This window comes from Cheilinus undulatus, linkage group 4 (genome assembly GCF_018320785.1).
Source record: "Cheilinus undulatus linkage group 4, ASM1832078v1, whole genome shotgun sequence".
Classification (NCBI taxonomy): domain Eukaryota; kingdom Metazoa; phylum Chordata; class Actinopteri; order Labriformes; family Labridae; genus Cheilinus; species Cheilinus undulatus.
Window position 1 is genome coordinate 515,731 of NC_054868.1, and position 72,089 is coordinate 587,819.

At 43.2% G+C, this 72,089-nt stretch overlaps 1 protein-coding gene across 1 annotated transcript; it reads left to right on the forward strand.

The window, feature by feature from the left end:
• Nucleotides 1-4,168: 4,168 nt before the first annotated feature.
• LOC121508975 (protein jagged-1a-like) lies at nucleotides 4,169-34,696 on the forward strand. The gene is made up of 26 exons (XM_041786121.1): nucleotides 4,169-4,559; nucleotides 8,762-9,064; nucleotides 11,923-11,980; nucleotides 15,240-15,485; nucleotides 15,616-15,676; nucleotides 15,831-15,961; nucleotides 16,437-16,556; nucleotides 17,462-17,575; nucleotides 17,660-17,773; nucleotides 19,944-20,057; nucleotides 20,322-20,368; nucleotides 21,716-21,889; nucleotides 22,163-22,313; nucleotides 22,401-22,565; nucleotides 22,750-22,863; nucleotides 26,673-26,786; nucleotides 26,884-26,997; nucleotides 27,086-27,202; nucleotides 27,789-27,816; nucleotides 28,244-28,329; nucleotides 28,698-28,811; nucleotides 30,309-30,418; nucleotides 30,512-30,742; nucleotides 30,857-30,988; nucleotides 31,371-31,521; nucleotides 33,416-34,696. The coding sequence occupies exons 1-26, from the start codon at nucleotides 4,500-4,502 to the stop codon at nucleotides 33,946-33,948; spliced, it is 3,702 nt and encodes a 1,233-aa protein (XP_041642055.1). The 5' UTR covers nucleotides 4,169-4,499; the 3' UTR covers nucleotides 33,949-34,696.
• The last annotated feature ends 37,393 nt before the right edge of the window (nucleotides 34,697-72,089 follow it).

A 72,089-nucleotide genomic window follows, 5' to 3' on the forward strand; every position in this document is an offset into this window, starting at 1 on the left:
ATAAACTCGTCTTTATGAACTGTGGCAAAAACTAAAATAAAGTGAAATTGTCCTTAATTTGAAAAACAGACAGCATCTTTAGAAGAAAGGAAGTGTTGACAGATCTGAGTGTGCAGGTGCTTCAGAGCCTCGGGTGTTTGTAGAGGACCTGCTAGAAAACTACACACTTACAGCCGGAGTCTATTACACTGTTTATGACGCGTGTGTTTATACTACATCTGCACTGGAGAAGGAGGATGTTTCTAGAAGGACACTGAGCTCTGGACCACCCTGACTGTGATATGTCAGCGTTACTCCTCTGGTTTAATATGCAAACAGAACCATTGCTCTGTCTCCTCTGGTTTAATATGCAAACAGAACCATTGCTCTGTCTCCTCTGGTTTAATATGCAAACAGAACCATTGCTCTGTCTCCTCTGGTTTGAATTCTACCCAGGGATGAAAATAGACATGCAAATGAGAGCTCCTGTAGGTTTTAAAGGGTTAAAGGTCTGATTCAACAGGATGATGCAGCGTTAAAACCCAAAACCCAAGAACATTATATATATGTATATATATATATATGTGCCCTAAAGACATTTTCCCCTCACAGTGCTGCAGAGCAAACAGCGTCTCTGTGAGTCATTCATGTCTAAAATCAGAACACAAAGAGGCGTCGGCCTCAAAAATGTCCCTTCAGGAAGTTTATTCAAGCCACAACGCACGCATTTTTGTCTTTTTGTCGTGCACCTTCAGGAGTTTATTGTCTGGAGGGTCTCTTTTTTCACTTTCTCTGTAAAATCAGAACGTCTCATTCATAAACAGCAACACAGGCCACATTTACTCAGAAACACTGAACGACTTTCATTTACAGTTTAACATTTGTCAGTGCTGAGATGGCAGCGCTTTATCATCACCATGCACAGAATAAATCTGCAAAACAGACAAAAAAGCTGAAAGCTCACTCCAGGAAATACAGACGACGTTTGATGGAATGCAAAAAAGTTTGAGTAAAAATGTAGAGACATTTCATGAAACACAAAAAAGTTTAAAAAACACAAAATCACAACATTACACATGGAAAATAACACGTTATAAAACCCCAAAATACTCTAATATCAGCATTTTTTATACTTGAAAACATTTGATAAAATTCAGACACATTTTTAAAATATTTAAATGTTTGTAAAAAATCCTACGAGTGAAATTCAAAGAGTTTTAGTTAGAAAAAAAAAGATTTTTAAAATTCAAACAGAAGAAAGCATCTGTTAGAGCAGGAACATGTAAACGGTTAAAGTCTGAGTTTTTCAGTGAATCTTTGTGGTTTCAGTAAAATGTTCTAACAGCTGATGGTCGATCTGTTCCACCGTGTTTATCGTCCTTCCTCTGCAGTAAAAGCTGTTAAGAAAGTTTAAAATTCAAACACCATGGATGCTGCTGAGGATGGATCCTGGAGATCTTTGCTGAGGATGGATCCTGGAGATCTTTGCTGAGGATGGATCCTGGAGATCTTTGCTGAAGATGGATCCTGGAGATCTTTGCTGAGGATGGATCCTGGAGATCTTTGCTGAGGATGGATCCTGGAGATCTTTGCTGAAGATGGATCCTGGAGATCTTTGCTGAGGATGGATCCTGGAGATCTTTGCTGAAGATGGATCCTGGAGATCTTTGCTGATGTTCAGAGATGAAATGAGGACTTCTCCTGGCTGAAATATAAAGATGTGCTTTTATTTTGAAGTTCTGCTTGGATGTCACATGACCAGCAGTGACCCTCCTGTTTGCTTCGTTTCACAAAGTAAAGAGCGTCTCCATCTAACGACGTTTCCTTCAAACAAACGGAGGAGCCGTCAGTAAACACAGAGAGCTTTGAACCAATCAGAGGGATCGTTGCTCAGATTATCAGAGAAGGAGGTTTTTAATCTGAACCTCCTGACAGGGTTCTTCAGCTCATTCATGCTTTTTAAATCACTTTACTTTGTCCTTTTAGGTGCACAGTGGTTTACATTAAGGCAGAGGTAGATCCTGTCATCGCTGCTCGATTAATAAAATTCAGTATGAATAAAGTTTTAAAGGAGGAACATAACGCTGCCAGATAGCGTCATAAATCAGGAGAGTCAGAGACACATGCTGAGGCCTTGTACCGCCGTTTTCTAACTATCAGTGCTCCAGCGGGTTTATCGGCCCCCTTGGCCCCCCTCTGAGTCCAGCAGTGACCCTCAGCTCCACCTGAAGGCCGAGCATCCCTCCTCTGATACTCTCCACAATCCAAAACCACCAAACGAACCATCCAGATATCTGTAGACCCAGAACCAGACCCCCTGGTTTTCCCTTCTATCCTATCAGAGTTTGAGACCCTGGTACAGTGGAGACCCCAGTCCAGGATCCTGTGAGTTCAGAGGGTCTGGGAGTGTGGGGGCGGGGCTGGTCGGGGGTGTGTGTTTCAGTAACAACAGTCCAATAATCTATTCATGGCCGTCCTCCAGGGAACAGAGCCCAGCTGCTCCAGTCTGAGAATAAAGAGGAGCCACCTTTGTTCTGTCGCTCTGTTTCATGATCCCCACGCCCCCCCCCCCCCCCATCAGACCCTCCCCTGACTCCTTCACTGCCTCCTTTCATTCCTCCACTCCCTCATTCAGCACACTCACGTGTTATCAGTAAATAAATCAATCATCTGCATAAATACTAGAACAGGTCTCTGAAATAAAAGAGGAATTTTAAATGAAAAGGATTTTTAGAATAAATCAGCTGAACATGCAGACTGTCAGCACGGCCAATCACAGACAGGAATGGACCTTTGTTTTAATTAGAAATGAGCCTTTAAATTTAGTGTCATCACTACAAATGAACACCTGTGGAGGTCTAATGATAACGAAGATTAGATTATTAAATGGAATTAAGGAAAAGCAAAATAAAACAAGGAGGTGGAGCTTTAGTCTATAAAGGAGGAGGCTGGGGTGGAGGAGGTGGAGCTTTAGTCTATAAAGGAGGAGGCTGGGGTGGAGGAGGTGGAGCTTTAGTCTATAAAGGAGGAGGCTGGGGTGGAGGAGGTGGAGCTTTAGTCTATAAAGGAGGAGGCTGGGGTGGAGGAGGTGAAGCTTTAGTCTATAAAGGAGGAGGCTGGGGTGGAGGAGGTGGAGCTTTAGTCTATAAAGGAGGAGGCTGGGGTGGAGGAGGTGAAGCTTTAGTCATATATAATAAAAAAAATGTACAAAAATTAAGCATTACATCTAATGCATAATATCTCTGCTACAAAAAGTTTTAAAGTGTTTTTTTGACGCAGATTTCAGGTTAAAATTTTTTGCAACTTCTGCGATTTGAAAACTGCAGCAGGCCATACTGGGATTTAATGTAATTTTCAATGAATTGTCCAGCCCTAGTTCAAATGTGTAAGAGGGAAAAATGGGCAAAAAGGGTCATAATTTGGTTGCAAATGACAAAAATATTTCAAAGAAGTGATGAAAATGGGTTAAAATAGGCAAAAATAGAAGAAAAATGGCAAAATGGATAAAAGAGTGGCTCAAAGAGGATAAAATGAGGGAAAAGTGTTTTAAAGGGGTGAAAGAATGGCAACAATTGGGTGAAAAAGGCAGAAAGCGGTTAAAATGAGTCCATACTGGTGTTAAATCTTAATTGTGGAGGACCCAGTCTCCAGGACTTTTAGGGTCCAGACAGTTCTGTTGTCAGACCTGCTGCAGTAAAGATAACAGGATTAGATCTCACTGCTGATGACTAAAAACCCAAATAACACTACAGTAATGTTAGCCAGGCCACAATATGATCTCTGTGGTTGGTGGTGCAGAGGTTCCTGATGAGCCCTGGTCTCCAGACTAAACCTGGTCCTGGTGCAGAGGTTCCTGATGAGCCCTGGTCTCCAGACTAAACCTGGTCCTGGTGCAGAGGTACCCTCCTCTATGTCCTTATTCATCTGAAATATCAAAAACACAGCTAACCTTCATAGTGGACCAGGGTTTTCCTGAGTCCCCTTATTCCCCCTTTAAAGACAAACGAACTTCTTTCAGTGACGTCTGGTCCTTTTTGACATTCAGGGCCACCGTAGTGGTGGCAGCTTTTGAAGGGAACGTGCTGAATGTTGGAATAGTGACAGATGAGGCTTTTCTGTCATTCCATCATTATCAGGAGGATGTTAGCTCTGCTTTTAGCTCCTCAGTGCCACATCACCTCAGCACCTCCATGAGAACTCTCTGCACACAAACAGCTGACATTAGCATGCATGAGTGGGCGTGGTCTGTGTGGAGGCCCGCCCCCTCACCGAGGCTATTACCCAGCCTGCTCGGTGTTGTCAGTAGTCCTCCAGCTGCAGGCAGAGACGGATCAGTGTGGTAGACCCAGAGGAACCAGACAAAGCCTGCTCTCTCTCCTCTCCGGACCTGCTCTGGATCTTTCTGGAAGCTTCTCTGCAGCTGTGCATGTCCCGCACAGAGGAGGGGGCCACGCACGGAGCCGGGGGTCCCACCGAGAGTCAGAGACCCTGAGAGCCACAGACAGCAGCTCCCCGCCGGGATGACCCTCTCACGGAGCTCCGCCCTTAGCCTGCTGCTGCTGCTCTGCGCCTGCGTACAGGTACGCCTCACTACACCTGATTTATGACTGAAAGATGTTTGAGGAGAGGAAGTGATGCTCAGACACCACAGATGTTCAGGATTATAACTCTTTAGGACACGTGCTCATGTTGACAGCTGGTCTCTGAGTCTAGGCTGTCTCTGTCTCTGACCCTGCCTTTATAGTTCACGTGAGGGTTTTCATCTCTGAAGTCTCTGTAGAATCACCTTTAACCCTGAGGACACAGGTTCACGTCCTGATGTCTGCAGGAGTCAAAGATAGTCTCTGATCGATGCTCTGACAGGGGGGTCAGACTCAGCCTCAGCAGGGGCCCAGTCCTGAATTTGGGTCTAGCCTGAGGGTCAAGACCTCATTTCACCAGTAATGAATAATAGTGAAAAACTTAACATTGATGATAAATGATTTTTGGACTAAAAAAAGTCAAAAATAAAAAAAAGTCATGACTTTTAACAGTAAAAATACTGGAGGAAATTGAAAGTCATGAGCTGTAAATGTCAAAACATGACAAAACTCAAAATCATGAGTTTAAAGGGTCAAAAGATATGATAAAAAAATATAAAATTTTGAATTTTAAAGGTCAATATTTGGGATTAAAGGTCAAAGTTAGGAGTTGAAAAAGGTCAAAAAATGAGAAATAACACAAAATAATGAGTTAAAAAAGTGAAAATATGAGATAAATTTGAAAATCAAGAGTTTTAAAGGTCAAAATTTAAGATGAAACTCTAAATCATTCATTTTAAATGTCAAATTATGAGATACAATTTAAAATTAGGAGTTTTAAAGGTCAAGAGATGACAAAAAAATTTAGACTTAAAATAAAAATGTTTATATTTGTGATTTAAAGTCAGAGTTAGAGTTGAAAATGTCAAAATATGTCTTAAAAATTAAAATGATGATTCTAAATGGTCAAAATATGAGATAATATTCAAAATCATGAATTTTAAATGTCAAACGATGAGATAAAATGTAGAATTTTTAATTTTAAATGTCAATATTTGGGATTAAAAGTTAAAATTAGAAGTTGAAAAGGTCAAAATATGAGAAAGGTCAAAATCAAGAATTTTAAAGTTCAGAATATAAGATAAAACTCTAAATCATGATTTTAAATGTAAAGTTATTTGAAAAAATAAATTATGAGTTTTAAAGTTCAAGATATGAGAAAAAAAATTAGATTTTAAATAAATAATGTCAATATTTGGGATTTAAGGTCAGATTTAGGAGTTGAAAATGTCAAAATATGTCTTAAAAATTAAAATTGTGAATCTAAATGGTCAAAATATGAGATAATAAGTCAAAGTTGTGGTTTGAAAAGGTCAAAACCAGAACTTTAAATCATTATTGTGAGATGCAAATTAGAAAATGTGATAGAGAATTTAAGATAAGTTCTAATGAAAATATGATTTGATCTGGTGGGCCGGTATAACTGGACCAGGGGCCGGATTTGGCCCCCGGGCCTTGAGTTTGACACCCCTGCTCTGACATGTGTGGCTTTATGCACATTTTCCTGGAATCCTAAATTTCAGAGCAGTGGCTCTCCACAGAGTTTGACAAATGAAAAGAGTTCAGTCTTTTTAAATGTTCAGACGTATTTTATAACTTTATGATAATTATTTAACCGTGCAGAGCCTCCAACAGCCAGAATTCTCCTCCATTTCTGCAGGAGCCTAAAAGATTTCTGAAGTCTGAGCGACTTAGGCATTTCTGCAGCACCAAGCATTCTTGACTGGTCAAACCTTTCTGGTGGGGATCGTCATGCATCGGTATCGGCAGATAGACGCCTGTGACGTCAGTCATCAGGGCGGCAGAGACGAGCTCTGCTGATATCTGGATATAATCCATAGACATTGTTGTGACTGAACAGGAGTCTGAACTCACCAGAGTTCAGGGATACCTGACCAGCGTTGTTTTTGATGAACTTCTGAAAATAAAGCGTGTTTTTTCACAACGTCCCAGTCACCCAAACCCTCCTTCTATGGATTAGATATCAAACAGCAGGAATGTAAGTCTGATTCCTGCAGGATAAAATGTTTATCACCACTAGAACCCCAGCAGGTCTCAGGTTTAGCAGGTTTGGGTATTTAGAATTAAAATCTGTGGTACCTTAGATAAAACTGGTTTATATAAACTTTTAATGTACTTTGTTGTTTCATAAAAAAGGTTAGTGTGGCAAGTGACAGTGAGTTTTGTATTGCATTATGGGAAATGTAGGATCCTCAGGACCCGGAGTCTTAAGTACGGCTTTAGGTGGACTCTGTCTGGTTTTAAAGCTTTCCCCAGTCTGCATTTTTAACAGTTTTTAATGATCTTTTATTATCTGCTGATTCTTCTCTGATCCTTTTAGCTCTACAGCTGCCTCTGACACAAGCCTCAGTCCTCAGCTGGTCTGGTTTAGGTCACAGTTTTACTCTGGTCCAGGTCCTAGATCAGCAGACTTGGTGATTCTACTTTCTCTTTTCAAGCTGAGTCCCTCAGGGTTTATTCTAGGACCGGATCTGTTCTCACGCTGGGCTTGATTTTTAAAAACCTGGTTTATGGCACTGCCTCTATGCAGATGATACTCGGATATTCCTGTCTGGGGCGCGCCGGTAGTCGAGTGGTTAAGGTGGCACCACGTACGCAGGCGACCATTTCCTGCATGTCTCTCCCCGCTCTCTTCCCTGTTTCCGACTCTATCCACTGTCCTCTCTCTCATAAAGGCACAGAAAAGCCCAAAAATAAATCTTAGAAAAAAAAGATATTCCTGTCTGAGGAGCAGTGAGTGGTCTGCTGGTTTGTCTAAGAACATTAATAATAAATACACCGCTTTCCACATTATTAAGCAAATGACATTTTTCTCTTATTTTCATAAATATTAATGCAAATGTCAGAGTATTTTTCTAGTCAACAGCTGTTAGAGCATAATTCAGATGTTTCTGAAAGAAACTTCATAATGATAACCATTATTTAAAAATAAAACCTCTAAAGTCACTGTTCCACATTATTAATCAGGACAGAGTTTTAAAAGATTTTATAGTTTGTAAAGAGGTGAAAATGGTCATGTGTTGAATCTGCAGCATTAGGAGGTCATATTTATTGAAATCAAAGCTATTTCAATCAAAAACATCTGAACAGGACAAGTTCCATGTTAACATAGGAGCCCTTCTCTGATATCACCTTCACTATTCTTGCATCCATTGAACTTGTGAGTTTTTGGAGAGTTTCTGCTTGAATTTCTTTGCAGGATGTCAGAATATCCTCCCAGAGCTGCTGTTCTGATGTGAACTGCCTCCCACACTCATAGATCTTTAGCTTGAGGATGCTCCAAAGGTTCTCAGTAGGGTTAAAGGTCAGGGGAGGATGGGGGCCACACCATGAGTTTCTCTCCTTTTATGCCCATAGCAGCCAATGACACAGAGGGATTCTCTGCAGCATGAGATGGTGCATTGTCATGCATGAAGATCATTTTGCTACAGCAGGCACGGTTCTTCTTTTTGTACCATGGACGAAAGTGGTCAGTCAGAAACTCTAGATACTTTGCCAAGGTCATTTTCACACCTTCAGGGACCCTAAAGGGGTCTACCAGCTCTCTCCTCATGATTCCAGCCCAAACATGACTGGTTAGGGGGGGCTGAATAGTAGGTTTATACACGACTGCAAGCCTCTGGAGGATCCTACACCTTGAGGTTGGTGGGACTCCAGAGGCACCAGCAGCTTCAAATACCTGTTTGCTGCTTTGTAGTGGCATTTTAGCATCTGCTCTCTGAATCTGATGAATCTCTGTCAGAAACCTTCCTCATTATGCCTTTGTCTGCAGGAACCCGTCTGTGCTCTGAATCAGACTCTAATGTCTTCACAGTACGATGATCACGATTAATTTTTGCTGAAATATCTCATGTTTTCATTCCTTGTCCAAGGCATTACACTATCTGAGGCTCTTCAGCAGCAGAGATCCTTTTTATTATTGAAACCTGTGGCCTGCTTAATGCTTAGAGGTTTTTATTTAAAAAAAAATATATATTTATCATTATGAAGTTTGTTCAAAAACATTTGAAATATACTCTAACAGCTGATGACTAGAAAAATACTCTGACTGTCATTTTCATTAATATTTATGAAAATAAGAGAAAAATGTCATTTGCTTAATAATGTGGAACGCGGTGTAACGTGTATGGATCTGTGATGTATGCTGTCTCTCTGAGCTCACCTGTGCGGTCTCTCTGCAGGTGTCGTCAGCTTCGGGACACTTCGAGCTCCAGGTTTTATCCGTGCACAACGTTAAGGGACGGCTGCAGAGTGGCGCCTGCTGTGACGGATCCCGGGACGTCCTGGATCAGCGGTGCACGGCGGATGAATGCGACACCTACTTCCGGGTTTGTCTGAAGGAGTACCAGCTGAAGGTGTCGTCGGCCGGGCCCTGCAGCTTCGGCACCGCCTCTACGCCCGTCCTCGGTGGGAATACTTTTACTGTAGGCGGCGGCGAGAGCGACAACGGCAGGATCGTTCTGCCTTTCAGCTTCGCATGGCCGGTGAGTTTGAAGATTTAGCCCTCAGGTTGGATGCCAGTCTTTTAGCCTGGGGAGGGCTGTTAGGAGGAGTGGGGGAAATCTCTCTGCTGGACAGTCAGCAGAGAAGATTCCCAGGAGACATGTTGGTGTGTCTTCAGGTGAACGCTGCTGACTGAATATGTGCAGAAAAGAGAGTGATATCCTCACATACACCCAGCTTTGCTGAATGTGTTGGCAGTAAAGAGCTGGCATTGATCAAACTTAAATTTGACCCCATTTCTACTAACCTTTGACCCCTCTGCTGCGTCTGTACTATAATCCTTACTGCAGTCATGATGTCAGGCTGAGCCAGGCTCTCTCAGACCAGGAACAAGCGCAGCAGCTTCAAACTCATGTTTGACCATGAAACCAGATCAGAGTCTACGTCAGTGACACTCAACCTGAGGCTACAGCAATTTTTGCCCCTTTTTTCTCCTTTTTTGCCACTTTTTGACCATTTAAGCTGCCTTTTGCAACTTAGAGCCATCTATTTCCAATTTTCCCAACTTTTTTGCTTTTTCAGACGTGAAATCTGGGCAGTCCATCGACTGTGTGAGCGTTCTTAGATCTGATGATCTCTAATCCAGCTGGAAATAATCTGAATGTCCGCTGGTCTGGTTCATGAATGTGGGAGCATCTGTCTCTCTTCTTCTTGGTGCCAATCACAAACATTTAAATGTTTTTTATGGAGCTATTATTGTTGCAGAACTCTCTGAAAATGCTTAAATAGAGCCACACGTCTTTACACAGATCCATAAATGTGTGCATGGATCTGTAAAACCATTTGCAGACGTTTGACAGATTTGCAGCCCCATGTAAGCGTTTGTGAGCTCAGCACGCATTAATAAAAATAGCTCTGCAACAATAATGGCTCCATAGTTTCTGTTACTTATAACAAAATGACAGATGCAGATGCATGCTCTCAGAGATGTTTGTTCAGGATCGTTTCAGTGTTCTAAACCTTTCAGCAGCGCCGCGCTCCACACGCTAACATCACAGGCTAGCACGCTAACCACACATCTGTAAACGCCGCGGCCTGGCGGCTGTTTCCCGCTCAGATCGTCAAAGTTTATCTGCTGAGAATCTTTCAGCAGCAGCGGCAGGGTCTGAGGAGTGTGAGGAAGAGGAGAGACCACCAGGGATGAAGTTCAGGGACATTAACAGCAGAGTCTACCATCGGGGAGTCAGAGACTGAGTAGGTTCTGTGGTTTTGTCTGAATGAGTCGGTGCACAGAGGGACCAACACTTCTAATAAAGCTGGTATCATCATGGCTATTTACAGCACTGGTTCTCAACGTTGGGGTCAGGACCCCATTGAAGGTCGTGAGACACTGAGAGCGGGTCTCCAGATGCCTTAAAAACTAGAATATTTTTTGATTTACACTGATGCCACATTAAAACAATTTTGCCAAATTTCAACCTGTTGTCATCACATTTTCCCACCAATTTTGCCAACTTTAACACATTTTTGCCACTTAAAACCATTTTTGGTCAGTTTTAAACCCTTTCCAGCACTTTTTTTCTGCCTGTTTTTGCCACTTCTAAACCAAATCTTACTGCTCTCTGCCTATTGTTGGCTCTGCTGACCCACTATTGCCACTATTAATCCCTCTTTACCACTTTATAAGTTACATTTCACCATTTAATATGCCCATTTCTGCCTATTTCTGCCTCAGTTAATCCTTTTGTGCCAATTTATATCAAGTTTGTGTCCCATTTCACCACATTTCCACCTATTTTTGCCACTTTAACACCATTTTTGGAAATTTTGGTTATTTTTTTTGCCTGTTTGATCCAATTTTTGTCATTTCTAACCCATTTCTACTAATTCTAACCTCAGTTTCACCACCTTTCCCAGCATTATTAACCCATTTTAGCTGTTTTTAAAGTATTTTATTTCTGTTTTAAACAAAAGGATTAACATGGGCGCCCTTGTCTCCACATGACTTTGTAGAATATTCATGATTCAACCACCTGCAGGTCCAGTGGGGGTCCCTGGTCTCTGACACCTTTATTTTGGGGGTCACGGGCTGAAAAGGTTGAGAACCCCTGATCTAGAGAATGTTCTGTGTGTAAACATGTAGAGAAGAGATGATGATTTTAGCAAAGACACCCAGAGGAAGAGGCCTTTATTGGCATCCACACCATTAAAATGAATTGGCACAGTGCCATTATTAGTCCTCCAACTTTGGCGCCTGATTGCAGCTCCGCCTTAAGATGAAAACTCACGTTTTGCTTAACTTTCGATCTCCCTCTTGTCTAGAATGAGGACCCAGATTTTGGAGTCACTCAGATTAAATCCCTCTGACCTTTAGCCTTCATTATCTCACTCCCCAAACATTTTTTAAAAAGGCAGTAAATTGTTTTTCTGTTAATCTTGACATGACACATGTATGTACCAACGCTCATGAATGTAGCTCAAACTATTTTGAGCTACATGAGCTACATTCATGAACTGCTCAAACCAGGCCGTCCATAAAGGAGGCACACGTGCACAGAACCCTTAAAGAGAGTAAATGTGTGTCCAAGACTGGTCTGTCTGCAGATGCTGGAGACTTTTAGGCAGCTGAAGGCTCCTGAATCAGCCGTTAAACTGAGAGGAGGATAATCCCCTCAGTTTCAGCAGAGTCCTGGTTCTGAGGTTGGTATTCAGGCTCTAATCATCGTGATTGTGATATTTACTGTAATCGAGCAGCCCTGGTAAAACTGGAACAGTTGCTGTGAGAGAGGGCTCTCTGATTGGTGGGTCAGTGGACCAATCAGAGAGCCAGAGTTAAGTTAAAGTGATGACTGAGATGAAAACTGGTGCTGATGAATGTTCTCTGTGTTTGTTTGTGCAGAGGTCGTACACGTTGATCCTAGAAGCTCTGGACTTCAACAATGACTCTTCATCTGGCAGTGAGTACCATCATCATCATCATCATCATTCTCCTTCAGCAGCTTCTCTGACCCCGTGGCGCCCCCTGCTGGTTGATTCTACACTGTTCCTCCTGTGTGTCGGAGCGTTTGTGCTCTGTTTGAGTCTCATTCAGAAAAGTAAAGAGAGAGCAAAGCTGCCCCCCCTCCAGTCTGGATTAGTCTTCCAGCGGTCAGTGGAGCGCTCAGAGCGAGCGTGTTGGTGGCGTGCTGTATTTGGCGTCCCTCAGGGAGCCATTATAGTCCCTGTGTGAAGTCTGCTGACCTCAGCGCAGGTGTACTGGGGGGGGTCAGTGTGCTGAACAAATATTGACTCACTTTAGCATCAACACGCTAAGAGCTCTGAACACGAGTAACCATCGCCTACATCCTTCTGCTACTGAGCAGCAGGACAGGTAGATGAACACCTGACTGCTTTTGGGATTGGGATTATCAAGAAGCAGACATAGAACAGGGACTCTCAGACTCAGACCTGACTCTGATCCCAGAAAAATGAATCTCAGACTTTAATCTCAGGATTCTGACTTTAATCTCTGACTTTAATCTCTGATTTTAATCTCAGAGTTCTGACTTTAATCTGTGACTTTAATCTCAGAGTTCTGACTTTAATCTGTGACTTTAATCTCTGACTTTAATCTCTGACTTTAATCTCTGACTTTAATCTCAGAGTTCTGACTTTAATCTGTGACTTTAATCTCAGAGTTCTGACTTTAATCTGTGACTTTAATCTGTGACTTTAATCCGTGAATTTAATCTGTAACTTTAATCTGTGACTTTAATCTGTAACTTTAATCTGTAACTTTAATCTGTGACTTTAATCTGTGACTTTAATCTGTAACTTTAATCTGTGACTTTAATCTGTGACTTTAATCTCAGGATTTTGACTTTAATCTGTGACTTTAATCTGTGATTTTAATCTGTGACTTTAATCTGTGACTTAAATCTGTGACTTTAATCTCAGAGTTCTGACTTTAATCTCTGACTTAAATCTCTGACTTTAATCTCAGGATTCTGACTTTAATCTCTGACTTTAATCTCAGGATTCTGACTTAATTCTGACTTTTAATCTCAGGATTCTGAATTTAATCTCTGACTTTAATCTCTGACTTTAATCTCAGGATTCTGACTTTAATCTCTGACTTTAATCTCAGGATTCTGACTTTAATCTCTGACTTTAATCTCTGACTTTAATCTCAGGATTCTGACTTTAATCTCTGACTTTAATCTCAGGATTCTGACTTTAATCTCTGACTTTAATCTCTGACTTTAATCTCAGGATTCTGACTTTAATCTCTGACTTTAATCTCAGGATTCTGACTTTAATCTCTGACTTTAATCTGTGATTTTAATCTGTAACTTTAATCTGTAACTTTAATCTGTGACTTTAATCTGTGACTTTAATCTGTAACTTTAATCTGTGACTTTAATCTGTGACTTTAATCTCAGGATTTTGACTTTAATCTGTGACTTTAATCTGTGATTTTAATCTGTGACTTTAATCTGTGACTTAAATCTGTGACTTTAATCTCAGAGTTCTGACTTTAATCTCTGACTTTAATCTCTGACTTTAATCTCAGGATTCTGACTTTAATCTCTGACTTTAATCTCAGGATTCTGACTTTAATCTCTGACTTTAATCTCAGGATTCTGACTTTAATCTCTGACTTTAATCTCTGACTTTAATCTCAGGATTCTGACTTTAATCTCTGACTTTAATCTCAGGATTCTGACTTTAATCTCTGACTTTAATCTCTGACTTTAATCTCAGGATTCTGACTTTAATCTCTGACTTTAATCTCAGGATTCTGACTTTAATCTCTGACTTTAATCTCAGACTTTAATCTCAGAGTTCTGACTTTAATCTGTGACTTTAATCTCAGGATTCTGACTTTAATCTCTGACTTTAATCTCAGGATTCTGACTTTAATCTCTGACTTTAATCTCAGGATTCTGACTTTAATCTCTGACTTTAATCTCAGGATTCTGACTTTAATCTCTGACTTTAATCTCAGGATTCTGACTTTAATCTCTGACTTTAATCTCTGACTTTAATCTCAGGATTCTGACTTTAATCTCTGACTTTAATCTCTGACTTTAATCTCAGGATTCTGACTTTAATCTCTGACTTTAATCTCAGGATTCTGACTTTAATCTCTGACTTTAATCTCAGGATTCTGACTTTAATCTCTGACTTTAATCTCTGACTTTAATCTCAGGATTCTGACTTTAATCTCTGACTTTAATCTCAGGATTCTGACTTTAATCTCTGACTTTAATCTGTGACTCTAATCTCAGAATGATTACAGAATGATCAGGGTGATTACATAAACCCCACTGTGGTTCATACTCTGGATTGTTCAGCTAATCTGAAGGGGACGGTTTCCATGATGAATATCTGAGGATGATGGATGAAGGCTGTCAGACATGGAGGTTCAGACGATGTGATCATGAGCTCCAGGAGAAAAACACTTTATTTCTTATTTTACTTTTCTGGGTTAGATTGAGATTTATAAAGGTTCAGAGGTTTCAGTTCTTCACAAACAAACATTAAAATAATAGATAAAAAAAGAAGAAGAAGCACTGAAGAACCGGTCTGCTCCAGTGAGACACAGAGACCGGACCAGGCCTCAGGATCCCCATGGTAGCGTGGAGGATTGTTCCTTCCCTCCAGGTGCCTGAGCTCCAGTGAGCTCCAGGTCTTGGCTCCCAGGCAGGTGTGGCCTCAGCAGGAAGGTGTGAGGTTTGAATATTTGCTGAAACGTCTTAGTCGGAGTCGATCCAGCCTTTTGTGAGCTTCACTATTCCTCCAATCTGCTGCCTGCCTGATATTTTCAGCACCTTTGCTTCTTCTCCACGCTGACGCCAGGACTCACAGTTTGCTCCCAGGACGGACGCCGCTACCTGCCGCCAGGTTTGAAGGTTTCAGCTCACGCAGCAGCCGGTTGAACAAACAGCCCTCGACCCGAGCACGCTTTCCACCCCACCGGTGAAATACCGCAGAGCTGCTCAGCACTCTCTGACTCTGTCACAGCCAGCAGACCTGCAGGGGGCCTTAGCAAGGACAGATATGAAACACAGCATCATCTGTCAAAGCAGGGAGCCTGTGATAGCTGCTCAGAGGAATAAAGGATGTACGCTTCACTTCCTGTATGAAAGAGACTAGAACCAGGAACCTTCATGGATCCAGAATATCACTAAAGCCCTTCTGATAATCTCACTGATGTCAACTTCCTGTTTCCAGGCGTGATTGATAAGGCCATCCAATCAGGGATGATCAACCCGAGTCCTCGGTGGCAGATTCTGAACCACGACGGCCGTGTGGCTCAGTTCAGCTTCCAGGTACGCCTCACCTGCGACGAGCACTACTACGGCTTCGGCTGCAACAAGTTCTGCCGACCCAGAGACGACTTCTTCGGACACTACGAGTGCGACCACAACGGAAACAAGACGTGCCAGGAGGGCTGGACCGGTCCGGACTGTAACACAGGTAAGACCTGTGAGCTGGATCAGATCAACAGATTCATCCCTCTCAGCTGTTCTCCTCAGAGAGTTCTAGATGAGAGAGGGCTGTTAGGATGATTGGATCCTTCACCTCCTCTGTCTCTGCTTCTCCTCAGCCGTCTGCAGGCAGGGCTGCAGCTCCCAGCACGGATCCTGTAAACTTCCTGGAGAGTGCAAGTGAGACAATGCTGATAGAACCATCAAACACACGTCTATCTTTAATGTTGGTGTGGTGTGGAACCTCAGCTCTCCTTGTGTATGTGTGTGTGGGTGTGTGTGTGTGTGTGTGGGTGGGTGGGGGTGTGTGTGTGTGTGTGTGTGTGTGTGTTAGGTGTCTGTACGGCTGGCAGGGAGATTACTGTGACCAGTGTATTCCTCACCCCGGCTGTGTCCATGGCAGCTGTGTGGAGCCCTGGCAGTGTCTGTGTGACACCAACTATGGAGGGCAGCTGTGTGACAAAGGTACACACACATTAAAGTCACGTACACACTCGTGACACACACAGCATGCATACTGCACACATAAACACACACACAGCATGCATACTGCACACATAAACACACATAAACACACACACAGCATGCATACTGCACACATAAACACACAGAAACACACACACACCATGCATACTGCACACATAAACACACACACACCATGCATACTGCACACATAAACACACATAAACACACACACAGCATGCATACTGCACACATAAACACACATAAACACACACACAGCATGCATACTGCACACATAAACACACATAAACACACACACAGCATGCATACTGCACACATAAACACACACACAGCATGCATACTGCACACATAAACACACATAAACACACACACACCATGCATATTGCACACACAACATTAAACATGTTCTGTAATTATCCTATTAACGCGTGCAGCTGATTCGTTTGTGTCTCTGCAGATCTGAACACGTGTGCGACGCTGCAGCCTTGTCTGAACGGAGGAACCTGCAGCAACACGGGGCCGGATAAATATCACTGCGCCTGTCCCGACGGATTCTCTGGGGTCAACTGTCAGAGAGGTGAGGGGTCAAAATGTAAAAGCTATCTGCATATCATAATCACTCTAAAATAACCATGTAAATACTGATTAACAACCATGTAATTACTGATTAATAACATGTAGTTACTGATTAATAATCATGTAATTACTGATGAATAACCATGTAATTACTGATTAATAACATGTAATTACTAATTAATAAACATGAAATTACTGATTAATAACCATGTAATTATTGATTAATAACTATTTTATTACTGATCAATAACCATGTAATTACTGATCAATAGCTATGTAATTACTAATTAATAATTATGAAATTACTGATAAATAAGCATGTAATTACTGATGAATAACCATGTAATTACTGATTAATAACTATGTTATAACTGATTAATAACCATGTAATTACTGATTAATAACCATGTAATTACTGATTAATAACGTGTAATTACTAATTAATAATCATCAAATTACTGATCAATAGCTATTTAATTACTGATTAATAACCATGTAATTACTGATCAATAACATGTAATTATTGATGAATAACCATGTAATTACTGATTAATAACCATGTAATTACTGATTAATAACGTGTAATTACTAATTAATAATCATCAAATTACTGATCAATAGCTATTTAATTACTGATTAATAACCATGTAATTACTGATTCATAATCATGTAATTACTGATGAATAACCATGTAATTACTGATCAATAACATGTAATTACTGATGAATAACCATGTAATTACTGATCAATAACATGTAATTACTGATTACTAACCATGTAATTACTGATTAATAATCATGTAATTACTGATGAATAACCATGTAATTACTGATTAATAACTATGTAATTAAAGGTTATTAGTGCCCCTGAAGTAAATTCTGACTGAACCATCTCTGTCCTTCTCAGCGGACCACGCCTGTCTGTCTGACCCCTGTGTGAACGGAGGCGTCTGTTCTGAAACCAGTCTGGGTTTCGAGTGCCGCTGCCCGCCGGGATGGAGCGGACCATCCTGCTCCATCAGTACGACCTGCTGATCATTTAACTCTTTACCCAGATCCTTTTAAGTCCTCCATGGGACAGTCATGATGCCGTTTTCCTCCTCAGACGTGGACGACTGTGAGTCGAACCCCTGCAGCCATGGCGGGACCTGTGAAGACCTGGTGAACGGTTTCCGGTGTTGGTGTCCTCCTCAGTGGAACGGGAAGACGTGTCTGATCGGTGAGAGATCCTCAGACTGTGTTCAGGGGCGGAGCAGAGAGAGTCCCGCCTCCATCATCAGTCAGACTAAATCCTGAATCTCCCCTCATGTCTGCAGGGCTGTTGGACTGTTTCTAACAGGCAGAGACCTCTAGAGCAGGGGTTCTAAACCTTTTCAGCCCACGACCCCCAAAATAAAGGTGCCAGGGAACAGGGACCCCCAAAATAAAGGTGCCAGAGACCAGGGACCCCCAAAATAAAGGTGCCAGAGACCAGGGACCCCCAAAAAAAGGTGCCAGAAACGAGGGACCCCCATTATAAAGGTGCCAGAGACCAGGGACCCCCAAAATAAAGGTGCCAGAGACCAAGGACCTCCCAAAAAAAAGGTACCAGAGACCGGGGACCCCTAAAAAAAAGGTGCCAGAGACCAGGGACCCCCAAATAAAGGTGCCAGAGACCAGGGACCCCCAAAATAAAGGTGCCAGAGATGAGGGGCCCCCATAATAAAGGTGCCAGAGACCGGGGACCCCCAAAATAAAGGTGCCAGGAACGAGGGACCCCCAAATTAAAGGTGCCAGAGACCAGGGACCCCAAAAATAAAGGTGCCAGAGACCAGGGACCCCCAAAATAAAGGTGCCAGAGACCGGGGACCCCCAAAATAAAGGTGACAGAGACCAGGGACCCCCAAAATAAAGGTGCCATAGACTGGGGACCCCCAAAATAAAGGTGCCAGAGACCAGGGACCCCCAAAATAAAGGTGACAGAGACCAGGGACCCCCCAAATAAAGGTGCCAGAGACTGGGGACCCCCAAAATAAAGGTGCCAGAGACTGGGGACCCCCAAAATAAAGGTGCCAGAGACTGGGGACCCCCAAAATAAAGGTGCCAGAGACCAGGGACCCCCAAAATAAAGGTGACAGAGACCAGGGACCCCCCAAATAAAGGTGCCAGAGACCGGGGACCCCCAAAATAAAGGTGCCAGAGGCCGGGGACCCCCAAATAAAGGTGCCAGAGACCAGGGACCCCCAAAATAAAGGTGCCAGAGACTGGGGACCCCCAAAATAAAGGTGACAGAGACCAGGGACCCCCCAAATAAAGGTGCCAGAGACCGGGGACCCCCAAATAAAGGTGCCAGAGACCGGGGACCCCCAAAATAAAGGTGCCAGAGACAGGGGACCCCCACTTTACCTGAAGGTGGTTGAACAGCTATGAACATTCATCTGCTGCAGACAAGGTCAACCATAAATGGGATTAATGGGAGAGTTTTCTGGGGCCCAGCCAAACTGGGGGCTCATGGAGGTCAGCAAAATCCTGATCCATCATAAAGTTAAGATGTGAAAACCATATTTTAAATATAACCTGGTAAAATAACCACTCTTATCAAGGAAACAAATATTTTCCAATCATTTGTATAGTATCTCACCTTCTTAAAAATGTAGATCCCTTTTTGTTAGAAAAAAAAAGAAAAAAATGGGTTAAAAATGGCAACACAGGTGGAAAAATGGTGAAATTGGATTTAGAAAGTAGCAGAAATTGGTTAGAAGTGGCAACAATTACATAAAAATGGCAACATTTGGTTAAAGTGGGGAAGGGTTTAAAACTGACAAAAATAGGTGTTAAATGGCAAAAATGTGTTAATTGATGGTGAAATTAATGAAAATGGGTTCATATTGATGTAAAGTGGCAACAGTGTAATCTAAAAAGTATTTTTAGTTTTTTTTAGGGAATCTGTGGACCCCCTCTCAGTGTAACCACTGCTCTAGAGCAGCGGTTCCCAAAGTGGGGTGAGGGCCCCCAGGGGGGTTGCGAAGCAGTTTTGGGGGGTCACGGGATGCTTTATAATCAATTTGATTTATAATCATACATTTTTTATATTTTGTAAGAAAAATTGTTGTTAAAACGACTTCAATTATTAAAATAAAAATGTAGTTATCAATTGATTTTTCTGCTTAAATTGAAGTAACAGTTATATAAAAACGACTTAAATCAAAGTTTTATATGTGGTGCTATGTGCAACACCATGCATTTTATCCCCTTAAGAGAAGGTGGGGGTCCCAGATCTCTGATGCCATTATTTTTGGGTTAAGGGCTGAAAAGTTTGGGAACCCCTGCTCTAGAGGACATGGCCGTTCTCAGCTTGTGCTTGTTTTGCCTCGTTTTCTCTTCTTATAGTTTTTGCTTCTTCTCCTCAGATGCTAACGAGTGTAGAGGCGACCCCTGTGTCCACGCCCACTCCTGCAGAAACCTGATTGGAGGATATTTCTGCGAGTGCCTCCCTGGTTGGACGGGACAGAACTGTGACACCAGTGAGTAAAACATCCTTTATCATAAGGAGATATGTGAGACACTGGGTCGTTTTGATTCATCTGACCACAGAACAGTTTTCCAATTTGCTGGTGAAGGGCTGGGAGGTGGGGACGAATACTGATCCTGATATTTTTGTTGAAGCTGGTGGGACAACGCTGTAAATAAAGGATGAATGCATGGATTTAATGAAATAAGGAAATGCCTTCACAGCTGATTTGAAGGCTCTGTGATGTTTCTAAAGCTTTTCTGAAATCTCTCTGCAGATATCAACGACTGTCACGGCCAGTGTCAGAACGGAGCCACCTGTAAGGTAAGCCTCACTTCCTGTTTGTAGTCTGGCTTGTTTTCAGGATGTTTTCGTCCAGCAGAGCTAGGAACAGAAACGTCGAGGCGTGCATGTAGAGCAGGGACGGATCTGACGGCCTCCATGACAACAGCTGATCCGATTTCTCCAAACAGAAGCAGTCGGTCCTCACAGACGCTCATGTCTTTATTTTCCTCTGTTCTCGTCTCTGAACGCTTCATTGTTGAAGGATGTGAGCAGAATCGTGTTACAGCTTGAATCCGTCTGTGGCGTTTTAACGAACACGGCCCGTCTGATTCAGAGGATTTATGGTGGAATGACTGCAGGAGGAGGAGCTCTAACTTTATCTCAGTTCTGCTCATAGTTAATGGATGCTAACATGAACGCCTGTTATTAAACTCATGGTTATAAGTGTCACACCATGCTCTGCCAAGGTCAACGAAGGTCAAGTACTACATTACCCACAACCCTCTGGTGACACATCAGCGTCTCTGATTGGTGGAGCATAGATTTCAGCTGTGGGCTGCTACTAGTGAAGTTAGTGGTGCTGCATGTCTTAGCCTGTTAGCTAGCGTCCAGCCTGTCTGATCAGCAGCTCTTCATTAGTAGAGATGCCGAGCATCCACACAATTGATGTTCGCGTCGGCCATTTTGTTTATTATTCTTCTTCCGCGCCGGCTATCTCCTCCTTCATACTTTGTCGTATCGACTGGTTTGAACTTCTAAAAATTCAGTTTCTTCTTCATTCGACTGCTATGACTTTTCTCATTTCTAACTTTAATAATTTTTAAAATATAGCTATTTTCATGCTATTTTCAGCTATTTTAAGGCTACTTCCAGCTATTTTTAGGCTATTTTCAGCTTTGTCAGGCTACTTTCAGCTGTTTTTATCCTTTATTGCTATTGAATGCCATTTTCAGTGACTTTTATGCCATTTTAAGCTATTTTAAGCTATTATTCTGCTTTTTCAGCCACTGAATGTAATTTTCAGCTACTTTTAGGCCAAAATGAGCTATATTTAGGCTATTTTCAGCTTTTTAAGGCTACTTTCAGCTATTTTTATGCTATTTTCAGCTTTTTTAAGGCTACTTTCAGCTATTTTTTATCCTTTTTGAGCTATTGAATGCCATTTTCCACTACTTTTATGCTATTTTCTGCTTTTTTGTGCTTTAGGCTATTTCAGACAAGATGAGTAAAAAAAAATCGGTCCATTTGGAACCAAGAGAACTTGGTGTGGATGTTTCTTTAAACTTGTGACTTCATGTTGACTGCGGTTAATTTCTACAAGCTAATTTGAAACCATATCTCTAGGTTTAACCTCAAACTTATGCTCTTCCTGCCCCTCCCTCTCAGGATCTGGTGAACGGGTTTAAGTGCGTCTGCACTCGGGGTTTCAGCGGGGAACGCTGTGAGAAAGATGTGGATGAGTGCGCCAGCCAGTCATGCCTGAACGGCGGCCGCTGTCACGACGAAGTCAATGGCTTCCACTGCCTGTGTCCGCCTGGTTTCTCTGGGAGCCAATGTCAGGTGAGCCTGCTTAGCCACGCCCACTTTAAGGAGCATTTTGAACCTAAACAACCATGTTTAGGTGAATCTCTACGTCGACGACTCTCTCATGTTCAGTGAAAACGCCCACATTTTCTGCTTCTTGTTATGTTTTTTACTTTGGGCTTGAAGGCGTTTTGATGAATTTGATGAATCATTAATTGATTGATTATTGATTCAGTCCCTGGTTACCATGGCGACATGTGTAGTGGTGACGACAGTGTGTTGTGAACTGTTCTGTGTTTCTGTCCACAGTGGGACATTGACTACTGCCTCAACGCCCCATGCCAAAATGGCGGTCAGTGTTTCAACCGGGTGTCTGACTATGTCTGCGAATGTCCTGAAGATTACGAGGGGAGGAACTGCTCCCGTCTGAAGGACCACTGCCGCTCCACGCCCTGCAAAGGTTCCTCTTCAGTCTCTTAGTTCCTCCATTAGACGTTCCACTGCTCTGATATTTTTTTTAAATAAGCCCCTTTCTCCTCCTCTGCAGTGATCGACAGCTGCACAATCGCCGTGACGTCCAACAGCACGCCAGGAGGGGTGCGTTTGATTTCGTCAAGTGTGTGCGGCCAACACGGGCGGTGTCAGAGTCACACTGGTGGACAGTTCAGCTGTGAGTGTGAGAGAGGATTCAGCGGGACGTACTGCCACAAGAGTGAGTTCAGAAATAACCACGAGGGCTTTTTTACACCTCTGATCAGTTTAAACGATGACTGTCTCATTCATAAACTTCTGTCATCCTTTAACACATTTCTGGGTCTGAATGACAGAGAGGTTTAAAGATTATGATGCAGACGCATAAATCCCTTTAATATTCTTCTATTCGTTCCATTTCTCAGATATTAATGACTGTGAGAGCGCCCCCTGTCTAAACGGAGGAACATGCATCGATAAAGTCAGTCAGTTTGAGTGTATCTGTGCTGACGGCTGGGATGGAGCAACCTGCCAGAGCAGTGAGTCACCTCCTCGAACCCCATCCTCCTCGTTTATAGACTAAAGCTTCACCTCCTCCACCCCAGCCTCCTCCTTTAGATTAAAGCTTCACCTCCTCCACCCCAGCCTCCTCCTTTATAGAGTAAAGCTTCACCTCCTCCACCCCAGCCTCCTCCTTTATAGACTAAAGCTTCACCTCCTCCACCCCAGCCTCCTCCTTTATAGAGTAAAGCTTCACCTCCTCCACCCCAGCCTCCTCCTTTATAGAGTAAAGCTTCACCTCCTCCACCCCAGCCTCCTCCTTTAGATTAAAGCTTCACCTCCTCCACCCCAGCCTCCTCCTTTAGATTAAAGCTTCACCTCCTCCACCCCAGCCTCCTCCTTTATAGAGTAAAGCTCCACCTCCTCCACCCCAGCCTCCTCCTTTATAGACTAAAGCTTCACCTCCTCCACCCCAGCCTCCTCCTTTATAGGGTAAAGCTTCACCTCCTCCACCCCAGCCTCGTCCTTTATAGAGTAAAGCTCCACCTCCTCCACTCCAGCCTCCTCCTTTATAGAGTAAAGCTTCACCTCCTCCACCCCAGCCTCGTCCTTTATAGAGTAAAGCTTCACCTCCTCCACCCCAGCCTCCTCCTTTATAGAGTAAAGCTTCACCTCCTCCACCCCAGCCTCCTCCTTTATAGAGTAAAGCTTCACCTCCTCCACCCCAGCCTCGTCCTTTATAGAGTAAAGCTTCACCTACTCCACCCCAGCCTCCTCCTTTATAGAGTAAAGCTTCACCTCCTCCACCCCAGCCTCCTCCTTTAGACTAAAGCTTCACCTCCTCCACCCCAGCCTCCTCCTTTATAGAGTAAAGCTTCACCTCCTCCACCCCAGCCTCCTCCTTTATAGAGTAAAGCTTCACCTCCTCCACCCCAGCCTCCTCCTTTATAGAGTAAAGCTTCACCTCCTCCACCCCAGCCTCCTCCTGTAGACTAAAGCTTCACCTCCTCCACCCCAGCCTCCTCCTTTATAGAGTAAAGCTTCACCTCCTCCACCCCAGCCTCGTCCTTTATAGACTAAAGCTCCACCTCCTCCACCCCAGCCTCCTCCTTTATAGACTAAAGCTTCACCTCCTCCACCCCAGCCTCGTCCTTTATAGACTAAAGCTCCACCTCCTCCACCCCAGCCTCCTCCTTTATAGACTAAAGCTCCACCTCCTCCACCCCAGCCTCCTCCTTTATAGACTAAAGCTTCACCTCCTCCACCCCAGCCTCCTCCTTTATAGAGTAAAGCTTCACCTCCTCCACCCCAGCCTCCTCCTTTATAGAGTAAAGCTTCACCTCCTCCACCCCAGCCTCCTCCTTTAGACTAAAGCTTCACCTCCTCCACCCCAGCCTCCTCCTTTATAGACTAAAGCTTCACCTCCTCCACCCCAGCCTCCTCCTTTATAGAGTAAAGCTTCACCTCCTCCACCCCAGCCTCCTCCTTTAGACTAAAGCTTCACCTCCTCCACCCCAGCCTCCTCCTTTATAGAGTAAAGCTTCACCTTCTCCACCCCAGCCTCCTCCTTTAGACTAAAGCTTCACCTCCTCCACCCCAGCCTCCTCCTTTATAGACTAAAGCTCCACCTCCTCCACCCCAGCCTCCTCCTTTATAGACTAAAGCTTCACCTCCTCCACCCCAGCCTCCTCCTTTAGACTAAAGCTTCACCTCCTCCACCCCAGCCTCCTCCTTTATAGAGTAAAGCTTCACCTCCTCCACCCCAGCCTCCTCCTTTAGACTAAAGCTCCACCTCCTCCACCCCAGCCTCCTCCTTTAGACTAAAGCTTCACCTCCTCCACCCCAGCCTCCTCCTTTATAGAGTAAAGCTTCACCTCCTCCACCCCAGCCTCCTCCTTTAGACTAAAGCTCCACCTCCTCCACCCCAGCCTCCTCCTTTAGACTAAAGCTTCACCTCCTCCACCCCAGCCTCCTCCTTTATAGAGTAAAGCTTCACCTCCTCCACCCCAGCCTCCTCCTTTAGACTAAAGCTTCACCTCCTCCACCCCAGCCTCCTCCTTTAGACTAAAGCTTCACCTCCTCCACCCCAGCCTCCTCCTTTAGACTAAAGCTTCACCTCCTCCACCCCAGCCTCCTCCTTTATAGAGTAAAGCTTCACCTCCTCCACCCCAGCCTCCTCCTTTATAGAGTAAAGCTTCACCTTCTCCACCCCAGCCTCCTCCTTTAGACTAAAGCTTCACCTCCTCTACCCCAGCCTCCTCCTTTATAGAGTAAAGCTTCACCTCCTCCACCCCAGCCTCGTCCTTTAGACTAAAGCTTCACCTCCTCCACCCCAGCCTCCTCCTTTATAGAGTAAAGCTTCACCTCCTCCACCCCAGCCTCCTCCTTTATAGAGTAAAGCTTCACCTTCTCCACCCCAGCCTCCTCCTTTAGACTAAAGCTTCACCTCCTCTACCCCAGCCTCCTCCTTTAGACTAAAGCTTCACCTCCTCCACCCCAGCCTCCTCCTTTAGACTAAAGCTTCACCTCCTCCACCCCAGCCTCGTCCTTTAGACTAAAGCTTCACCTCCTCCACCCCAGCCTCCTCCTTTATAGAGTAAAGCTTCACCTCCTCCACCCCAGCCTCCTCCTTTATAGAGTAAAGCTTCACCTCCTCCACCCCAGCCTCCTCCTTTATAGAGTAAAGCTTCACCTTCTCCACCCCAGCCTCCTCCTTTAGACTAAAGCTTCACCTCCTCTACCCCAGCCTCCTCCTTTAGACTAAAGCTTCACCTCCTCCACCCCAGCCTCCTCCTTTAGACTAAAGCTTCACCTCCTCCACCCCAGCCTCGTCCTTTAGACTAAAGCTTCACCTCCTCCACCCCAGCCTCCTCCTTTATAGAGTAAAGCTTCACCTCCTCCACCCCAGCCTCCTCCTTTATAGAGTAAAGCTTCACCTTCTCCACCCCAGCCTCCTCCTTTAGACTAAAGCTTCACCTCCTCTACCCCAGCCTCCTCCTTTATAGAGTAAAGCTTCACCTCCTCCACCCCAGCCTCGTCCTTTAGACTAAAGCTTCACCTCCTCCACCCCAGCCTCCTCCTTTATAGAGTAAAGCTTCACCTCCTCCACCCCAGCCTCCTCCTTTATAGAGTAAAGCTTCACCTTCTCCACCCCAGCCTCCTCCTTTAGACTAAAGCTTCACCTCCTCCACCCCAGCCTCCTCCTTTAGACTAAAGCTTCACCTCCTCCACCCCAGCCTCCTCCTTTATAGAGTAAAGCTTCACCTCCTCCACCCCAGCCTCCTCCTTTATAGAGTAAAGCTTCACCTTCTCCACCCCAGCCTCCTCCTTTAGACTAAAGCTTCACCTCCTCTACCCCAGCCTCCTCCTTTATAGAGTAAAGCTTCACCTCCTCCACCCCAGCCTCGTCCTTTATAGACTAAAGCTCCACCTCCTCCACCCCAGCCTCGTCCTTTATAGAGTAAAGCTTCACCTCCTCCACCCCAGCCTCGTCCTTTATAGAGTAAAGCTTCACCTCCTCCACCCCAGCCTCCTCCTTTATAGAGTAAAGCTTCACCTCCTCCACCCCAGCCTCGTCCTTTATAGAGTAAAGCTTCACCTCCTCCACCCCAGCCTCCTCCTTTATAGAGTAAAGCTCCACCTCCTCCACCCCAGCCTCCTCCTTTATAGACTAAAGCTTCACCTCCTCCACCTCAGCCTTCTCCTTTATAGAGTGAAGCTTCACCTCCTCCACCCCAGCCTCCTCCTTTATAGAGTAAAGCTCCACCTCCTCCACCCCAGCCTCCTCCTTTATAGCATAAAGCTTCACCTCCTCTAGTTCTAAATCTTTACTGTTGTTTTCATGCAGACTTGGATGACTGCAGCTCTTCTCCCTGCATGAACGGCGGGGTTTGTCGAGATCTTGTCAGTGATTTCTACTGCGAGTGCAACGACGGCTGGAAGGGAAAGACCTGCAGCTCACGTGAGTAAATGTTTTTTTTTATTGTGGTCAGGGTTGAGTAAAAATTCGAACATTCCTCCCATGATAACCTGCCTTGTTTCATATCTTTTATTTCCAGGTGACAGTCAGTGTGACGAGTCGACCTGTTACAATGGAGGAACGTGTTATGATGAAGGAGACGCCTTCTCGTGTCTGTGCGCCACCGGCTGGGAGGGCAGCAGCTGTAACCTGGGTCAGTGAGACAGCCGCCATGTTGGTCGACTTTAACGGCTCCATGCCGTCTTCACGCCATCTGATGTTGTCTTTGAATCCGTTTTCAGCTCAGAACAGCAGCTGTACGCCGAGTCCCTGTGAGAATGGAGGAACATGCGTGGTGGACGGAGACATGTTCAGCTGTGTCTGTAAAGAAGGCTGGGAGGGCGCCACCTGCAGCCACAGTGAGTCACTGCAGCACCTTTGCTTCAAGTCTGATTTTATCTATATGGCACATTTTAAACGGCCTCCGCTGACCAAGGCTGTCCAGAGTTCATACAACAGTCTAAGAAAACAAAAGCTTTGATGGCATATAAAGAGCTGGGATAAAGTATAGCAGAACTTTTAGGTGTGTTTGGGCTTTGATGGAGGCTGAAGTGAGGCGTAGGTGTGACAGGTGTGCTGCCTGAGGGCGTGAAGGAGGATGACACAACCCTGCTCTTGCTCTGGATGTCCTTACATATTACCAGGAGCATGGGAAAATAATCTGTTGGAAAAATAACAGAGTCCACCCCTTTAGGGCGGAGTCAGCCCGGTTTGCGCAACTATCAAGATAGGGATGGATGCATCGATGGATGGATGGATGGATGGATGGATCTATACATTGATGGATGGATGGATGCATGGATGGATGAATACATGGATGGATGAATACATGGATGGATGCATGGATGGATGGATGCATGGATGGATGGATGCATGGATGGATGGATGCTTTAGTTAAGGTAACTTTTATGTTCTAACAGACTATTTTCCGCCTCTGTGTTCCAGATACCGACGACTGCAGCTCCCAGCCCTGGTGAGTTCTGCTCTCAGACTGATTCTCTCATTAAACTCTTTAAATGTCAGGATAAAAACTTTTGTTGCAGAGTACAACAGAAATAAAGATGGGTAGAGTTTCTCCAACCTGTGAAAAATCATAGTTGAGTAAAATTCTGTTTCATCTGACCACAGAACAGTTTTCTATCTTGCCCCAGTCCAATTTTAATGAGCTGACATTTCCCTGAAATGTTAAAATGTCTCAGGCTAACTCTGACCTGTTGTTTCTGTTCTACTGTGAATCAAATCTGGGTTTATGAGATTTAATCATTGACTTCTGGTTTTATTTACATTTTACAAAGTGACGCAGCTTTTGTGGAATTGGGGTTGTAAACATAACTTTCCCCCTAAATAGGCCTTGTTGTTAGCCAGCAATGATTAATGTTGGATCATTATTGATGTTTCAGTTATAACGGGGGGACGTGTTTGGACGGAGAGAACTGGTTTGGATGTGAATGTGCTGCGGGGTTTACTGGGCCGGACTGCAGGATCAGTGAGTGCTCATTTATGACCTTTAACCCTTTCCTTTTACTCTCCATCCCTCTGTGTTCTTTATTTCCTAAACCTCCTCTCATCTCCATGTAGTTCAGTTTCTGTCCACTAAACTTTACAGATCTGTTCTGGCAGGTTTAGATGGTCTCACCTCCAGGAATCAGTCAGTTTGTCTGATTATTATCCTCATCAGCAGGAAAAGCAGGAATTTTTAGCTGCACTAATGTTCCTGATGGATTTTAGTTATCAAACAAACAGGGGTCTCTCTCTCTCTCAGACCGGGTCCTCGTTCTCTCTCCGTCACTAAGGATGGATGCATTTGAAGAATATTTCAGTGTTGAAAATAAAAACGTCTCCCTCCCCCCTCAGACATCAACGAGTGCCAATCATCGCCCTGCAGCTCCGCCTCCACCTGTGTGGATGAAATCAACGGTTACCGCTGCATCTGTCCTCCAGGGAGGAGCGGGCCTCACTGTCAGCAAGGTAAGACCTGCAGGACACGGTTCATCCATCCATCATCCATCCATCATCCATCCATTATCCATCCATCCATCATCCATCCATCCATCCATCCATCATCCATCCATCCATCATCCATCCATCCATCCATCCATCCGTCCATCCATCCTTCATCCATTCATCCATCATCATCCATCCATCCATCCATCCATCCATCCATCCATCCATCCATCCATCCATCCATCCATCATCCATCCATCATCATCCATCTATCCATCCATCCATCCATCCATCCATCTATCATCTATCATCCATCCATCATCCATCCATCCATCCATCCATCCATCCCTCTATCATCTATCATCCATCCATCATCCATCCATCCATCCATCCATCTATCATCTATCATCCATCCATCCATCCATCCATCCATCTATCATCTATCATCCATCCATCCATCCATCCATCCATCCATCCATCCATCCATCCATCCATCTATCATCTATCATCCATCCATCATCCATCCATCCATCCATTATCCATCCATCCATCCATCCATCATCATCCATCCATCCATCCATCTATTATCCATCCATCCATCATCCATCCATCCATCCATCCATCCATCCGTCCATCCATCCATCCATCCATCCATCATCCATTCATCCATCCATCATCCATCCATCCATCCATCCATCTATCATCTATCATCCATCCATCCATCCATCCATCCATCCATCCATCTATCATCTATCATCTATCATCCATCCATCCATCCATCCATCCATCCATCTATCATCTATCATCCATCCATCATCCATCCATCCATCCATTATCCATCCATCCATCCATCCATCATCATCCATCCATCCATCCATCCATCCATCCATCTATTATCCATCCATCCATCATCCATCCATCCATCCATCCATCCGTCCATCCATCCATCCATCCATCATCCATCCATCCATCCATCATCCATTCATCCATCCATCATCCATCCATCATTCCCTACTTCAGTTTATCAGAGCTATATCCAGGCTTATAACCTTTAATTCACTTATTTTTAAAACACATAAAGTCAAACTGACGTGCTCCGCCCTATCACACTCACCTACTCCACCACAATAAAACCCTTAACATGGCTCTGCTAACCACTCTGACACCCAAAGTTCCAGTCATGGATGCTTGGCTTGTAAAAGCTAAATTATTCCAGACCAGACAGCCACTGAGGGCCCCAGGGGCCAAACATGTAAAGACTGAGGTAAAGTGGCTCCATCCAGGCTCATAACATGGAAAGCAGCAGGTCACCAGGTGGAGACCTAAATTAATGAAGGACAGTGCTGAATAAGGAATAATGTAAATAAAGCAGCTGGGCCACCATGGATGGGTCTCCTCCAGTCGCAGCGGTGTGAGCTGACAGGCTTTCAGAGCTGCAGAGCGACCCGTTTGAACTCCTGCTGTAGTGAATCTCTGGTCTGAACCGGGCTGAACTAACTTTAACTTGTTGTTGTGTTTCAGTGTCGGGGAGGCCGTGTGTGGTGGGGGGACTGGTCGCTGTAGATGGGACCCACTGGGACGAAGACTGTAACAGCTGCAGCTGTAACGACGGGAGAGTCCACTGCACCAAGGTAGAGCTCCCCTCATCTGGACTCACCTGTTCCAGTCCTCAGTATTAACCGGGTAGAGCTCTTAGTAACCGTTCCTTCACGTGTCTCCCTCAGCTCTGGTGTGGACCTAAACCCTGCAGCGTCCAAGGTAGGACTCGAGGCTCCGAGTGTCCGTCTGGTCAGACCTGTGTCCCCGTCGGTGACGAGCGCTGCTTCGTGAAGCCCTGCCCGCTCCAAGGAGAGTGCTGGAGCCCCGCTCATCAAGCCCCGCCCTCAGCCAGGTGTCACCTGGAGAGCAGCTGTGCCAACGTCACGTTCACCTTTAAGAAGGACGGCATGGAGCGGGTCAGTGTCGTTCTTATCTCCTGTGCTTCATGACTATTTTTATTCCTGGGCTCTTATTTTGAAACATTTCCCTCCAGGCTGCCGTAGTTTCTGACTTGTGTTCTGGTGTTTCAGGGCGTGACAGTGGAGCAGGTCTGTCGTGAGCTCAGGAGTCTCTACGTAATCAAGAATCTGTCCTCTGACTTGTCTGCGTCCATGACGTGTGAGCCATCGATCGCCACCAGCAACGAGATCCACGTCTCCATCGTGAGTGTCCACTCAGAATCCGCATTTAAAGTTCTTTAAAGCAGTAGAAATGAAAATATAAAACCAAACCACACTGTGAAATCTGCTGATTATGGAGCTGCAGAGCCAGGATTCTGAGTCTGATATGGCCCAGTCGTTTCCAGGAAGTCAGATCAACATTTAGAGAAAGTTTGAATGAATGTGGAGACAAGAGAGTCAGTGGAGTTAAGGCTGTCACTGAGAGACCAAAATACTGGAGTTTAAACCTCCAGAGAAGTAGAATGATGTGTGCCAGAGCTTTCCTGAGGAGGAAAAAGCTTTTAGGAGCTGATAAAAACGACGAGCTGTTATTGAGGCTGAAACGGCCGCGTTAATCAGAGTTTCTCTTTCCGCCATGTTTCAGTGGACGGACCAGCGAGGGCGGGGTCTGAGCTTCGTCAAAGAAATCACAGACAGGATCATGGATCTGGTCAGCAAGAGGAGCGCCAACAGCTCCATCATCAGCGCCATCGCCGAAGTCCGTGTCCAGCGCCGACAGAGCCACGACGCCAACGGTAACGACCACGATAGAAATGGTTACGACAGTCTCTGAAGGGGGCGTATGGAGTTAGTTTAGCTGCAAAACTCAAGAGCACATTTTAATGTTTTTAACTCACATTTCCATTCAAACCTGCCTTCATGCTCCAAACCAGCGGTTCTCAACTGGTGGGTTGGGACCCAAAAGTGGGTCGCAGAGCAGTTTTCAGTGGGTCGTGTTCCTGGGAATAAAATGACAGCAAAACTCTTTCAAAACACGCTTTTTTCCTCTCATGTTTGATTTAAGGCATGTTCAGCATTTTTGAGGTTTAAACAAAGTTTATAGTGAGTCCTGAGGCTGGACCAGTGGAGAACCGCTGCTCTAAACTTCCTCCTTTTCTTACATTTTTCCCTGTTTGAGCTCTTCATGTTTACTTGCTCAAGTTTTCTCTGCATTCTAAAATTTCTCTGCACGCTCTAAACAAATCTCTGCTCTTGATTTTTTTTAATAAACCAACAAAAGGATGGCCCAATCACGTTAGCGCTGCCTGTTGTTGCTATGCTTCAATCTCGCTAAGGAAGTCCCAACATTCTATGGTTGGTTCCTAAAAATCCAAGAGTGAAAATCCGTTTACAACAAACGAGCAGAACCAACCTGAATGAGAGGGGAACCTTCAGACCAGGGGAGTTAGACTCCATCACAACAGGGGCTGGATTATGAATTTAGGTCTAACCTGAGGGTCTCACAGGGTCAATATTATACTGTGAACAGCCAAGCTCATTTTTATCAGCAATGAATTATGCAAAAATAACTTATTTCTAATGAAAAAGGTTTTGAGTTTTAAGAAAGTCTATAAGTTTAAGGCTCAAAATAAAAATAAAAAAATAAAACTTAGCAGTTTAAACAATCAAAAATGAAATTAAATGCCGTAATAACTGTTTCGAAGGCAAATATTTAAAATAGAAATTTGAAATCATGTTTCAAATGTCAGATAAAATTTTTTTAAAAGGCAAAAAAATGTGGCAAAATTTTGAAATGAGTCTAAAATGTCAAAATATGGGATTAAAAGTCAAGTAAGGAGTTGAAAATGTCAAAACGTGAGATAATATTAAAAAGGATGAGTTAAAAAAGTCAAAATATGAGATAATATTCAAAATCATGCATTTTAAAGGCCAAACTGTGAGGTAAAATTTTCAATTGTGAGTCAAAAATGTCAAAATATGACCTAAAATTTAAAATTGTGAACCTTGAATTTCAAAATAAGAGCTAAAAAATCAAAATCATCAGTGTAATTTATAATTATGTTATGTTAAATCAAAAATAAGAAAACACAAATTAATTTCTTTTACATCCTGACTTTTTATCTTATTTATTTTACTCTTTATCAAAATTTTTATTACGTTAGGATATTTTAAATCAAAGCTTAAGTTGACATTTTTATACTGGAGGAAATCTGCAGACCTTATTCTAGTGGGCCAGCTGTGATAAAAAATATGATATGATCATGTGGGCCGAGTGTAACTGTATCACGGCCAGATTTGGCCCCCGAGCCTTGAGCTTGACACCCCTGATGTAGGATACAGAGAACATCTAAGAACAAGGAGGCAGTTTAGAGCACAGAGGCAGGTTTGAATGAAAGATTGGAGAAAAATGTGAGCCACAATCAATGATCTCAGAATGATAAAATGTGCTCTTGAGTTTTGCAACAATAATGACTCCATAGTGGCGATTCCACCGGGGTGGTAAAGATGATTCTGGAAAACTCCCTAAACGGGTTTGATGCATCCAGATCTCACTGCTAAGCTGAGCACTCACCAAATACAAGGGTGCGCTTCTTTTTGTCCTGGAGTGCACCATACGTAGCATATTTAGTGCTTTTATTTTGGAGGGATGGTGACGTTTTCCTGACCGTTCCTCTCTCTGTCCATCAGACCACCTCGTTCCCCTGCTGGTCTCCATGCTGGTCTTCATGTGGGCGTTGGCGGTGGTCTCTGTGTCGCTGTGGTGTGTGAAGAGGCGGAGGAAGCAGAGCGCCCACATGGGGGTCAGCACACAGGGGGCGCTGTCTTCATCTCTAACGCCGGCCGCTGAGGACAACAACGCTCTGCACAACAGCATCAACACCGCCCGCGAGCAGCTCCGACACATCAAGAACCCGATAGAGAAACACCCGCCTACCTACAACCACCACCACAACCACCAAAACCACCACCACCAGCTCCTCCTGCAGCCCCGCCTCTGTGACGACAAGAACTCCATCAACGCCAGGATCAGGAAGTCAGACAGAGGCAGCCAATCAGACGAGGACGAGATGGACAAGCGGCTGCAGAAGTCGAGGTACCCTCGGGCGCCGCCGGCGTACTCGCTTGTAGACAGGGAGGACCGCCCCCCCCATAAACCCCCCCACTGGAGCTGCAAACAGGACAACAGGCAGCTGCAGAACCGGACTGAATACATCGTATAACCGCCGCGGCGAGCAGACTTTTGGTTCGTTTTTATTCGTTCCCATGTTTCTGGTGGATTTTTATGGTTTAAATTATTTTGACCAGTGCATCGCTGCAGACGGGTGAATCTACGGACTTTAACGCCTTTGTAAACCCTGGCAGCAGAACGGGACTCTGGTTCTAGACTGATCTGGTGTTTCTCTGCACAGTTCTGGACAAACGTTCTTATTTATTTATTTGTGGGGTAAATTCCAGCCAACATGGAGGATGGTCCGTGTCGACGTGTACAGACGTGTAAATATTTCATGTGTATATTTGATATTTTAACTTAATCCTTCAGAGCCTTATTCAGTCTCTAATTATTGACTTTTGTTCAGAGTTTGGCAGCTTTGTGAGCTCGGCGTCTTCATGGAAATATTTCTGTTTTTTTCTTTACATATTCTGGGGGATAGTTTACGTTGAGGCGTTTGTTTTTGGGCATTCTCGTGCCTCAGAAAAATGTTCATTTTGTGCCTTTTGTTCAGGCTTTTTTGGTGCGTTTGCCAGAATGTTCTGTATACATGTAAACATAAAAAAGACCAGATGTTCTTCTATGAACCATCATGGTGGTGAACTTTTGCTACTGAGAGAATTCTTCATGGGACTGGATGTTTCTGTAGTGTGTATTTAGTAAAGTGTAAAATGAGATGGAAGCAGGCGTGGATCCTGTTTCTGTGTGATTGTACCTGTCTGAATAATTAAAGCAGTCCTGTGGAGATTTAAAGTTGACCTGTGTTTGTCACCTGTGTGTCAGAGCTAAATGATATACAGCTGAGTAATAGTCACATGTGAGTCATGTGACCTAAAGCATGTCATGCTTCTACAGTACCACTGTGCGATGAGAATCCTAACTGCCAGTTTTTAACTCCTTATAAACTTATAAACCATCAGCAGTCGGAGAATGGGGCCGCTTATAGAGAGAGTCACAGATACACCAGCATGACACTCCAGGCAGACGCTCAAACACAGTAGGTCAGTCTTAAGTGAGTGCGTTCCTACTATTAACATCAGTCTGGTGTTTGTATGAAAATATTTACAAAGTCGACAAAACATAAACTTCACCCAGCCGTCACATTAGTAAACTCACTCTAAAGATATTTATTTTTGGAGATCAGAGCTTAAAATCAGATTGCTTGTGAAAACAAAGACAACATAAATCATCAGAGCAGGCCAGAGATGGCCTAAATATATGGTACAGTAACCAACAATGGATGATGGATGGATGAAAGATGGATGGATGATGAGGGATGGATGGTAGATGGATGATAGATGGATGGATGATGGATGGATGGATGGATGATGGATGGATGATAGATGATAGATGGATGGATGGATGGATGGATGGATGGATAGATGATGGATGGATGATAGATGATGGCTGGATGGATGGATGGATGGATAAATGGATGGATGGATGGATGATGGATGATGGATTGATGGATGGATGGATAAATGGATGGATGGATGGATGGATGATGGATGGATGATAGATGGATGATAGATGAATGGATGATAGATGCATGGATGGATGATGGATGGATGGTAGATGGATGGATGATAGATGGATGGATGGTAGATGGATGGATGGATAGATGGATAGATGGATGGATGGATGGATGGATGGATGGATGGATGATGGATGGATGGATGATAGATGATGGATGGATGGATGGATGAATGGAAGATGGATGGATTGATGGATGAATGGATGATGGATGCATGGATGGATGATAGATGATGGATGGATGGTAGATGGATGGATGAATGGATGATGGATGGATGGATGATAGATGATGGATGGATGGATGATAGATGATGGATGGATGGATGGATGAATGGATGATGGATGGATGGATGATAGATGATGGATGGATGATAGATGGATGGGTGGATGATGTCTGTTTTTTTTTGTTTTTCTCTCTCTCCTCTGCACACATGGGCGAGCATTTACGAGCCCACCAACAACAGAACCAGATCCTGAATAAATGCTTCTCCTGCAGGAACCCCAGCCTCCATACCCAGACATCATCAGAACAAACAGAGACGGACCAATCAGGATCATTTGTGGTTGAGTCGGGGGGGCGGCCATGTTTGTGAACATTTCCCTCAGATGATCCAAACGTTTTAATTCCAGAGCCTCAGACGGAGGATGGAGACGTTTGGTTCCTTTGTTTAGTGGCTCTCTCCCTGATTGCTGCCCCGCCCCCGTTCTCTAACTGAACCCCCCTTTAGCCCCTCCTCTCTGCTGTTGTGGTCTCTGCTTGGTCCAGACCACAGCTTCTACCCTCAGACTTCATCTGTGTTTCTCTGACAAACTCAACCAATGTTGACATTTTAACCTCTGAATGAGAGAGGACTGCATGAGCAGGAAAACATCAGCAGAGATAACAGAGAACTGCTCCGTCCACAGGGGGTGCTGAACCGAGATGGAGGATAGAAGCGGTCTAAACGAGATTCCTCAGGAGGGCGTCTGGTCTCAGCCCTGCAGACAGGGCGAGGAGCTCAGACCAGAGGGATCTCCAAGTGGAGCCAGGAGTTAGTTAAGGTGGTTCAGCCATCTGATCAGGATTCCTCCTGGTCGCCCCCCTGTGGAGGTCTTCCAGGTGCGTCCAACAGGAAGGAGACCCCGGGGTAGGCCCAGGACTCACTGGAGGGGAGCTCCTACAAATACCCCAGGAGGACGTCTGGGTGGACCTGCTCAGGGTTATGAGGACCAGACCCCGGGTACGGACAGGAAAACGGATTAGTGGCCAAAATATGATTCCTCCATTTAAATCTTAATTCTGAGACTAGATTGCTGTCCCAGTTAATCTGGATTAATCATGATGTTTACTTCTATTAATAATCAGAGCGATAATTCCTCATATTTCTAGAATGACCCCGGTCTAGCCCTCAGACCTGACTTTGTGTCGTGGCTCTAATGACTCCCACACGCTGCCGATTGTCTTCCAAACTTTGGTTTCCAGACTGACTCATGAGATAGACGCTGGGTTTGAGCATCTCCAAAGCCACATTCTGAACGCTCATTCATGAGATGAGTCAGAGATAAATGGGACAGTCCTGACTCTGGTCCGGGTTGGGTGGTCTGAGGCGTTCAGCCTGGTTTGGCGTTTCCTCACGGAGCCGTAGGCCGTGTTGACAGTAAAAGAGGAGTTTAGGACGCCGTCCCCCCGCTCTGGTTTTGGGGTTAAACATCTGCGGCATTGTTCTGCAGCCTCAGGGATCAGAAACCTGGAAGAAAACCCCAAAGAGGAGCAGATGGCGAGGCTGTGAACCTCAGAACGCCAACATCCCGGTAAGAGTTTGACAGCAGCCGCAGCAGTGTAGTCCTGGCAGAGACGGCAGAGACGGCGGCGGTCTGCAGGAGAAGCTGTGGTCTAAAAAGGGAAGTGAGGCGGTTAGCATCAAAGTCAGGAGATGGAAATGAGCGTTACAAGCTCAACACGAGGTCAGACGGAGAGCCGGGTGGTCTTTAGAGAGGGATCCTAACAGGACAGAGACCAGGAGATTTAATCTGAGGAAATACAGGATCCATCAAAACCAGTAGAGATTCTAATCTGACTCTGCAGGAGTCATGAAACCTGAATGAAACGTACACTTTCAGCTCCAAAGCAGTGAAAATTAGAGCTGAATACTCTAACACTGTAAGGTCAAAGGTCACGATGAAGGGCTGGGCGTTGATTCCTCCCTGAGAGGCTGACAGGAGACGAGAAGAAGAGCAGAGGAAACACCGCTGTCTCATCATTCCCCCGACTGATAAACACTAAAGAGCAATCTCTAATACAACCTAAACACACCTTATTATTCAGCGGTGTGTCTGGATGACTAAAACAAACACACCCTCATCCTGCTGCTGAGAAATTAACAACATTTCAGTGGATCAATAACCGATTAAAGCTGCTGCTCTCTCCTGTCACTGATCAGAGGACTACAGGAACATTTGCTTTAATCTGTGGAAGAGAAAAAAGTTTCTTTACTTCACAAGAACCAGCCTAAGTGTCCCTAGAGGCCAACTGTAGGGGATCTTACTGCCATAATAGGAGGCCGTCTGTCCGTATGTCTGATTCACGTCACACTGTTGCTCCAGTTTTCCTTCTTCCCTCTCAGAAGACTTCTTTGGTGGACTAACATGGTGCCATAGAAAACACAAGATCTTCTATAAACGTTCATCATGTGGGGACTGATGCCTCATTTAGCTCAAAGGTCAGATGTCAGGGCAGATGGTCGAGTGGTTTAAGGTGCTACCCGTGTACAGGTTCGAATCCGGCCTGTGGCCCTTTACCGCATGTCTCCCCCACTCTCTTCCCTGTTTCTGAGTCTATCCACTGTCCTTCCTCTGTCCAACAGAGGCAGGAAAAGGTCAGAAGATAAATAAAGGCCAATCACTGCACATGTACCGGCATGCAGAGACGCAGTGCCATTATGCAGTTTATTTGGGGAAAAACATCATTAATCATCTAATGATGGGGGCGGGGATGGCAGCTCAGGGAGGGTGGGGCGGTGACAGCAGGGTGGCGACAGCAGGGCTTTTATGGGTGTGGGTGTGATTTAACACATCTGTTGTTGCTCTGGGTGGGATTTAACACACCTGTTGTGGGTGTGGGTGGGATTTAACACACCTGTCGTGGGAGTGGATGGGATTTAACACACCTGTCGTGGGTGAGTGGGAGTTTATGGTGAGTGCTGCAGAAGAAGTTGCTAATGGTCAGAATGCAGCAGGATCAGGATGCACAGAGTGTCTCTAGTTGTAATAATGATGAAGGACGTCTGTGTTTTTAACCCTGTGTATCAAAATTCCAGGGTACATTACCGATGATATTTCAGCACACTGAGATGCACAGGTAATTTCACTCCTGTTTGAATCAGCAGCTCTGGTTGATGGTTTTGTGCAGGAGATTGTCTATGAGGTTTATTGATAGAGCTTTTCTTTCAGTTAAATTGAGCTTTTATCGATAATTGACCTTTTTTAGCTTGATTTCCTCATTTCAGTCTTCTATCCACACCTACGCGTGCACCGCTGCTCTCTTCACTCACAGAGCGCCTGCTTTCCTCCTACAGCGTCTCTGCACCTCTGCCTTTGCCTGTGTCAGAACTATTCAGCCGTATTTAGTCATCTTCAGTGGTTAGACTCATTTTCAGAGGAGATCTCTCTCATTGAGGTTACACACGATTGATCACTAGTTATTGATCATAGATTAGTGTTGTTATTTGGTTCATGCTGACAGTCTGGAAGGGCTGTGAGCGTGCACTTTTGTTCATTTTCCTGTCTGCAGCACCTTCAGAGACGTCTGTCTCACTCCGTCCTGCAGACGTCTCTGAAGGTGCTTCATGGCAGATCCACACAGCTGCACCTGCACTCACACTCCAACGTCATCCATGGATGACTAAAACATGGCATGCTTCCTACCAAGGATGTGTAAGAACAAATGTTTATTTGGAGGGGAAACTCCTGATTTCAGATAGAACATGAAGAGTGAAGCTGTGTTTGATACTCAGAGGGGATGTAAATGCTCACACATGCTGGTTCGTCTGCAGGCTCAGGATGAATAATGACTCTCATTATCTCTTAAATGATTGCTCATTGATTTCTGACTCAGCAGAAAGCAGCTGAAACACTCGGCAGAGTCATCAATCAAGCTTATTAAAGTATTGATCAGGGAAAAATCCAACAACTTTAAATGCTGCAAACTTGTGAGCTCCATCTGTTCACTTTCTCTCAAACTTTTGAGGGAAGCATCTAAAACCGGCTCAGATATTCAGACTCTCCAGAGGATAAACCCGACTAATCATAATAATCTGACATTAAATCCTTCACTGCTGCTGGACTAGAATATCAGGGATTTTCCACAAACATTCATGGAGCTGTTGGGGAGATGATCTCAGTGTTTCAGCGCTCTGTATGCATATTCACATGCATCTCTACATGCATGTTGACTTACTGTCATTTATTGATATGTCCTTTAATACTGGGCATTTATTCTGCAGTACTCTGCACACCTTTAGTGTTGTCACAATCCTGCAGGTTAGTGTGCAAACATCTACAGCAGCTTCAGTAACGATCAAATACTCAGCTCAGGGTGAGCATGGTGACAGTTTGAAACTCTGACACAGCAGAAACACCACAGCAGTGAGCGTCTACATCTGCTCATGGCTACGGCGTTCATGGTTGTAAATAAAACAGCATCAGAGCGGAAAAGAGGCTTTTAAATGTGCCGTTTGAACTCTATATTCCCAACAGTGGCAGTCGAAGGCCTCTGCTTCTGTCCCACAGGTCAAACACATTCATATCACTGAATTTTACCAACATTAGATCTAAGTTTAAAAACAGACTTTCCCATGATGCTCCTGGTCTTCAGCTTCGCCTGTTACACACATCTCTGTCATGAATCTGACTTAAAGATTTAAATATCCAGATAAATCTGTTTCTGGTTCAAAGGATGCAGAAGTGAAAGGGTTAATGAGAGATTTAGAGACTCAGGGAGGAAAACAGCGACCACAGAGGTCAAAGCGTGGAGAAAGATTTAGTTCCCCTGCTCTCTTTAACACTGATGGATCCGTTTAAATAAACCTCAGAAATATTCTCTATTTCCTCTTTAAATACCCAGAAAAACTGTTAAACATGGACCTTTATAAATGTGCAGATTTATAGAAATAAAACCAGAAAAACTGTTAAACATGGACCTTTATAAATGTGCAGATTTATAGAAATAAAACCAGAAAAACTGTTTAACATGGACCTTTATAAATGTGCAGATTTATAGAAATAAAACCAGAAAAACTGTTAAACATGGACATAGAGACTCATCTATATGAAGCTTTATAAATATTTATAGAAATAAAACCATAGAGACTCATCTATATGAAGCTTTATAAATATTTATAGAAATAAAACCATAGAGACTCATCTATATGAAGCTTTATAAATATTTATAGAAATAAAACCATAGAGACTCATCTATATGAAGCTTTATAAATATTTATAGAAATAAAACCATAGAGACTCATCTATATGAAGCTTTATAAATATTTATAGAAATAAAACCATAGAGACTCATCTATATGAAGCTTTATAAATATTTATAGAAATAAAACCATAGAGACTCATCTGTATGAAGCTTTAGTTCCTGCAGAGATGTAGGAGGACTCTGCAGACAGAAGCAGCTGGAAAACTCCTGAATCCTCAGAGAAGACAGGAAACAGTTTCCATCTTAGGTTCTCTGGTTTATTTCCGTGAAATTCAGCGTGTAACTGAGTTTCCACCAGATCAGGTTACGGGGGACTGACTGTGGACCAGGACCAGTCTTTAGTTATTTAACCTTCATTCAAGGTTTCTACATCTCTTTAATCACTGAGTCCTGGTCCAGGTCCAGGTCCTGGTCCAGGCTTCAGCACATTAAGGACCAGAATAAAGCTGACATCAGCAGAGTTTGTGTTCTCTCATTCTTTCAGACACAGGTATTTGGGGGCGTGGCCATGGTAGCGCCCCCGTTTAACGTGATGATCAGTCCGCTGCTGGTGCTCAGGTCTGGTGCAGCCGTGTTCTACAGCATTGGTTCTCAACCTTGGGGTCTGGACCCCCTTGGGGTCCATGAGACACAGAGAGGGGGTCTCCAGATGCCTTAAAAACTAAACATCTTTTAAACTGTTGTCATTTTACACCAATTTATCCAAACGTTAAACCTGTTTCATCACTTCTTCACAATTTTAGCACTTTTCCCCCATTTTAAACCCATTTTTGTCTATTTTAAACCCTTTCCACTACTTTTTTCTGCCTGTTTTTGCCACTTCTAAACCAATTCTTCCACTTTCTGTCTGTTAATGTCTTTATCAACCACTTTTTATACTCATTTTTGCCCATTTTAAATCAATTTTTCATCCCATTCCACATAATTTCCACCAATTTTTTGTACTTTAAAGCCATTTCAGCCACCTTTGAATTCCCTTTAACCACTTTTTGAGCCCACTGTTGGCCACGTTTATCTAAATTTTACCACTTTAACCCATTAATGTTCTGGAAAAATCCAGTTTAGTCACCTTTTTACCATCTTTTGACATTAAAACCAACGTTGCTGCACAAATGAATAAAGATGTTCGGGGAGCGCCAGTAGTCGAGTGGTTAAGGCACGCACCATGTACGCAGGCAACCCAGATTCAAATCCGGCCCGTGGCACCATCTCCTGCCCGTCTCTCCCCATCTGCGACTCTATCCACTGTCCAATCAAAAAAGGGCCAAAAATGAATAAAGATGTTTGTTTGATCACAGTGGTTATTATTCAGGTTAAATATAGGGTATGGTTTTCTCAGCTGAACTTCACAGTCCCCCTGTCTGGCACCTTTATTTTGGGGGTCCCTGGTCTCCTGCACCTTTATTTTGGGGGTCCCCGGTCTCTGGCACCTTAATTTGGGGTCCCGGTCTCTGGCACCTTTATTTTGGGGGTCCCTGGTCTCCTGCACCTTTATTTTGGGGGTCCCCGGTCTCTGGCACCTTTATTTTGGGGGTCCCCGGTCTCTGTCACCTTTATTTTGGGGTCCCGGTCTCTGGCACCTTTATTTGGGGTCCCGGTCTCTGGCACCTTTATTTTGGGGTCCCTGGTCTCTGGCACCTTTATTTTAGGGTCCCGGTCTCTGGCACCTTTATTTTGGGGTCCCTGGTCTCTGGCACCTTTATTTGGGGTCCCGGTGTCTGGCACCTTTATTTTGGGGTCCCTGGTCTCTGGCACCTTTATTTTGGGGTCCCTGTCTCTGGCACCTTTATTTGGGGTCCCGGTCTCTGGCACCTTTATTTTGGGGTCCCTGGTCTCTGGCACCTTTATTTTGGGGTCCCCTGGTCTCTGGCACCTTTAGTTTGAGGTCCCAGTCTCTGGCACCTTTATTTTGGGGTCCCGGTCTCTGGCACCTTTATTTTGGGGGTCCCTGGTCTCTGGCACCTTTATTTTGGGGTCCCTGGTCTCTGTCACCTTTATTTTGGGGGTCCCTGGTCTCTGGCACCTTTATTTTGGGGTCCCGGACTCTGGCACCTATATTTTGGGGGTCCCTGGTCTCTGGCACCTTTATTTTGGGGTCCCGGTCTCTGGCACCTTTATTTTGGGGTCCCAGTCTCTGGCACCTTTATTTTGGGGTCCCGGTCTCTGGCACCTTTATTTTGGGGTCCCAGTCTCTGGCACCTTTATTTTGGGGGTCGTGGGCTGAAAAAGTTGAGAGCCCCTGGTCTACAGGGACCAACTACAACTATGGAACACTGAGACAGGAACCCTAGTACTCGTCTCGTCTCCCAGGCCCCCAGTCATGGAAGGCATGTTTTCAGCGGGACCCACAGTCCCGCTGAAAACATGGCGGTGAGGTCTACTGTCCTGTTTTATAACGGGGACTAACCATGAGACGGAGGTGCCAGAGTCTCAGTCAGCTGGTCTTCGTCTTTAATGTTCCTGAGTGCCACCTGGCAAACGGATAGCTGACGATCTCGTCTTCATTCTCAACAAACTCTGCACAAACGCCACCTTAGATTCGAGGAAGTGAACAGTTAGAAGGTCGAAGCAACTCTTGACCCCGTGACTGTGGAGGAGTAGAGCCAATCAGAAAGATTCAGACACAGAGACGAGAATCATAGCAAAACAAGCGGCTACTTTTTATTGTGTGGATGAAAATGTTCATGTCATTCTTCTTTAACTGGTCCGGCTCTACTTCCTGCTGAACACGCTGAAGACGCTCTGACTGTACTGACGTCAAACATGATAAACGCTCTAATGTTACACAGCAGAAACAGAGGAAATGTCTGACAGCACAGCTTCTACCGCCCCTCTCTGATCTCAAACATCGTCTCCAGCAGTGACGAGGCTCTCAGTCCTCTCTGTAGCTCCCCGTCATCGCTGAACGCCTCAGTCCTCTCTGTAGCTCCCCGTCATCGCTGAACGCCTCAGTCCTCTCTGTAGCTCCCCGTCATCGCTGAACGCCTCAGTCCTCGGCTGCTTTCTGTCGCAGAGCGGCCTCCGAGCGCACCGAGCTCCTCATCGCTCGCTGCATCAGCCAGGTGGCCAGGTGGACGCTGACGAAGGCGCCGCCCGCCACCCACAGCCAGTTCTTCCGGAGCCAGCTCTGAGGCTTCATCACGGCTGGAGGAGAGGAGAGAGACGGAAAAACTTTATTTCTACAGAACAGCTCATTAGAATATGTGCAAAAATGCTGGCACGGATGGAAAAGAGCAGCAGCGGAGATGACTGTCACAGAAAACTCGACGCCCTAAATCAAGTCTTCACTTCACACCAGGGGTGCCAAACTCACAGCAGGGGCTGGATTCTGGATCCAGGTCTAACCTGAGGGCCTAACAGGGTCAATGCTAACTATAAACTGACGACCTCATTTTCACCAGCGATAAAAATAAATAATAATAATGATAAATTAAAAAAAACAGCACTGATCAAAATTATTTAAAAACTCAAAAAAGTAAAAATAATGAGTTTAAAAACTCTGAGATAAAATGTCCAACTTATTAGTTCTAAAGGTCAGAAGACGATATTAAAAATAGAAAAATAATGTTTTTAAAGAGCAAATACATGAGGAGAAAGTTGATATCATTAGTTTGGAAGGTCAACATATGAGATCACATTTGAAATCCGAACTTTGAAAGTCAAAATATGACTTCAAGTTTTAAATTGTGAGTCTGATAGTTCAAAATATGGGAATAAAAGACAAAAGTCAGGGTTTGAAAATGTCAAAATATGAGCTAGAATTAAAATTATGAGTCTAAAAGGTCATAATACATTTTAAAAAGTCAAAATTACGAATTTAAAATATCAAAATAGAAATAAAAAAAATATCAAATAGAAATCATGAGTTTAAAAGTCAAAATATGGCTTAAAATTTTAAATTGTTAATCTAAAACATAAAAATGTGACTAACAGTGCTTAACAAATTTATTAGACCACCACCCAAAGTAAGGTTTATGCCACAGCTGCATCATGAAGTGCTTTAATGCGGACTCTTTCATTTTCAGTCAGCTCTCCACGTTTTACCATTTTGAACAGGAATGAGGAATTTCAAACTGAATTCACCCAAATCTGAGCCGGCTCACTGGGCTTCTCTGAGAAGTCAGAAATGAATCAAGCATAACATTCAACCACTAAAACTCATTTTTCTGTTCAGGAATGACAGTAAATAACTATAATTTGATATAATAATCAAGAAATATTCATTTGCTTTACTATTTTTTCAGTTTTTTGTGAATTAGTAGATTTGAAAATTTATGGATAACAATAATAATTCTATTTTAGCATTAAAAATATCATTTGGGTTAAAGAGCTTCTACATATTGGTGTATTAACCATTGCAGGAACATCAAAATGATTTTGGTAATTACCAATGCTGTTAATGTAGGGCAGCAGGGCAGAAACCTGACTGTGGTTAGGGTTAGGGTGGGCCAAACTATGAGTTAAGAAGGTCAAAGTTTGAAATAAAAGCCAAAATCACAAGTTTGAGCCATTAAATTAACAAACTTGGGTCGTTAAGCGGTCCAGGCCTAGACTTTGACTTTTGTCTGAGCTCCATCTAGTGGATAAAGGAGGAACGACAGCCAAACTCTCAGGTGTTTCCTGCAGGTGGAGTTTTACCTCAGCGGTTATTTGCTCTTAGGAGCAGCAGGAGGAGGAGGAGGAGGAGGAGGAGGAGGAGAGACGTAGGAGACGATGCCCGGCTCAGGAAAGTACTGGTCTTTGTTCTTTTGCAGCAGAGGGTTTCCCTTCAGGCTGTACCAACCCCAGTGGATCAGACCCAGACCTGTTCCCATCACAATCAGGACTTTGTAGTTCCTCCAGATCTCCCGCAGGCCCATGACTGACGGACACTGAGGGAGGAAACACAGAGGAAGAGTCTGACGGTCGGCCCCGGGTTAGGACAAACAACATTAAACCACATTATTTCACAGCATGACCTCCAGTTTCAGCAGTCTGGAGCCGGTCAAAGCTTTCAGGTTTATCCTGGATATAAAATACAAACCCAGCAAATCTTGTCTCAGTCCTCGTGAACCCCCTCAGTTCTTGAGTCTGCTTTGTTTGCATGTGTGGAAGTTTAACTCCTGAAGTTCTACCTGTTGTAGCTGTATGGGCGCTGCTCCATGACTGAACACGCCCCCACCGTCTCTGTCATGAGGGCCGTGGTTAGCGTGCCACATTTACTTTATTATTATTGTGGTTATGTTCTTAAATGAGAAAAACTTCAGCGTTTGGTAACAAAGACTGAACAGGAAATATAAATCAGTGTTGATCATTAGCTCATCTCAAACGTGATCAAACCCAGTCAACCTTCTCAGCTTCTGTGGCGTCATGTAGGGATGCACCGTACTGGATTTTTGCTGATATTTACAGATTCGTTTTAGCCGATGAGGATGAAAAATAAAAAAGTTTTATTCTTAAAACACACTTTACAGTTTAAAGAATAAGAATGAATAAAGAAAAAGATCTTAACTTACATTGCTCTGTTGGCCCAGACTAAACTTCACAGATTTTTGAGCCACGTTTTGCGGTTGATATGTGGTCGATAATATCAGGCATCCCTAGTGTCATGTATCTATTATTATTATATAAAATTTAAAAAGACAGTGTCAGCTGAGTTTTAATCTTTATTCCTCGCCATTCTTCCCACTCTAAAGCAGGGCTGTCAAACTCGAGGCCCGGGGGCCAAATCTGGCCCGTGGTACGGTTACAACCGGCCCAAAGATAAAATCCTATTCTTATTATAACTGTCCCTAAAACATGAGCTCTGCAGATTTCCTCTAGTATAAAAATGTAAACTTGATCAAATCAAATATCCTTAAAGGTGCAGTGTGTAAAACTGAATATCAACTTCTAGAAGTGGGTTCTAGGTCGCATTTCTCTGCTGGAAACCATGGCAACCAGTTGAATTTAATGTGCATCTGTAATGTGAATACAATACAGTAACTTTATTTATCCTTTTTTCCTCTATGTTACCATGGAAACAGCATGATGGTGGCATCCATGGAGGGGACCCTCCCTATGTATGAATTAAAGGTTTATTCTGAGTTGTTTTTTTCAAAATAGCTATTTTTGAATTTAGATGACTACACATTTCGATAGACTGTCTTAGAAACGTTTAGCTTTATTCTACCAAGTTTCTAGGCTAAATATTACGAACTGCACCTTTGAGCCATAAAAATGTGAAAAAACAAAGAGTTAAAATAACAAATCGAAAGAAATTCTTTTGTGGTTTCATTTCATATTTTCAATTTTGCATTGCACACTTATGACTTCAATCTATTATTTGGACTTTTATTTCATATTTTGAACTTTTACATTTATTTTTGACTTTTTATCTCATATTTTGACCTTTTTAACTTATAATTTTGACTTTATCTAATAATCTTAGCTTTTTCAATTCATTACTTTTTGACCGATTCAATGTTTTGTTTGACTTTTAATCTTGAATTTTGACCTTATCTTCTTCTTATTTTAACATTTATCTCATATTACACCTTTTAGTTGCACCATTTTAGATTTTAAGTTATATTTTTGCCTTAAAAACATGATGGTGACTTTCTTTTTTTAGATATTTGCCTTTTAAAAGCATTAATTTAACATCTAATTTCGTGTTTTGACCTTTTGAACTTCTAGGTTTGACATTATATTTCAGATTTTGAGTCTTTTTTCTGTCATTTGGACTTTTTAAATCTCTGAATCATGGATCATTATCGCTAACTTTTCCCCTGTTATGTATCAGTGGTGAAAAATGAGGCTGACGGTTAAATGTGGACCCTGTTAGACCCTCAGGTCAGACCTGAGTTCGGGATCTGGCCCCTCTGTGACTGTGAGCCCTGGTCTAAAGCGTGTCTGAAGGACTGATGTTTAATCAGCTGATGGGTGGATGGAGGACCTCTGAGGTCAGGGGTCGTTCATCCCTGTTTAAATCTGTGTAAATGTTGGTTTGTTGTTAATAATCCAGCCTGTAAAAAGCTGGAACATTGATAATAAACCCTCCACCTGCACCGTGTCATTTTATAGAGGAACTACATACAGAGGAGCTCTTCAACCTGTGCTCAGTTATCTAACTGCTCTATGAGCTAACATGCTAACATGCTAACAGTGACGTAATGCTAGCAGCCAGTTAGCTCTGAGCTCGTGCCATATCTGTTTATAAAGAAGAAGCACTAAACTACAACTTTACTAACAAACACAGTCACAGACTAACCTGGGAACAGTGACCTGGAACAATCTCACCTTCACAGAGCAGCTCTTTCTCCTGGAGACGCCATGATGTCCGGATGGGTCCTGACAGGGAGGCGGCGTGCCTGATCACGTGATCAAACAGCTTTATTTCCGGCGTCACGTCGTTGGAAACTTGAGATTTGTCCAAACCGCGATGAAGAGTGATGCTTTACTAATAAGGATGGTACTAACATGAGGTTTTCCTGGGATGTTAAACAGTCAGGCACCGCGGCGGACTCCTACTCCTGGGAGAGAAGCGGCTACGTGGCCGCCATATTGGTGAGGGGCTGTCCGATGAATGAATGAGGTGTGAGCACTATTAAAGCTTTCATAACTCACTGAAATATTTTCTGTTGTACTCGTCAGAAAAGTGAATGTACTATAGAACACTGATCATCAACTGGCGGCCCGGGGGCCACAGAAGGGCCCCCCAAAGCTTCCTGTCCGGCCCCTGAGTTCAGAAAAGATCCTGTGGTTTTAAGAGTATCCTTTGGCTTTAAATGCCTGCAGCTGTTAAATCCATCCCACAAACAATGAATATTGAAATAGTACGAGCATGACATAACATCTGATCTGATTTTACTCAAATTTATTGTCATAATCAGTAGATATTTAAAATTATGGTTAAGGTTGGAAGAAGTGCTGCAAAAATAACCAGATAACAAAAGAGGTTCAAATGGGGCAAAAATTGGTTAAGGAGGGAAAAATGGGCAAAAAGTGTCATAAATTGGTTACAAATGACAAAAATAGTTAAAGCAAAACAATGAAAATGGATTAAAACGTGGCAAGATATAAGAAAAGTGGCAAAAATGGATAAAAGAGTGGCTCAGAGGGGGTAAAATATGTGGGGAAAGTGGTTGAAATGGGTAAAAGCAGTGGTTTTCAAAGTGTGAGGCGGGCCTCCCCTGGGGGGCGCCACAGAGCTTCAGGCGAGGCGCGGAACCATAAACCTGAAAAAAAAGTGATTTGCTTTGTGAATCTCTGCTGTGCATGGAGCTAGATGAATAAACTTAGAGTTACTATAGGGACTATGCTATAGAGCAGTGGTACTCAACCAAAGAGGATGATTACTGGAAAAACCTCTGCAAGAGGAAAAAGACGCAAAACAGCTGGAAGTAGCAATTAAAATAGGTTAAAGGTGAAAAAATGGTCAAAAAGCAGCAAAAAATGGGTTAAAGAGGCAAAAAGGGGTTCAAATGAGTTAACACTGGTATTAAATCACAGTTGTGGAGGACCCAGTCTCTGGGATTTTCAGGGACCCAGTTCTGTTGTCAGACCTGCTGCATTAGAGGTAAGAATGGATCTCACTGCTAAGGCCTAAAAATGTCCCGCCCTTTAAAAGTAAATGTAAACACCAATAAAACAATATGTTAACCAGACCACAATATTAATTTAATGTTTGGGTGTTTGAAAGTCCTGATCAGACTAAACCTGGTCCTGGTGCAGAGGTTCCTGATGAGCCCCGCTGTCCAGACTAAACCTGGTCCTGGTGCAGAGGTTCCTGATGAGCCCCGCTGTCCAGACTAAACCTGGTCCTGGTGCAGAGGTTCCTGATGAGCCCTGGTCTCTAGACTAAACCTGGTCCTGGTGCAGAGGTTCCTGATGAGCCCTGGTCTCCAGACTAAACCTGGTCCTGGTGCAGAGGTTCCTGATGAGCCCTGGTCTCTAGACTAAACCTGGTCCTGGTGCAGAGGTACCTGATGAGCCCTGGTCTCTAGACTAAACCTGGTCCTGGTGCAGAGGTTCCTGATGAGCCCTGCTGTCCAGACTAAACCTGGTCCTGGTGCAGAGGTTCCTGATGAGCCCTGCTGTCCAGACTAAACCTGGTCCTGGTACAGAGGTTCCTGATGAGCCCTGGTCTCCAGACTAAACCTGGTCCTGGTGCAGAGGTTCCTGATGAGCCCTGGTCTCCAGACTAAACCTGGTCCTGGTGCAGAGGTTCCTGATGAGCCCTGGTCTCTAGACTAAACCTGGTCCTGGTGCAGAGGTTCCTGATGAGCCCTGCTGTCCAGACTAAACCTGGTCCTGGTGCAGAGGTTCCTGATGAGCCCTGCTGTCCAGACTAAACCTGGTCCTGGTGCAGAGGTTCCTGATGAGCCCTGGTCTCCAGACTAAACCTGGTCCTGGTGCAGAGGTTCCTGATGAGCCCTGGTCTCTAGACTAAACCTGGTCCTGGTGCAGAGGTTCCTGATGAGCCCTGCTGTCCAGACTAAACCTGGTCCTGGTGCAGAGGTTCCTGATGAGCCCTGAATAAAGACTAAAGAAAACACAAAGACTTTCATTTTCTCAGACATGGATTTGTAAATGTTCAGAATTTGCTTTGAACTTCAGAAGCGTTTCCACAGAACCTCGGGAGATTTCCTGGTTCATTTGGAGGGAATCTGATGTCCTTTATCATTTCAGGAATTGTCATGGAAATTTCAGGAAATCTGTTCGGTTGTCTGGGGGATTTACTTAAATTGTATTTTAGGGAATGTCTGTGCATTTTGGGGAATTTTCTTAGACATTTTAGGGGAATTTGATTGAGAACTTTCATGGAAAGTTTTTTATGGAATTTTTAGGGAAATCCGTACTGGAATGTTCGGCTTTATGACAAAGTTTCTCAGAACGTTTCAGGGAATAGTTGAGGAAATTTGGGAATACTTTTATAGGATATTTAAAAAAATGTTGAAGAATTTTCACAGAAATGTTGAGGTCATTTTTAAAAATGTGATGGAATTTGTGTGGATCCTGGAAAGGGAAAATTCCAGCACATTCATGAGTTTTGGTGTAAATGCTGACGACAACATTTCTACCCAAACGTCTGCTCTAAAACTGATCCAGGTCTGCAGGACCTTCAGGAGATTTGTGTTTTTAGTCAGAACTACTTCCTGTTCAAAGACCAGATTCTAAACTGATCAGGTCCCACTGATCCCAGGGAAAGGGAGAAACTAAAGACCATTCCTGACAGAAGCTCAGGGATACGGAGGTTCAGACTCAAACATCTATGATGATTGTGAGAGGAGAAATCTAATCAAACCAGGAGTTCTCAACCTTTTCAGCCCGCCACCCCAAAATCAAGGTCCCAGAGACCCGGGACCTCCACTGGACCTGGCCCTGCCAAACTGGGGGCCAGCAAAACCCCGGTCCATTATAAAGTTAAGCTGTGGTATTTTATATTCAACCTGAATAACAACCACTCTCAGAGAAACACATTTTAACTCATTTGTTTAGTAAGTAGCCCTTTAAAAAAAACGCGAATCCTTCTGTTAAAAACAGGATGAAAATACATTCAAATAGCTCAAATAATAACGGCAAAAAACGGAGGGAAAGGTGGTGACACTGGAATCTAAAAGTAGCAGAAATGGGTTGAAATGCCAAAAATGAGATAAAAGTGGCAAAAACAGGCAGAAAAAGTGTTGGAAAGGGTTTAAACGGACAAAAATGGTTTAAGCTCCAAAAACGTGTTTAAATTTGGCAAAATTGCTGTAAAGTGGCAACAGTGTAATTCAAAAATGTTGTTAGTTTTTTGAGGCATCTGGAGACCCCCTCTCAGTGTCTCGCGACCCTTAATGGGGTCCCGACCCTGACGTTGAGAACCCCTGCTCTAAACTACAAATGTTGCTGGACGTTCCTGCTCTCCTCCAGACTCTCCATCCTGCTGAAGGAGAGGTTGTGCCGGAGCTTCACTCACAGATGGAATACGGGCCGTTTGGTCTGTAGCTGATAATAACCGGCTCTACTGTTGACAGCGCCTCCTTCTACCCTCATCATCGGGGATTCAACCGTGAGGAACGTGTGCATGAGGGGGGCGGTTACGCTGGCTTTCCCTGGAGCCACTGTCGTGGACATAACAGAGAAAATCCCCGACGTCACAACATCCTATCAGAGGTCACCAGTCTCACATTCAGGTAGGTACCAACGACATTCCCAAACAGCAGTCTGAACTGTTCAAACAGGATTTGCTCCGCCTCTTTCCTGCAGTCTCTCACTCCCACTTCAGTGTTTTCATTTCTGGCCCCGCCCCCACCTGTGACCGAGGCGTGGGGCGCTTCAGCAGGCTGCTTAGCCTAAACGCCTGGCTCTCCTCTGCCGGTGGCCACATGACGTGGGCTTTATTAACCCTTTGACTCCCTGTGGCAGAGGAGGCATCTGTTCGGGGCTGACGGGCTTCACTCAAACGGCGCCGGTAGCCGTCTGCTCTGCCAGCCTGGAGTTCGGCGTCCTACACGCCCGCTCGTCAGCTCCCTCTCACCGCTACAAGCCCGCAGCGGCTAGCCAGTCCGTCAGTGACTGATGTCCCCCCGGTCCTCGTGCCTATGATTTTAGTTCCACTTTTAGCGGTAACACTGGACTCGGACCCTCTGACTCGCTGAAAAGCCCTCCTGTTCCTGCCATCACCCTCCTTCCCTCCAGACCAACAATCAATAATCCGCTGCCCTCTGCTGACAGCAGCCATAGCCCTGTATTCTCTATTCCAGTCCACATCAACCACAGACTGTCCAAACTTCCTCGTCTGCCCCCCATCAACCCCCCCAACCCTGACAACCTTATCCCAGTTCACCTTCAGACGCTCCCACCCTCAAACCAACAAACTTTGGGCTTTTAAACACTAGATCTTTGAATAATAAATCTTTTATCTGTCATGATTTTATAAATCACAATAACCTGGACTTTTTTATCGTCACAGAGACTTGCCTGGGTCCTGGAGACTGTGTAACCCCCCCCCACCTTCTCTCACCTCCATCAGCCCCACCTATCAGGCGGGGGGGTCGCTGTTATCTATAGAAAAGATTTGAAATGCTCTCCTGTTTTGGTCAGTGGTTTTACCTCTTTTGAATATCTTAGTTTTATTGTAAATCAAAAACATCCTGTTTTAATTCTACCATCTGTCAGACCTGTACCTCTGCCCTGGACTCTGCTGCCCCTTTTAAACTTAAGAAATCAAACAGCCATGGCTAACAGAGTCCATCAATGATTCAAAAAGAGAGCGGAGAAGAAAAGAAAGGAAGTGGAAGAAAGTCAACAACGATATCTGGAAAAATGCCGTGAAGAACTTTCAAAAGGTAGTTAAAGACGTAAGGGCAGCTTTTTATTCGAATCTAACTTTAGTCAATCATTCTAACCCCCCGAGTTTTATCTAAGGTTTTAGAGTCCACCCCCCCCCCCCCCACTTTACTGATGCTTCTAATGAGACCTGCAACAAGATTTAGTTTCCTTAAATAACACAGTCAAGGACATCAGGGACAACATTAGACCCCCAGCCCAGATTTTACACACAAGAAGGGAAATTTCTAATTATTTTAGCAGTTTTGAGCCGGTGACCTTGTCTTTATCTGAGATTTTAGCCCAGATGAAAACAGCTACACGCAGCCTTGATTTTATTCCTACCAGATTTCTCAGAGAGGTTTTTAGCACGGTTGGGCCCAGTATTTGATCAAGAATCAATAGTTCCTTAACAGAAGGCGTAGTCCCCTCTGTTTTTAAACACGCCGGGGTCCAACCTCTTTTAAAGAAACTGAACCTTGACCCCTCAGACTTTAGTAATTTAGACCAATTTCAAAACTTCCATTTTTATCTGAAGTCTTAGGGAAGGAGGTTTCTACTCAGCTTTAATCTTTTATGTCCCACAACAACCTCTCTGACAAATTCCACTCTGGTTTTAGAGCGGGTCACAGCACTGAGACGGTCCTGTCTATAGTCTGGTTTTAGAGCGGGTCACGGCACTGAGACGGTCCTGTCTATAGTCTGGTTTTAGAGCGGGTCACGGCACTGAGACGGTCCTGTCTATAGTCTGGTTTTAGAGCGGGTCACGGCACTGAGACGGTCCTGTCTATAGTCTGGTTTTAGAGCGGGTCACGGCACTGAGACGGTCCTGTCTATAGTCTGGTGTTAGATCGGTCACGGCACTGAGACGGTCCTGTCTATAGTCTGGTTTTAGAGCGGGTCACGGCACTGAGACGGTCCTGTCTATAGTCTGGTTTTAGAGCGGGTCACGGCACTGAGACGGTCCTGTCTATAGTCTGGTTTTAGAGCGGGTCACGGCACTGAGACGGTCCTGTCTATAGTCTGGTTTTAGAGCGGGTCACAGCACTGGGACGGTCCTGTCTATAGTCTGGTTTGAGAGCGGGTCACGGCACTGAGACGGCGCTCCTCAAGGTGACCACTGATTTGTTTTAGCGGCAGATAGAGGGGAGGGAGCCGTTTTAATTCTTTTAGATCTCGGTGCAGCCTTTGATACAGTTGATCTCAGTATTTTAATTGATCGTTTTAGAGACTGGGTGGGCATCAGGGACTCTGGTCCGAGCTGGTTTTATTCTTATCTTTTAGAGCGAACCTTTGCGGTCACCGTAGGTAGCCACTCCTCCTCTACGTCTACGCTTACCTGTGGTGTACCACAAGGTTCGGTTTTAGGCCCTGTTTTATTTTCTGTCTATATGCTGCCCCTGGGTCTAGTCATTCAGAATCATAAAGTCTCCTTCCACTGCCATGCAGACGACACACAGATAGACCTGCCCCTGAGACCTGAGGACCCGAGAAGACTAGCTGCTGTCATGGACTGTCTACATGATATTGACGGCTGGATGGCACAAAACTTTCTACAACTCAATAATTCCAAATCCGAAATCATTCTTTTCAATATTCCAAACTCTCCCAGTACAATCACAAACAGCCTTGGTCCAGTGTCTTCAAATATTAAATCAACAGCTCGAAATCTGGGAGTAGAATTTGACTCCAACCTCACCTTCACAGCACATCAATAAAGTTACACAGTCATGCTTTTTTCATTTACGCACTATTGCCAAAATAAAACTCTCCACCAGTCAGACATGGAAACGGTAATCCACCCCCTCATTTTGTCCCGTCTGGCTACCCGTTACTTTTAGAATTGATTTTAAGATTTTACTTTTAAAGCACTGAAGGGTCTGGCTCCAGAATATATTATTGAACTTTTTTTTACAGCCCGCAGCCTCAGATCCTCGGGTGGGAACCTCCTGGTGGTTCCAAAGTTGAGACTCAAATCTAAGGGTGACAGGGCCTTCTCCATCAGAGCCCCTCGACTTTGGAACGACCTGCCCGAGGAGATAAGGCATGCAGAATCATTGACATCTTTTAAATCACTTCTTAAAACTCATTTTTATAGACTGGCTTTTATGTGATGTCGTCGTCTTCTTACATATTTTACTTTAATTTCCTCTTAATCTCTCCTTTACTCCCTGTCAGCCTCATTTTATTTCCTTGCCCCCTGGCTGTTTGTAATTGTTACTGTCTTCCTCACTTTATTGAGTTTACGTCTTCCCCTTATGTTTACCTCTGTTATAATATTTATCAGTTTTACTGCTTTTACAGTTTCAGAGCTTGTTTCACCCTGTTTTAATATCTGTTTTTGCCCTCTTATTTATGTTTGACTGTTTCTCTTTAATTTCTTATGTCTTTAATTCTGGTCCTCTCGGTCTCAGCATGTGCAGCTGGGTTCCTGCTTTGCCTGGGTTCCTATCATTTTATGGTACTGATGTCTGTGTCTCGCCTGCATCCTGATGATGTTCATGATGTCTTAGCTGTGCAGTATGGTTCATGTCTGCGCTCTGATTGATGTCTGTGATGTCCTAGTTTGCATGGCATCACAGGTCGTCCAGGTTTGGTTCTATATTGTTGCTCTTTATCGATGTAGATGAATTATTATCTGTCTATAAGTCACGTTCTTCTTGTCTTCTGTCTGGGTTGTTGCTTTGTTCTTCTGCTTGCTTCTGCACATGTCAAAGCACTTTGTAAACCCATGTTTTAAAAAGTGCTACACAAAAAATTATTATTATTCTTACGGCTGTGGTTCAGGCTCCTGTTCTCCGTTCTCTTCAAACATTCCCTACATTTATGGTCTGTTCCTCTGAAGACGGATTAAAATGAGTTAGGCTATTCTCTAAACCCAGACCACCGTGTGCTGCTCTCTCCCGTGACTTTCATTCCTTTTCATTCCAGATCGGAGCAGATTATTCATTCTGAAGGTTTTTATGTGTGCAGTCCTGCTGTGGTCCACTAGGGGGAGCTGTGTGAGCAGAGGCAGCTCAGAAACCGAGAGCTTCAGTTCAGTCTGAGTTTGGATGTTAGATCAGAGAATATGTAGGAGGGTTTCTACTCTGTGCTGCAGTCAGTCACATTAACCAGTTTATTTCCCACTCTTACAGTGGGTTTAATGGTCAAACTTCACTGTCAACCTTTATTTTTGCTTTCTATATTTCCATTGCTCTTATTTGGGATTTCATGTCCCTGTTTTACATATATTTTGCTACTTTTAATCCATTTCTACTGTTTGAGTCCATTTTTCCATTTCTTTTAGCCACTTTTTGATGATTTTTGCAACTTTTATCCCATTTTTTGCCCTTTTTAAAATCAGTTTTAGTCACTTTTATCCTGCTTCTTTGCAATATTCGCCCATTTCAGCTGCCTTTTGCCATCAAATGCGAATTTTTCCCATTTCCTCGCCTTTTAACAGCTTTTTTGCCCATTTTAGTCACTTTTCACTCATTTCTTGCTGCTTTTTGACCACCTTTAACTCAATTTTTGTGACTTTACTCTATTTAAGCCCCTTCTCCACATTTTTTGCCACTTTTAATCCATTTCTGCTGCTTTTAGCCCCTTTTTGACCATATTCGCCCTTTTTCATCAGTTTAGCCACTTTTATCCTGTTTCTTTACAATATTTCACCCATTTCCGATGCCTTTTGCCATAAAATGCCACCCTTCCCCATTTTTCCACCTTTTTACAGTTTTTTGGGCCCTTTTTAGATTGTGGCTCTTTCAAAGGCATGTTTCAACATTTTGCTGTTTGGTTGAGCAGGGTGGAGTAACGCTGATCTACAGACTTTTTTAATGTGCATTAAATATTCTCCCACAGCGGCGTTCCTGTGATGTCATTCTGGGACAGGAAGTTCAGGCATCACTGCGCTGGATCGCTGGATTCCAGGTTGTTCTTCAGTTTTTGCTTTGCTTACCTGATAAACCTGAAATAACGGATCACAGCAGGATCGAGCTTATTCCTGGTGGATGAGATTATTCCAGAAATGTTGGGACAGGGTAAAATGTAAATAAAAAGAGAAGTCAAAGATTATCAGATTTCATAAACACAGATTTGATTCACAACAGAACAGAAACAACAAATGAGATGTTAGACTGAGACATTTTAACACTTCAGGAAAAATATTCACTCATTTTCATTCTATGGCAGCAACAAATCTAAAAAACGTAGAAACAGGGCAACAAGACTCTGAATCTCCTCCATCTCCAGTCCATAAAATCATCAAAGATTCAGAGAATCTGGAGAAATCTCTGAGAGCAAGGGACAAGGCTGGAGGGGCCCTCAGGGGCCCTCAGGGGCCACGTCATTAAAAACAGGCATGATTCTGTAGTGAAATCCCTGCATGGGCTCAGGAACATTCCAGAAATCATCGTCTGTCAACACAGTTGGCCGTGCCATCCACCAATGACAGTTAAAGCTGATCATGGAGAGAAGAAGCCAGATGTGACCAGGATCCAGAACCACCGCCGTCTTCTCTGGACCAAAGCTCATTTAACATGGACTGAGGAAACATGGAAAACTGTTCTGTGGTCAGAGGAAACATGGAAACTGTTCTGTGGTCAAAGGACTGTGCTCTAAATGTCTGCTGGATCTTCAATCTTTAGTTGCCCAGATTCTCCAACCATTCTCCTCTCAGTCAGGATGACTCTGCATGCTTTTGTAAGTACCTATCTCTGATTCTTCTCTGGAAAAACTGAATCTGCATGCTCCAAACATATTCCTGCTCTTGGATTATTTGATGAACCAACCAATAGGAATGAGGGAAAGGATGGACCAATCACTTTACTCTGCCAGGTGTTGCATCACCTCAGTGGACTTCTACACTCTAACACTCCACCTCAGCTCCTCCTCCAGACTCCATGAGAGCTTTAAAAAGCAGACTAATGATTCATTGACTGTCTGCTCTCTTTTACAGATGAAGATTAAATACTGTTAAAGTCTGTTTATATCCTCTGTGTCACAGAACTGCTGCAGACCAGCTCTGAGAGATAAAACTCTCCTGACCTGTGGTTCATGTGGAGGTGGGAAACAGTCAGGTGTTGTGTCTGGAATTAAAACCTGTCAGCGGTTTAAAAGTGAGAAGGCCGGCATCTGTGTGATAAGACACACCGACACCAAGGCTCCGAGGTTAATCAGTGACTGAGGTCACCACACTGTAACACACTTCCACGTGAGGAAATGAGGCAAAGTTGATATAGACTATTTAGGACATTAAAGTATTCTATCCATTTATACTGTGGTCTATCCTGTCCTGTCCCATCCTATCCAATCCTATCCTATCCTATCTTATCCTATCCTATCCTATCCTATCCTATCCTATCTTATCCTATCCTATCCTGTCCTATCCTATCCTATCTTATCCTATCCTATCCTATCCTATCCTATCTTATCCTATCCTATCCTATCTTATCCTATCTTATCCTATCCTGTCCTATCCTATCCTATCTTATCCTATCCTATCCTATCCTATCCTATCTTATCCTATCCTATCCTATCTTATCCTATCTTATCCTATCCTGTCCTATCCTATCCTGTCCTATCCTATCCTATCTTATCCTATCCTATCCTATCCTATCTTATCCTATCCTATCCTGTCCTATCCTATCCTATCTTATCCTATCCTATCCTATCCTATCCTATCTTATCCTATCCTATCCTATCTTATCCTATCTTATCCTATCCTGTCCTATCCTATCCTATCTTATCCTATCCTATCCTATCCTATCCTATCTTATCCTATCCTATCCTATCTTATCCTATCTTATCCTATCCTGTCCTATCCTATCCTGTCCTATCCTATCCTATCTTATCCTATCCTATCCTATCCTATCCTATCCTATCCTATCCTATCTTATCCTATCCTATCCTATCCTATCCTATCCTATCTTATCCTATCCTATCCTATCCTATCCTGTCCTATCCTATCCTATCTTATCCTGTCCTATCCTGTCCTATCCTATCCTATCTTATCCTGTCCTATCCTGTCCTATCCTGTCCTATCCTATCCTATCTTATCCTATCCTATCCTATCCTATACTGTCCTATCCTATCCTATCCTATCCTATCTTATCCTATCCTATCCTATCCTATCTTATCCTATCCTATCTTATCCTATCCTATCCTATCCTATCCTATCCTATCTTATCCTATCTTATCCTATCCTATCCTATCCTATACTGTCCTATCCTATCCTATCCTATCTTATCTTATCCTATCCTATCCTATCCTATCCTATCCTATCCTATCTTATCCTATCCTATCCTATCCTATCCTATCCTATCCTATCTTATCCTGTCCTATCCTGTCCTATCCTGTCCTATCCTATCCTATCCTATCCTATCCTATCCTATCCTATCCTATCTTATCCTATCCTATCCTATCCTATCCTATCCTATCCTATCCTATCCTATCTTATCCTATCCTATCTTATCCTATCCTATCCTATCCTATCCTATCTTATCCTATCTTATCCTATCCTATCCTATCCTATCCTATCCTATCCTATCCTATCCTATCCTATCCTATCTTATCCTATCCTATCTTATCCTATCCTATCCTATCCTATCCTATCTTATCCTATCTTATCCTATCCTATCCTATCCTATACTGTCCTATCCTATCCTATCCTATCCTATCTTATCCTATCCTATCCTATCCTATCTTATCCTATCCTATCTTATCCTATCCTATCCTATCCTATCCTATCCTATCCTATCTTATCCTATCTTATCCTATCCTATCCTATCCTATACTGTCCTATCCTATCCTATCCTATCTTATCCTATCCTATCCTATCCTATCTTATCCTATCCTATCCTATCCTATCCTATCTTATCCTATCCTATCTTATCCTATCTTATCCTATCCTATCCTATCCTATCCTATCCTATCCTATCCTATCTTATCCTATCCTATCCTATCCTATCCTATCCTATCTTATCCTATCTTATCCTATCTTATCCTATCCTATCCTATCCTGTCCTATCCTGTCCTATCCTGTCCTATCCTGTCCTGTCCTGTCCTATCCTATCCTATCCTATCCTATCCTATCCTATCCTATCTTATCCTATCCTGTCCTATCCTGTCCTATCCTGTCCTATCCTATCCTATCCTATCCTATCCTATCCTATCCTATCCTATCCTATCTTATCCTGTCCTATCCTGTCCTATCCTGTCCTATCCTATCCTATCCTATCCTATCCTATCCTATCCTATCCTATCTTATCCGATCCTATCCTATCCTATCCTATCCTATTCTATCCTATCCTATCTTATCCTATCCTATCCTATCTTATCCTATCCTATCCTATCCTATCCTATCCTATCCTATCTTATCCTATCCTATCCTATCCTATCTTATCCTATCTTATCCTATCCTATCCTGTCCTATCCTATCCTATCCTATCTTATCCTATCCTATCCTATCCTATCTTATCCTATCCTATCCTATCCTATCTTATCCTATCTTATCCTATCCTATCCTATCCTATCTTATCCTATCTTATCCTATCCTATCCTATCCTATCCTATCCTATCCTATCCTATCTTATCCTATCCTATCCTATCCTATCCTATCCTATCTTATCCTATCTTATCCTATCCTGTCCTGTCCTATCCTGTCCTATCCTATCCTATCTTATCCTATCCTATCCTATCCTATCCTATCCTATCCTATCCTATCCTATCCTATCCTATCCTATCCTATCCTATCTTATCCTATCCTATCCTATCCTATCCTATCCTATCCTATCTTATCCTATCCTATCCTATCCTATCCTATCTTATCCTATCTTATCCTATCCTATCCTATCCTATCCTATCTTATCCTATCTTATCCTATCCTATCCTATCCTATCCTATCCTATCTTATCCTATCCTATCCTATCCTATCCTATCTTATCCTGTCCTATCCTGTCCTATCCTGTCCTATCCTATCCTATCCTATCCTATCTTATCCTATCCTATCCTATCCTATCCTATCTTATCCTATCCTATCCTATCCTATCCTATCTTATCCTGTCCTATCCTGTCCTATCCTGTCCTATCCTGTCCTATCCTATCCTGTCCTATCCTGTCCTATCCTGTCCTATCCTATCCTATCCTATCCTATCCTATCCTATCCTATCCTATCCTATCCTATCCTATCCTATCTTATCCTATCCTATCCTATCCTATCCTATCTTATCCTATCTTATCCTATCCTATCCTATCCTATCCTATCTTATCCTATCCTATCCTATCCTGTCCTATCCTGTCCTATCCTGTCCTATCTTGTCCTATCCTGTCCTGTCCTATCCTGTCCTATCCTATCCTATCTTATCCTTTCCTATCCTATCCTATCCTATCCTATCCTATCCTATCCTATCCTATCTTATCCTATCTTATCCTATCTTGTCCTATCTTATCCTGTCCTGTCCTGTCCTATCCTGTCCTATCCTATCCTATCTTATCCTATCCTATCCTATCCTATCCTATCCTATCTTATCCTATCCTATCTTATCCTATCCTATCCTATCCTATCCTATCCTATCCTATCCTATCTTATCCTATCTTATCCTGTCCTGTCCTGTCCTATCCTGTCCTATCCTATCCTATCTTATCCTATCCTATCCTATCCTATCCTATCCTATCCTATCCTATCTTATCCTATCTTATCCTGTCCTGTCCTGTCCTATCCTGTCCTATCCTATCCTATCTTATCCTATCCTATCCTATCCTGTCCTATCCTATCCTATCCTATCCTATCCTATCCTATCCTATCTTATCCTATCTTATCCTGTCCTGTCCTGTCCTATCCTGTCCTATCCTATCCTATCTTATCCTATCCTATCCTATCCTATCCTATCCTATCCTATCTTATCCTATCCTATCTTATCCTATCCTATCCTATCCTATCCTATCCTATCCTATCCTATCTTATCCTATCTTATCCTGTCCTGTCCTGTCCTATCCTGTCCTATCCTATCCTATCTTATCCTATCCTATCCTATCCTATCCTATCCTATCCTATCCTATCCTATCCTATCCTATCCTATCCTATCCTATCCTATCCTATCCTATCCTATCTTATCCTATCCTATCCTATCCTATCTTATCCTATCCTATCCTATCTTATCCTATCCTATCTTATCCTATCCTATCCTATCCTATCTTATCCTATCCTATCTTATCCTATCCTATCCTATCCTATCTTATCCTATCCTATCTTATCCTATCCTATCCTATCTTATCCTATCCTATCCTATCTTATCCTATCCTATCTTATCCTATCCTATCCTATCCTATCTTATCCTATCCTATCTTATCCTATCCTATCCTATCTTATCCTATCCTATCCTATCCTATCTTATCCTATCTTATCCTATCCTATCCTGTCCTATCCTGTCCTATCCTATCCTATCCTATCCTATCCTATCCTATCCTATCCTATCTTATCCTATCCTATCCTATCCTATCTTATCCTATCCTATCCTATCCTATCTTATCCTATCCTATCTTATCCTATCCTATCCTATCTTATCCTATCCTATCCTATCCTATCCTATCTTATCCTATCTTATCCTATCCTATCCTGTCCTATCCTGTCCTATCCTATCCTATCCTATCCTATCCTATCCTATCCTATCTTATCCTGTCCTATCCTGTCCTATCCTGTCCTATCCTATCCTATCCTATCCTATCCTATCCTATCCTATCCTATCTTATCCTATCTTATCCTGTCCTATCCTGTCCTATCCTGTCCTATCCTATCCTATCTTATCCTATCCTATCCTCTCCTATCCTATCCTATCCTATCCTATCCTATCCTATCCTATCCTATCCTATCCTATCCTATCCTATCGTATCCTATCCTATCCTATCCTATCCTATCCTATCCTGTCCTATCCTGTCCTATCCTGTCCTATCCTATCCTATCCTATCCTATCCTATCCTATCCTATCCTATCCTATCCTATCCTATCCTATCCTATCCTATCCTATCCTATCCTATCCTATCTTATCCTATCCTATCCTATCCTATCCTATCCTATCCTATCCTATCTTATCCTATCCTATCTTATCCTATCTTATCCTATCCTATCCTATCCTATCCTATCCTGTCCTATCCTATCCTATCCTATCCTATCCTATCCTATCCTATCTTATCCTATCCTATCCTATCCTATCCTATCCTATCCTATCCTGTCCTATCCTATCTTATCCTATCCTATCCTATCCTATCCTATCCTATCCTGTCCTATCCTATCCTATCTTATCCTATCCTATCCTATCCTATCTTATCCTATCCTATCCTATCCTATCCTATCCTATCCTGTCCTATCCTATCTTATCCTATCCTATCCTATCTTATCCTATCCTATCCTATCCTATCCTATCCTATCCTATCTTATCCTATCCTATCCTATCCTATCCTATCCTATCCTATCCTATCCTATCCTATCCTATCCTATCCTATCCTATCCTATCCTATCCTATCCTATCTTATCCTATCCTATCCTATCCTATCCTATCCTATCCTATCCTGTCCTATCCTATCCTATCTTATCCTATCCTATCCTATCCTATCCTATCCTATCCTATCTTATCCTATCCTATCCTATCCTATCCTATCCTATCCTATCCTATCCTATCCTATCCTATCTTATCCTATCTTATCCTGTCCTGTCCTGTCCTATCCTGTCCTATCCTATCCTATCTTATCCTATCCTATCCTATCCTATCCTATCCTATCTTATCCTATCCTATCTTATCCTATCCTATCCTATCCTATCCTATCCTATCCTATCTTATCCTATCCTATCCTATCCTATCTTATCCTATCCTATCCTATCTTATCCTATCCTATCTTATCCTATCCTATCCTATCCTATCTTATCCTATCCTATCTTATCCTATCCTATCCTATCCTATCTTATCCTATCCTATCTTATCCTATCCTATCCTATCTTATCCTATCCTATCCTATCTTATCCTATCCTATCTTATCCTATCCTATCCTATCCTATCTTATCCTATCCTATCTTATCCTATCCTATCCTATCTTATCCTATCCTATCCTATCCTATCTTATCCTATCTTATCCTATCCTATCCTATCCTATCCTATCCTATCTTATCCTGTCCTATCCTGTCCTATCCTGTCCTATCCTATCCTATCCTATCCTATCCTATCTTATCCTATCTTATCCTGTCCTATCCTGTCCTATCCTGTCCTATCCTATCCTATCTTATCCTATCCTATCCTATCCTATCTTATCCTATCCTATCCTATCCTATCTTATCCTGTCCTATCCTGTCCTATCCTGTCCTATCCTATCCTATCTTATCCTATCCTATCCTGTCCTATCCTGTCCTATCCTGTCCTATCTTATCCTATCCTATCCTATCCTATCTTATCCTATCCTATCCTATCCTATCTTATCCTATCCTATCCTATCCTATCCTGTCTTATCCTGTCTTATCCTGTCCTATCCTGTCCTATCCTATCCTATCCTATCCTATCCTATCCTATCCTATCCTATCCTATCTTATCCTATCCTATCCTATCCTATCCTATCTTATCCTATCCTATCCTATCCTATCTTATCCTATCCTATCCTATCCTATCCTATCCTATCCTATCCTATCTTATCCTATCCTATCCTATCCTATCCTATCCTATCCTATCCTATCCTATCCTATCCTATCCTATCCTATCCTATCCTATCCTATCTTATCCTATCCTATCCTATCCTATCCTATCCTATCCTATCCTATCCTGTCCTATCCTATCCTATCCTATCCTATCCTATCCTATCCTATCCTATCCTATCCTATCCTATCCTATCCTATCCTATCCTATCCTATCCTATCCTATCTTATCCTATCCTATCCTATCCTATCCTATCCTATCCTATCCTGTCCTATCCTATCTTATCCTATCCTATCCTATCTTATCCTATCCTATCCTATCCTATCCTATCCTATCCTATCTTATCCTATCCTATCCTATCCTATCCTATCCTATCCTATCCTATCTTATCCTATCCTATCCTATCTTATCCTATCCTATCCTATCCTATCCTATCCTATCTTATCCTATCCTATCCTATCCTATCCTATCCTATCCTGTCCTATCCTATCCTATCTTATCCTATCCTATCCTATCCTATCCTATCCTATCTTATCCTATCCTATCCTATCCTATCCTATCCTGTCCTATCCTATCCTATCTTATCCTATCCTATCCTATCTTATCCTATCCTATCTTATCCTATCCTATTCTAGAATCTTGTTCCATATCTTATTTTGTTCCAAATGTGAATTATCATTTTAGGAAATCATCATAAATGAATGTAGAATCCTTGAGTCTTGTTCCAGTTGTTAGATTCATTGGAAGCGTCAACTCGGACCTACAGAGAGCGCAGACAGTTGGGGGGGTCTATGATGGGAGGGGTACGTGTGAGGTTCAGGGTCAGTGTGGAGTTCCAGTACAGACTCACAGCGCTCCTCTCAGTCTGCCAGTCTACACGTGTGTGATTCTCAGTGAGGTAAGAGCAGCTTTTACTCTGAATATCCTGTTTCTGACAGTCTGGATGGCTCTGAGATGAAACCTTCACGTCTGACTAAGCTCCACATGGAGCAGAATTTCTGCTTTTATTCTGAAATGTTTGACCTCATAGAGTTTTAGCTTTAATTACGATGATAAAGCACAAAGTCCAAAGTAGTTATTGTGGGTGAGGAAAATGGTTTGAAAAAGTTGTTTTTATGAATGTTTATTAGGAGATGAACATTAACTCAACATGTTCCCTGATAGAAGAAAGATCACGAGACGAGGAAGAAGATAACTGATTAAATGTCTGATTTATTGAGTGAATGATTGACATGCAACCATGAGAGATTTTTGGAACTTTAAAGGATGACATCATCAAGGGCAGAGGATGGAATGTTTGATTAACTTTAAAGGATGACATCATCAAAAGCAGAGGATGGAATGTTTGATTAACTTTAAAGGATGACATCATCAAAAGCAGAGGATGGAATGTTTGATTAACTTTAAAGGATGACATCATCAAAAGCAGAGGATGGAATGTTGGTTGAAGATGGGGATGCTAGTTTTTGGTTCATCCTTCCTTTAGTCTTATAGATCTGTACTCCTGTTCAGATCATGCATATGCAGACTTCCTCTGTGGTGTTGAGGCTGTTTGACCATGAATTTGGGGATAAAACGTGTATGAGGAGGACAGTGAGGGTCGATGTGCAGATGAGATCGTTTGAAGACAACAGCGACTCTTTTAACTTGGAGACGCTGCGAGCTTTAGGAGTGCACCTCAGCAGAACAGAATCACATTGTCTATATTTTTATGTTTTCTATGGAGGAACAATAGTGCGGCTGAGGGGGTCCGCTGTCCTCTGCTGGGACACCCCACTGCTCTAATTGATGCTTTGTCTGTCCTCGTTAGAGAGCTCGGAGCCTGCAGGCCAGAACAAATCCAACATGTCAACTGAACTCATACAGGATCTCTGTACCAGCCTTTAAGTTCAGGCAGTTTGATGAGGGGCAAAGAAGAAGAAGAAGTAGACCCCCCACATTCTGGTCTAGAGCATGTTTAACAGGTCATAACTAAAACCCATCAAAAGGATCCAACCGGCGAGCACCGATGGAGACAAGGGGTCCCTGAGCAGTCTGATGCCTTACTAAAGAGCACCTCAGCATTAAGAAGAGGTCGTTCAGTTCATATGTACAGGAGGAGCAGAGCTCGTTAGCAGATGTTCTTTATTCTACGGGGGGGGTAACAAGGACACGCCCAGTTCAATTAGGAGGAAAACCATCAGATTAACACAACTTCATCCATGAACAATCAGAGGAGAGAACTCTGATCACTGCATTTCCCTCTGACACAGCTGTGGACAGTTACCAATCAATCAATTAATCAATCAATCAATCAATCAATGAACCAACCGATCAATGAACCAACCGATCAATCAACCAATCAATCAACCGATCAATAAATCAATCAATCAATCAATCAATCAATCAATGAACCAACCAATGAATGAACCATCCGATCAATCAACCGATAAATCAACCGATCAATCAACCAATCAATCAACTGATCAATCAATCAATCAATGAACCAAACGATCAATGAACCAACCGATCAATCAACCGATCAATCAACCAATCAATCAACCGATCAATCAATCAATCAATCAATGAACCAACCGATCAATGAACCAACCGATCAATCAATCGATCAATCAACCAATCAATCAACCGATCAATCAACCGGTCAATCAACCAATCAATCAACCGATCAATCAATCAATCCATCAATCAATCAATGAACCAATCGATCAATGAACCAACCGATCAATCAACCGATCAATCAACCGATCAATCAACCGGTCAATCAACCGATCAATCAATCAATCAATCAATCAATCAATCAATGAACCAACCAACTGGTCTACCAAAGAGCCTGACCTCTCATCAATAACAGACTAAACCAGTGTTACTCAACCCTGGTCTACCAAAGAGCCTGACCTCTCATCAATAACAGACTAAACCAGTGTTACTCAACCCTGGTCTACCAAAGAGCCAAACTGTTGAAAAATACTTCTGCATGAGCCACAATTCTAAATAGTTAAAGAGGCAAAAATAGCTTTAAGTAGCAATAAAAATAGGTTAAAGGAGAAAAAAAATGGTCAAAAAGCAGCAAAAATGGGGAATAATGGGAGAAAAGTGGAAAAAACAGGTGAGATGTGAGAAAAAATGAGTTTCAGGTGGCAAAAATGGTCCAAAAGTGGCAAAAACGAAGCAAAGAAAATGAGTGAAAAGTGAGTAAAGCAGGCAAAAAGCAGTCTAGAATGGCAATAAAGGGGCAAAAAGTAGGAAATGAGTGGTATTTGATGGCAAAAAGTAGCTTATTTGGGCAAAAAGTGGCGCAAAAAAATAAATAAATAAGAAAGGGCAAGAATAGTAAAAAAAAAGGGCAAAAATTGGATAAAAGTGGCAAGAGGAAGTTGCAAAATGGCCAAACAAACTGGAAAAAGTGGTATTTAATGACAACAAGTAGCTCATTTGAACGAAAAGTGGCAAAAAATTGTGAAAATGGCAACAAAGTTTCCCTTTATTTAAGGTTTCCTGGGGAATAATATTTCAAATGAAGACATAAAAGAGCCATACCATGAGTATCACTGCCCTGAACATTCAAACCCTGAAGAATAACAGCAGGTTAGTTGAAATAGTGTACTCCAACAGTGTGCTGCTATTTTAGAAAACTCTAATATTTAGAATAGAAGAGTAGATGAGTTAGACAGCGTTCGGGCCACGTTAGAGAAAGGAGCTGAGTTTATGAAATGAGAAAATGTCATCATTTCACAGAGAAGAGCTGTGGAAGGAGAACAGTGAGGGCATTATCTACACACTGAGGCTATCAAAGAGAAAACAGAGAAGCAAAGTTAAAGTCTTTAAGGTCTTTACTCATTGGCGCCCCCTGGTGGCGGACGTTTCTCAAGAGATAAACGAGTTAAACAGGAAACAGCTGTAATTCACTTTAATCTCAGCTGGCAACTGTGAGATTTGAACGCCTCACAGAGCTGTCTGAGGTTCACCTGAATGCAGCACTGGCACTTCCTGTTTGAAAATCATGGCGACCTCAAGGTGGCGCTGTGAGGAAGAGAGATATGACATCTACCAGGAAGTGGAATGTGTGGTTCAGTTGGAGGAGGGATGTGGTATGATTTTACCACAAGCAACTTTATCAGCACCTTGTTTGTATTTGGCTTCACTTTTGAACATAAGAAGGAAACAGAGGCATGTTGTCCATATTAAATATTAACAAACAACAATTTACTGAATGCTCAGACATTTGACTAAATGTGTGTGTATATATTCACAGAATTTCACAGAAGTGTTGAAAAAACCCAACACAATAATGTATCTCAATGTTAGTCAGAAATCTTCGTCTGTTTGTGCTTTCATTTTTGTGTTTTTATTGTTTCTGCAGTTACTTTATAAACCTCTTTAGTGTTTTTCAATGTTTTTCTTTTTGTATTTCCTGAAATATATTTGTGTGAAATAACATTTTCTGTACTTTGATTTTTTTAGTTATTTTATGAACTTCTGTTGTGTTTCTTTTATTTGGTAGGGTCAGACTGTTTATCTGGCATATTGATTATTACTGTTACGTTATATATTTATTTTTTCCAGCATGCCCACCTCTGAAAATGCTCTATGTTGTTTATTTCTCAGCTGTGTTCAAGTCTGAGGGAAGAGTCTGATAGATCTATTAAAGAGAGAGAAGGAACAGTCAGAGGAAAAGGGCGAGTTCACACTAAATATGGAGCAGACGCTTTCCTCCCAGTCCAGCCCCGACTGTTATAAATCCATGTCATGTCTGTGGGTCGAAAATATTTGCATGAGAGCTGTTTTCAGGTCAAATGCATTTGAGTTGTTGGGAACATTGTGTATTATAAAAGGTTTAACTTAAATGTTTTCATATTATTAAAATATTTCTATATACAGATGTGTGAACAGATGTGTGAACAGGTGTGTGAACAAATGTATAAACAGGTGTATAAACAGGTGTTTGAACAGGTGTGTGAACAGATGTGTGAACAGGTGAGTGAACAGATGTGTGAACAGGTGTGTGAACAAATGTATAAACAGGTGTGTGAACAAATGTATAAACAGGTGTATAAACAGGTGTTTGAACAGGTGTGTGAACAGATGTGTGAACAGGTGAGTGAACAGATGTGTGAACAGGTGTGTGAACAAATGTATAAACAGGTGTTTGAACAGGTGAGTGAACAGGTGTGTGAACAGGTGAGTGAACAGGTGTGTGAACAGGTGTGTGAACAGGTGAGTGAACAGGTGTGTGAACAGGTGTGTGAACAAATGTATAAACAGGTGTGTAAACAGGTGTTTGAACAGGTGTGTGAACAGGTGAGTGAACAGGTGTGTGAACAGGTGTGTGAACAGGTGAGTGAACAGGTGTGTGAACAGGTGTGTGAACAAATGTATAAACAGGTGTGTAAACAGGTGTTTGAACAGGTGTGTGAACAGGTGAGTGAACAGGTGTGTGAACAGGTGAGTGAACAGGTGTGTGAACAGGTGTGTGAACAAATGTATAAACAGGTGTGTAAACAGGTGTTTGAACAGGTGTGTGAACAGGTGTGAACAGGTGTGAACAGGTGTTTGAACAGGTGTGTAAACAGGTGTGTGAACAGGTGTGTGAACAGGTGAGTGAACAGGTGTGAACAGGTGTTGAACAGGGGTGAACAGATGTGTGAACAGGTGTGTGAACAGGTGAGTGAACAGGTGTGTGAACAGGTGTTTGAACAGGTGTGTCAACAGGTGTTTGAACAGGTGTGTGAACAGTTGTGTGAACGGGTGTTTGAACAGGTGAGTGAACAAGTGTTTGAACAGTTGTGTGAACAGGTGTGAACAGGGGTGTGAACAGGTGAGTGAACAGGTGAGTGAACAGGTGTTTGAACAGTTGTGTGAACAGGTGAGTGAAAAGGTGTTTGAACAGTTGTGTGAACAGGTGTGATCAGGTGTGTGAACAGGTGAGTGAACAGGTGTTTGAACAGGTGAGTGAACAGGTGTGTGAACAGGTGAGTGAACAGGTGTGTGAACAGGTGAGTGAACAGGTGTGTGAACAGGTGTGTGAACAAATGTATAAACAGGTGTGTAAACAGGTGTTTGAACAGGTGTGTGAACAGGTGAGTGAACAGGTGTGTGAACAGGTGAGTGAACAGGTGTGTGAACAGGTGTGTGAACAAATGTATAAACAGGTGTGTAAACAGGTGTTTGAACAGGTGTGTGAACAGGTGTGAACAGGTGTGAACAGGTGTTTGAACAGGTGTGTAAACAGGTGTGTGAACAGGTGTGTGAACAGGTGTTTGAACAGTTGTGTGAACAGGTGTGAACAGGTGTTTGAACAGGTGTGTGAAAAGGTGTGTAAACAGGTGAGTGAATGGGTGTTGTAACAGGTGTGTGAACAGGTGTGTGAACAGGTGAGTGAACAGGTGTGAACAGGTGTTGAACAGGGGTGAACAGATGTGTGAACAGGTGTGTGAACAGGTGAGTGAACAGGTGTGTGAACAGGTGTTTGAACAGGTGTGTCAACAGGTGTTTGAACAGGTGTGTGAACAGTTGTGTGAACGGGTGTGAACAGGGGTGTGAACAGGTGAGTGAACAGGTGAGTGAACAGGTGTTTGAACAGTTGTGTGAACAGGTGAGTGAAAAGGTGTTTGAACAGTTGTGTGAACAGGTGTGATCAGGTGTGTGAACAGGTGAGTGAACAGGTGTTTGAACAGGTGAGTGAACAGGTGTGTGAACAGGTGAGTGAACAGGTGTTTGAACAGGTGAGTGAACAGGTGTGTGAACAGGTGTGTGAACAAATGTATAAACAGGTGTGTAAACAGGTGTTTGAACAGGTGTGTGAACAGGTGAGTGAACAGGTGTGTGAACAGGTGTGTGAACAGGTGAGTGAACAGGTGTGTGAACAGGTGTGTGAACAAATGTATAAACAGGTGTGTAAACAGGTGTTTGAACAGGTGTGTGAACAGGTGAGTGAACAGGTGTGTGAACAGGTGAGTGAACAGGTGTGTGAACAGGTGTGTGAACAAATGTATAAACAGGTGTGTAAACAGGTGTTTGAACAGGTGTGTGAACAGGTGTGAACAGGTGTGAACAGGTGTTTGAACAGGTGTGTAAACAGGTGTGTGAACAGGTGTGTGAACAGGTGTTTGAACAGTTGTGTGAACAGGTGTGAACAGGTGTTTGAACAGGTGTGTGAAAAGGTGTGTAAACAGGTGAGTGAATGGGTGTTGTAACAGGTGTGTGAACAGGTGTGTGAACAGGTGAGTGAAC

What these genes read in the sequence shown, in the direction of transcription:
- LOC121508975 (XM_041786121.1), top strand. Translation starts at nt 4,500, where the DNA reads ATGACCCTCTCACGGAGCTCCGCCCTTAGCCTGCTGCTGCTGCTCTGC. An exon ending in CGGACCATCCTGCTCCATCA is followed by an intron (nt 17,576 to 17,659) that starts GTACGACCTGCT and finishes TTTCCTCCTCAG; the next exon opens with ACGTGGACGACTGTGAGTCG. An exon ending in GGGACAGAACTGTGACACCA is followed by an intron (nt 20,058 to 20,321) that starts GTGAGTAAAACA and finishes ATCTCTCTGCAG; the next exon opens with ATATCAACGACTGTCACGGC.